Genomic DNA, 72,089 nt, shown 5'->3' with positions numbered 1-72,089 from the left:
CATATATATCTACACACATGCATATACACACACATGCTCCACTGCTTTTTACTCAAGTAAATAGCTGTTCTTTGAACTGGAAATAAAGGGGCTATGTGGAAGTGCTTTGGAGTGCTTTTGTACATTATTATAGAGAAGTCATTAAGAATAAAGTTACTCCCTCTCCTCATGTGCTTGTCACTTGGCTTTCGCAATATACTCCTAGAGTGCCCCATAATTTATAGCACTTAACTAGCTGTCACACTTAATGAGAAGAGATTGTTCAATATATCTGACAATAATTCAGCAAGTTGTCAAACTGGATTATCAGGTCCATTAAAAGCCAATCAGACACAATAAATTGGATACTTGATTAATTTTGCCATATGTTGGTTATAGTTTGACCTTCTCTGGAGAAAAAATGTGTATTTATATATACTCTGGAGAAAAAAAGAATACCATGTATACATGGGATGGGAGGGAGGGAGAAAGAGAGAGAGAGAGAGAGAGAGAGAGAGAGAGAGGAGTTAAACACACTGCTAAGGTTTGAATGCATTCCTTAAAGAACCCACGTTGAAAACTTAATTCCCAAAGCAGCAGTGTTAAGATGTAGTACCTCTGAGAAGAGATCCCACCATGAGACTCCTCCCGTGTGAATAGGTTAATAACAATAATAACAGTGGTTAAGGCCACAAGTTTGGTTAGATGCCTTGCTTTCTCTCTCAGGTAAACTAGTCACAGGTTAACATAGCACAAAAACCATATGTCAATCCTTTGACCTAGGACTTTTCTACCCCCAGGACTGAAATAAATAAACTTTCTTTTTCTTTTTAACAAGTTACCCAGTAGGAACATACAATAAACTAAGACACACACATGCACACGATTACTTCAGGGAAAAATTTTATTTTAAATGTGAAACCAACAATAAAAGTACCTACTAACTTTGAGTAACATTAAATACTTTGATGGATTTCTTATCTGAGCATGGAACATTCATTGACATGGACATCTCCACATCTCTGTGTATATTTTTTTTTGCAAATGACTGGCTGGGTTTCTCATCCATGACTCAAAAGTAATAAAGCATGCTTTGTACATGTGTAAAATTATTTTTGACATAGCCAAGTGTGCCACATGATCTGTGTGTCTTCATAGTAGAAGTAAAATTGTATTCATACATAAGCATAAATGTTATAAGCATAAATGTTTCTCACATTCAGAAAAAATAGAAGTCATAGGAACATGGCTTAGGTTTTCTGGAGACCTCATGTGAATGTCTTTGGGAACATCTTTTGTTGTTTTTGGTTTTGTCTGGATTACATAAAGTTGGCATTTGGGGATGTCCATTATGATTTTTTTGTGTGTGTGTTTGTGTGTAAGATAAACGAGGAGGTATTATGTCCCACCTACATGAAGTTCTTTTTTTAAGGTTACAAGGAAAAGTTTCAAAAGGTCTGGATTTCTATTCAAGCTGTGTTACCTGTTGTTTGTTTAACTTTCATCATATTATTAACCTTTCTAAGCTATAGATTCCTCATCAGTAAAATACCTTAACGTTATCTATCTCACAAATTTCCTTTTGATAGTAAATAGATTTTTATGTATGAATAAGCTATTAAAATTTAAGCATCTATGAAAATGTAGGAAACTAAGTAAAATAGTCATTACTCTTACATGGCTCGTGAAATCAAATTACAGAACATTCAAAATATTTCTCTTATATTGAAGAATGATGTAGAAATCTGCTTAAAGAACATTTAATAAAAATTTCTCTGTGGCACCTTGATTTGCATTCTTACCTCTCCCATCCCTTCAGGTCAAAGCCACAACATTGCCTATCATATTAAATTTTGACATCACACAAATCAAATTACTTCCTGTCTACAAAAATATGTCTATGAGAGCTAACTTTACATGAGTGACTCTCTTAATTCAAATGTGTTCCAAAGAAGTGTACATCGATTAATTTATTGAAAAATCCCAGCTTTAGAATTTTCTGTTACCATCACCCTAGTTTTACAGATAAAGAAATTGAGATTTAGAAATTGAGATTTTCTTTCCAGAATAATTTACTATGACTATTTAGACAGATTTAGACAGATGAAATATTTCCTCTCATATAGTCATCTTGTTAGTGGAAAACTCATGAATTGAAGAAAACTTGCAGACTATAGGATCTACTGTATTAACCAACATGCTAACCACCTCTAACCTAAGTGTACTTAACTCAAAGATTTTACCTTTTCACTTTTATTTCAAAATTTGTGTCATGCTTGTTTGCTATGCTATGCCATTAACAAGAAAAGTACCAGAGCTACAGGAATAATTGCTGATAGGTTGAGATACAGGTGGGAAACGTTTTATGATTGCCATCATGTAATTTTTATGATATTGTATAGTGCTTATTTTACCCACTTTTGATAAAAAAGGAGAAACTTTAAAAATAAGTGAGGTTCTGCTAATCAAACAGCTAGTATGTGAAGTTGCTGCATCTTGCAACATTGACTATGTCATCCATCATGGCACCACCTCAGCATTTGGAAGATAATTCTTTGAAAAAGAGGCAAACATTTCTCCATGATATATCAAATTCAGCAATATAAAGTAGATTAAGTGTATGTAAGCTTTATTAAATAAAACAATTTTCAAAGCAAATATTGTCAGACAATTTTAAGGCTGAGCATTCACCACTGGGTTTTGAAGGGCACTCCAGGAATTTTCCATCTTTTCTAAAGTGCCTGAGAATTATAGCTCAATATCTGGTCTTGAGATTTAGAGTAGGAAGATTTAGATCCACTATTTTTTTCTCTACCTCAAACAGAAAAGTATTGTGAGAGGAGAAAACACCATTAAACATATGAATATAGTTTTTTTGAGGCTTTAAAATTATATAAACAGAATAATTTACTATGACTAAAGAAGGATGCAAATGTGATATTAACAGAGTTTTTGTTAGAAATTGAAAAAAAATTTTTTTTCATTAAAGAGAGCAGTAACTAGAAGTGAACCGAATGTATCTTAGTTAAGGTGGCTTAACAGGTCCATGAGAATTACCATCAGGAAACTAGTTTCAAATCAGATTCTCAAGCATAGTAACCATATATTTTTATCAAGTAGATATCCAGAAGGACAAAAGAGTGTGCTTTTTAAAAAAGTAAATGACACATAATATTCTCTTACAGAGAATGCTAACAACCTACTTTACAAAATGTATGCTTGGTCTGCTTCTTTGTGAAATAGTGTCTGACATCAAAGTTTCTTTCCAGAATACTTTTTTCCTAATTGAAGCAACCAGTTGGAAATATCTCTCGTTTATCCTCAAATTGTTGAAGGAAACTACATTTAGCAAGAGAAGGTGATATACCCTTTGTATCATTCAAAGTTCTTATTTAAAAAAGAATAACAAATACAAATTAAAATAAACAAAAACCCAAGCCCAAACTAACTTATGCATTTACAGAAAAAGATTTTATTGGAAAACATGATATGGCCACAAAACATGTTCAATGGTATGAGTGGAAGGGACTGCAGAGGTTTTAAGAGGCAAAGCAGTTTTTTTTCCCCCCAGACTATTTGCCTTTTGCCAATCATGAAAAGTGCATGCCCAGATAACTACTATTCCTTGACCCTGGATTTTTAAATGATAAATATGTAGAGGAACCTTAAGATTGATGATCTAGCCTAAAGCAGACCCAATAACCCATGAGAAAGCAATAAGTGAGATTTGGGGAGTTGTTCTGATGAATTTATGTAGCAAATAAATGATTAATTCAGGGGCTCTGAAGGAAATATGTTTGAGTCAGACACCTGTACTCTTCTAGCCAATGACTCAGGTACTGTGGTTGCGTGTTTGAATTAAACACCAGGAACTAGAGGTTAGAACCAAGATTAATGTGTATTCTAAAGAGACAGATACCTACACTCATTTCCTAATGAAAAATAAGCAATTATTTGTAGCACTACATAGTATGCTGCTTTTTTTCTGAACTGATGAGACACCAAAGATGTCCTCATATTCACTCCTGATGTAATATCAATATATGTTAGATTTCATAATCAAGAGAACTATATGGATGGAGTTAGGATTTTCTACCATAAAATATAGCATTATTCTGGATAATCTGGAAGGGTCCCAATATAATCACAGCTTATAAAAGGCAGAAAACTTCAGAGAAATGAGACTGAAAAATAAGCAAGAGGGATGTGAATCATGAGGAAGACCCAAACCCTCATAGCTGGGTTTGAAAATCCAAAAGAAATCAGGAGGCAAGGGATGCAGCAGGTTTTAGAATGTGTGAATGACCAGCTGACATCAAGATCCTTGTGACCACAGTCATAGAACAGAGGGGAGCTCAGTTTTGCCACTAATCTATGTAAGCAAGAAAGTTAGTTCTTCCCCCAGAGACTCTAGAAAGGAATGTGACCCTGCCAACTTTCATTTCAGGCCCATGAAACTCATAATGAACTTCTGACCTGTAGGTCTGTAAATGAATAAGTTCATATTGCCGTAAGCTGCTAAGTTTGTAGTAATTTGCTAAAACAGGAAAACATTTGTACATATTATATGGTGTGCAAATCTACACCTTGTGATTTTTTATTGATTAAAAAAATGACAGCATTACAATTCTTATTACACATACACAGCACCATTTTTCATATCTCTGGTTGTATATAAAGTATGTTGACACCGATTAGTGTCTTCATACATGTACTTTGGATAATGATGTCTATCACATTCTACAATCCTTGCTAACCCCCTGTCCCCTCCTTTTCCCTCCCACCCCTCTGGGTTTGTCTATTTCTATCTAGAGTTTGTCTATTTCTCCCATGTTCTCCCTCCCTATCCCACTATGAATCAGCCTCCTTATATCAGAGGAAACATTCAGCATTTCTTTTTTGGCCATTGGCTAACTTCACTTAGCATTATCTTCTTCAACGCCATCCATTTACCTGAAAATGCCATGATTTTATTCTCTTTTATTGCTGAGTAAAATTCCATTGGGTATTATGGCACATTTTTTTTTATCCATTCATCTACCAGATCTTAAACTTGTGAATTTTTTATTACATATTGTTTTGCTTGACATTCCAACATATGAGAGAGGAAACTAGTGTGTTTTCAATTTTTCCTCATTATACTTTTTGCTTCATCTTTGAGCATCATTCTGATATATACAAAGCTTACATTTTTAGGATAAAGAGTAACTGTGGTCTCACTATTGCTAATTTTAATTTCAATGCCTTTACTTACCAAGAGATTTCAAAAGTATATAATTGGCTCTAAAAATAAAATGAAATAAATCATTGTGTAAAAACTAAAAGCTTTAAAATACACCTTATTTATAATATTTTGACAATGTAGGTATGATTCATTGAAAAAACCAGTGAATAGTAGTGTCATTCTCTATCTAGAGTAGTAAATGGCCTCTTCCATAAAATACACTCCATTCTATTCATGCTTCATATGTGGTCCATAATTACTTGCACTGCTATCAAATGAATTGTCTCTCTTTACATTCCATTAATTAGTTGAGGGCTTCTAACAATATTTATTGAGTGCCCACCAAGTAATAGACAGCCATGAAATAGTAAAACACATGCCACATTTACTTTGGGGGATTACTTAGCAATGCAAAAATAATTCCATGTCTTAATTTCCTTCATATTTAAATAATTTTTATTTTTTAGGATTCTTATCATTTCAGTTTATTTTTGAAGAGCACACATACACCATACCTACTATATCATTAAAACTTCAATATTAAAGTTATATGATTTATTAAATTTGTGTATTCTTGTTTCTAGGCCTGGTATTTATCTTCATTTTAGTAAAATATATACTCATTATGTTTTTGAATTCTATGACATTCTTTTGGAATTTCTCCTTCTTAGATTTTTTTTTCCCATTTTGCTGTGGTTTCCCTTAAAGTAATTTCTTCCATTCAAAAATCAAAGTTAATCTGGGCATGTTAGTACATGCAGTATAGACATTGTTTCTCAGGAGACTGAGGCAGACAGATCACTGGATGAAATATACAGGACAGTAAGTTGTATTTTGACATATTGTGTATACCCAGAGTATGACCCATTCCAATGGGGATCCCATTCTTATGATTGTACCTGGTGTGAAATTTCTCTTGTCCAGTATTTGTATATAAACATAGGAAAGTTATATCTGATTAATTCTATATTTCTTGTTCCCATTCCTCCTCCCTTCCCTTTATTCCCCTTTTGTCTAATCCAATGAATTTATGTGCATCCCCTCCCTACCCAGTTGCATCCACACATCAAAGAGAATATTTGGACTTTGGTTTTGGGGACTTATTTATTTCATTTAGCATGATATTTTCCATTTCCATCCATTGACTGGAAAATGCCATAATTTCATTCTTCCTTATGGCTGAGTAATATTCTATAATATCACATTAGTTTATCACATTAGTTTATCCATTTCATCTGTTGAAGGGAACCTAGTTTGGTTCCATAGCATGGCTATTGTGAATTTAGGTGCTATAACCATTGATGTGGCTGAATCACTATAGTTTGCTGATTTTAAGTCCTTTGGGTATATGCCAAGGAGTGGGAAAGCTGGGTCAAATGTTGGTTCCATTCCAAGTTTTCTGAGGATCTTCATATTGCTTTCCAGTGTGGTTATGCCAATTTGCAGTCTCACCAGCAATGTATGAGTGCACCTTTTCCTCACATTCTCTCCAACATTTATTGTTACTTGCATTCTTGACAATTGCCATTCTGACTGGAGTAAGATGGGACTCTTGGGGGTAGTTTTAATTTGCATTTCTCTAATTGCTAGAGATCTTGAACTTTTTTTCATGTTTTTTTGACCATTCACTTTTCTTCTGTGAAGTGTCTCTTCAGTTCCTTTGCCCCTTTACTGGCTGGAGTATTTGATTTTTGGTGTTCAGTTTTTTGAGTTCTTTATACATCCTGGAGATTAATGCTCTATCTTAGGTGCATAGGGTAAAGATTTTCTCTTTTTCTGTAGGCTCTCTCTTCTTGTGGTTGTTTCCCTTGCTGTGAAGTAAGTTTTTAGTTTGATGCTATATAATTTATTGATTCTTGATTTTACTTCTTATCATTTAAGAGTCTTATTGAAGAAGTCAGTTCCTAAACCAACATGATGGAGATTGGACCTATTTGTTCTTCTCTTCAGCTAAGGGTCTCTGGTCTAATGCCTGGGTCCTTGAACCACTTTGAGTGGAGTTTTTGGCACCATGAGATATAGGGATTCAATTTCAATCTACTACATGATGCTGAGGGCCATTGCCAAGTAGGATTGACGCATCGAAATTTCCTTGCCAGCGTACCTCATGTTGCTTAGAGGACATTAGCTGGGACATTGCATGTATGCTTTAGTAAGGTGACCTTGCTCAAGGACCAGGGTGGATCCAGGTTTAGAGCTGATCAGGTTTTAGGGAGTATCCCATCCTTGGGTTTAAGGCGTTCCCGGTTTAACACAAGTTTAGGGCGTTCCTGGTTTAAGACAATATGGGTTTTAGGGAAGTTCGAGGTTTAAGTTTATTGCTGCTAGGAATAGGGCGTTCCTGCTGCCTGAGTTCCCGCGGAGTTCTCATGGGAATTCAGAAAGTTTTGGGGACGTGTATTGTGCGGGCAGAGTGTGGATTTCCCCAGAACGTGTGTAGAGGCCGGTGTGAGTTCGGGAATAAAGAATTGCTGTTTGAATCTACAAGGTGTGTGGTGGCTCGTGATTCAGTGCCCAGCCAAGACATTGGCAACATATGGTATTCCAGTTTTCTGAACACCATTTGTTGAAGAGGCTATATTTTTTTCAATGTATGTTTATGGTGCCTTTGTCTAGTATGAGGTAAGTATTTATATGGGTTTTTCTGTGTCTTCTATTCTGTTCCACTGGGCTTCAAGTCTATTTTTGTGTCAGTACTGTTCCACTTTTGTTACTATAGCTCTGTAGTATATTTTAAAGTCTGGTTCTGCATTACTTTTCTCACTAAGGATTGTTTTGGCTATCCTGGGCCTCTTATTTTTCAAAATGAATTTCATGACTACCTTTTCTATTTCTATGAAGAATGTTATTGCAGTTTTAATGGGAATTGCACTCGGTCTGTACAGTGATTTTGGTTGTGTGGCCATTTTGACAATATTAATTTTGCCTATCCTAGAACATGGGAGATCTTTCCATTTTCTAAGGTCTTCTTCAATTTCCTTCTTTGAAGTTCTGTAATTTTCATTGTAGATGTCATTCATGTCATTTGTTAGGTTGATTTCCAAGTATTTATTTATTTAATTATTTTTTTGAGGCTATTGTGAAAGGGATAGTTTCCTTGATATTTTTTCAGCTGATTTGTCATGGTGTATAGGAATGCAATTGATTTATGGGTATTGATTTTATATCCTGCTATACTTTGCTAAACTTATTTAAGAGTTCAAGCTTTCTGGTGAAGTTTTCTAAATATAGTGTCATGTATCAACAAATAGGGATAGCTCTTCTTTTAATATTCATATCTCTTTAATTTCTTCCTTTAGTCTAACTGGTTTGGCTACAGTTTCAAGGACTATGTTGAATAGGAGTGGTGTAAGAGGACATCCCTTCTTGTTCCACTTTCTAGAGGAAATGCTTTCAATTTTTCTCCATTTAGAATGATGTTGGGCTTGGGTTTAGCACATATACCTTTTACAGTGTTGAAGTATATTCTTATTATCTTCAGTTTTTCTAGTGTTTTGAATAAGAATGGATGCTGTATTTTGTCAAATGCTTTTTTCTGCATCTATTGAGATGATCATAGGATTTTTTTCTTTAATTCTATTGATGTGATGAATTACATTTATTAATTTTCATATGTTGAACCAACCTTGCATCTCTAGAATGGATCCCAATGGATTATGATGCACTATCTTTTTAATATGTTTTTTACGTGATTTGCCAGTAATGATTTTTTTTAAGAATTTTTGAATCTATATTCGTTAGGGATGTTGATCTGAAGTTTTCTCTCCTTGATGTGTCTTTGTCTGGTTTTCTGCTTTTTTATTTTTGTTTACTTGCTCTAGAATGGGCTGGTCCTATTGTTGAAATGCAATATTCACTGAAATTCTCTTTCATATTTTTCATCTCATTGTCCTTTCCCTCTTATTTCTTATCAATACTCAACATTTCTTTTTTATAGGAACAATCACATTTTTAATTTTTGTAAAATTCTTTCTTGTTTTCTAATTGCTCATTCCTCACAATGTTTGCTCTGGTTGTGTAGTCATATTACCTTTTCATATATCTCCAAGTTTATTAATTAAAAATTTTATTTGCTTCTTTCTTATTTTAGTTTTTTCAAAAGTTCTATATCTTTCTCAGAATTATCTACTTGCCTTCCAGAATTGGCTTACTCATACTTTACCAAGATAAAGTCTTTTTGCCTTTTTCTGCTGATTTTTCTAAATATTTGACAATTCTTTGATGATCAGACATAGTTGATTGAAAACCTCAAGTTACTAATTTAGGTAGCTGTCATAATTTCTTCTGCATATCTGGCCATGCCTCTGAAACAGCAAACTATATACATATCCTCATGCAACACCAATTCCTGAAAAATGACATATTATTTTTCAGAGTTTGAGTAAGCCTAACTCCTATCCATTAAAGACAAAGACCAAACAACATACCGTGCGGCAGCAGTCCCATTCTGGAATCTCAAGCTCAATCTCATTAATATACGTTTAACTATTTTCTATACATAGAAAAAAAAAGACATTGAATTGTGCATTCTAGATATTGAGCAAGGTCATGAAAAAACAGTAGTAATTTGTTGGAGGGTGAATGGAAATCATTGGGGAAAATTTTTGATATGATTGACATTTTCCCCATCTTGTCCCCTTTCATCTTTTCTGAAGAGCAGTGACATCTGATAGCCTCTTCATCTTCTTTCCTTTGAAATATATAAAGGATACTCCTTCTTTTGTAAAATTAATTTACCTGCAACGGAACTTCTCAAGGCAATTTCTATGAATCTTATAGGTGAACATATGTATGTATTTGTATATTATATAAATATATATGTAGATAATATAATTCATGTATCTTTTCTTAATTGCAAGAACTGGCACACATAATTGTTAAATTTTAGTGCAGTCTATATTATTTCTCCCCAAAAATATATTTCTGTGTTAGCTTTGTGTTGTTGTGACCTGACAAGAACTGCCTAGAAGAAGAAAAGTTTATTTCAAGCTTATGGTTTCAAGTGTTCACTTCATGATCAGTCAATTCTGTTGCTTGAGGCCATAGGTGAGTTAGAACATCATGGCAAACAGGTGTGGTGGAGGAAAGCTGCTCACCTCAGGCATCTAGGAAGCAGAAAGAGAAAGCAACCTCCAAAGGGACAAAAATATAAACCCCAGTGACATGTCCCCAGTGATCTACTTCCTCCAACCACAACTTACTTGCCCACAGATGTAACGTAGTATAGTCCTTTCAAATTATTCATCTATCAAGGCATTAATATACTGATTAGGTCTGAGTGGTATATCATTATTTTGAAACTCTTCATTGTAAACTTTGTAAATTCTCATTACACACACACACACACACACACACACACACACACACACATATATATATATATATATATATATATATATATATATATATTCAAATTTACAGCAATGTGTGAAGCTGTAAGAAGAAAGCCGAAGTTGAGATGGAAAGTATTAAGAGATGCAAGTAACAGGGATTTTCTGCTGATAATGGATCCGAGACCTCAGGGTTCATCCCCACATTCTACTTAGCATAGATATTGTAATGTTCGAAATGAAAATGTTAGAGCACTGAGCAATGAATACAAGTATACAAGTTGTTCCATTTAGAAATGATTATTTTAAAACTTACCTTTCATATTTCCAATGGTTCCTCATAAATTTTTTAAAAGCAAAATTTTTCAAATGACCCTCAGAATATATTTGATACATTCAAAGTCACTTTTATATATCCCATTGAGAAACTGCAGTTTCATTTCTTTCTATATTACTTTGTAACACATGGTCAATAATGGACTTTGCCATATAAATACTTTAACATAGGACAGAATTATAGTAATTTCATGTGTTTGCAAAATAAGAACACTTTGACAAAGAAAAAGTCTTGAGAACTGAAACAAATATTTAGAATAGAATACAAGTGATACATCAAATATAGAAGAAACATTTTAGTTTATGAACATCTTCATAAACATTTGTTAAAATAAAAGCAACATCACTATCTTTCAACATATTCTATAATAAAATAAATGAATTAAAGATTTAGCGATAAAGAAGTAAAAATCCCTGCAAGAGAAATACATGGTGGATATTTACAGAATTTTAGAGTAGAATGTCCATTTTATGAATGACACTATAAACAAAAAGCATAAATGAAAGTTTGATATATTCATCGCAAATAGATCATAATTTTTTTCTCAGAAAAGTACTGGAAGTAATTTGAACAATATTCCTGAAATAATCACTAATTATTTGTTTTCACTAAATATAGTGAGTTTGAGTATAATTTAAAAATGTAACTTATATAAAAAGTTAAGTTTACATTTCTTTTGATAACAAATCTGTGTGTTAAATAAATAAGTGGGGAACTTAGAAATTATTCAACCAAAGTAGACCTTGTTTGCACTTTTATATATAGAGAGAAGTCCACAAGCTTCATAAAATAGGCCCTTGAGCCTTGTTTTTCTTTATCTGGTTTATAAATCAAAATGAGATGATTCAAATGGGATTTTAAACATTTATAAAACTTATCAGTGATGGATTATATTTTCAGTTCTGAAAGAGAAGTTATAAGACTTGCCATTTATTTCCATTTATTTCACATACTAGGAATTCTTACATTAGCCAAATAACTTAGCATATTGCTTAATCATCAATATATGCATTTTTATTTTAATTTTTCTAAATGGCACTGTTTATTTAATAATTTATACATGTGTTTTTATGTGATGATATTGAATTTTTGTTTTCATCAAAGCTATAATTTAATTACATCATTTTAAAACAATACAAATACAAAAATGTGTTATCCTATAATTATTTCCAAGAATATGTATTTAATGTCTATTCTGGTCAACAGATTGTCTAGATACCAAAGATGTAACAATTAACACAGGAATATCACTGCTCACTGTAATAAAGAAAAATCAAATGAATATATATATTTTCAAACTCTTTATTAAAAAATGTTTGTATAAGGTTGAGAGATGGGGTAAGAAAAAAAAGATGTTACTAATCTCATTTTCCACAATAATAAAGCCAAGCAAACAAGTTGCTCATGCAAACCAGCTTGTTCCTCCCACCATATTGCTGTAGCCAGGGCTGAGGTAGCCCTTTGGTGACCCAAGGAGAAGGATGAGCTGCTGTTGCTATCTCTCAAACTCCAGACTTAAAACCCAGGTAGTCTTTGACATGTAAGTATTTGGTTTCTATGTTTCTATCTGCCATGTTTAGAGAAGGAATTCTGAGATTCTGGTTGATTTGACTTACTTACTCTGTAAGAACCACTGATGCATTTACATTTTGTCCCAGTTGGTCCGATCTTCCAGGATACCTTATCTTAATGATACAGCTCTTCCAGTTTTTATGTATTGACATACTTGGCCATGTTCATCAAATGAAGATCAACAGCAGTCAATTTAGTTATTTTTTACAATACACCTTCCTCTTCTAAGTTAAGTTTCTCTTTAGAAGCTCCTTGACCTTGCACTTTGTATCGTGGCTCACTTCTACAGAACATCTCAATCCATTAGATGTTATAATAAAACTGAATCTCAAAAGCAGAGTGGTAGAAGTCTTGAAACCTTACTTCCTGGGGGATTCTTTGAACCTTATGGTGATGGATGACACCATCCCAGGGACCATATATGACTTGAAACAATGAATGAAAGGAAAGTACATGTTTTAATTGTGCCAAAACATCTCATCACAATCATTCTCCAGAGTAATGGATGCTCTTATAATATTCAAAACTTGTAACAACTCTCCTGGAATAGGAATTGTCCTATCAGAATAGTATGTACTACAAAATTTCCGAATTAATGGCATATTCTATATGCCTAATATATGCATAACTAAACACTAGTATTCATGAAATTCTTTCCAAAATAACTCTACTGTTAGTAATAACTTTGAAATGTTGAAATGGTAATTTCTCTCCTTAAAAATAATAAACCTTTGTAAATGACTGTTTTTGAATTCTTCTCCTTAACACAAGTGTGGTAGGTACACGTGGATAGTAGAACATATTTTGAATATAAATAGAAAGAACTTATTCTAACATATATGATACTGGGAAGAATTTGTGAAGAAATTGATATCACATTTGAATTTAGAAAAATCAATAGGGCAAAGCCAGAAAGAGTCAGGACAGGAAGATTGATATAAATGTCATACATAAGGACCTTAGGGTGAGAGGCCATGAGGTGCCTGACAACCAAGGTTACTGAATGTTGCAGGAGTACAGAGTTCAGAAAGGGCAATTATTGAAAAATGACCCCAGAATGATTAAAGTGACTCAGATTATGAAAACCCTTGGAAGTAATGATAGAGGATTTTGGTTTTATTAAGAAACCAATAAAAAGATGAAATATCTTAAGGGTCAAGAAAGACTCTTAAGATGGAAGCTTGAGTTATGAGAAATTTAACTTAATAGTATGAAGAACTGACCAGATATTGTACAAGAATAGAAACATGATATCAGGTTAGGAGGATGTTTTGTGTTTGATGACATACTTTCAGGCTGAAGATTCCTCTGAGATTTGACTAAAGAGAATGACTCATGAGTAGTGATTGTTGGGAAATGCCTCATTTTTTAAATGTATATGATAATCTTCATTTTGTAAGTAATTCTAACTAGGAGCAATCATGCAGATTCTTATTCAACAACTATGTTTATATAAGGCTGTGTGTGTGTGTGTGTGTCTCTCTGTGTGTGTGGTGCATGTTATAAGCTCACTTTTAGAGATAAAACATATTTTTTATTAAAAACAAATAGGGAAGATTAACATTCTTTGCATCTAATGCAAAAAAATATATAATCCTAGACTTGGAATGATTTAGAGATGGGGGATAGGCATCAAATCTTAGAAATGGAGTGAGGTAACATGATCAATACATCATTGCCCATTGCCAAGTGTAATATAAACTGTTTTGGGGTCAGTAACACACTTTTATTGGAAATTAAATTTATTTAACTTAATTTCAGTTCATCATTTATTAATTATAATTAGATGTCAATTCAGTATCCATTCTTATTAGCACATCTCTGCTCATTTTTGTTATAAAATTTTTCCCATTTTCTGCACCTGGATTAGGAATTATGCTGATGAGTAAAACATTAAGGAACCAGACTCAGCATACCAGGAGACCTTTGTGGAAAGAGGGGAGAGTTCATGTTAAGAGGAGAACTTATATGAAGCTAATCAGTGTGAAGAAGATGGACTGAGGTTTGTGGGGACCAGAAATTCCGTTCAAAGAAGCTTTGTTAGATAGACTGGAGGCAAATTTATTCACATTTAGCCACAGAATCCTTAGATTTGGAGGATAGTGTTGGCACTCATAATAGTTCTAAAATAGAAAAACCAGACTGAGATCATTATTTCACAAGAAAACATCTAAGCTGGACATACAAGATTTGTTTTCTTATTCTAATATTGTTTCTGGCAGCTCTACAAACTTCTCTGTGATGATTTCCTCATTATAAAATGAAAAATTAAGAGTAAATATCACCCACAGTCTTTTCAATCCTTGAATCATGTAATTCTGTATCGTAATTTAGAAAAGCATTTATTTTGAAGCCTTTTGATATGTCTTTTTTCATGTAAATATTTTGATAGATTGAAAGCATGAATATATAAAGTACTCATATATAAAGTAAGTTAAAAAAAAACTCAAGGCTAAATGAAAAGATAATATAATAAAATGCAAGCAAATAACTGCCAGAAAAACCCAATTAATGAAATATATAAAAGTGTAATCTTAGATGCAATTGGAATTTACAATAAATCAGAATTTGCAATGAGTTTAGAATGAGACAATGAAATATTTGATTATTAAGGTTAAGGAAAATCTGTGAATAAGAAAGTTTTATTGTTGTTTTAAAATAAGTGCAGCAAAACCAGATACTATCATTTTGGGGTCATATAGATTGCTGTATAATAATACTGTGCAGTCATCATCTTCATTTGGAATTATATGATGATATATGGATTTGTAAGTAAAAAAAAAATTCCTTTCTTTAAAAATACTTTTAATTAGTCACAGTAAAATCTGGGCCTATTTTTCCTTTGTGAATTGTCTAATTTCATTGTGCAGTCAGGAATTAAAATCACCTAATATATTAGGAAAATTATGAAACACCTGAATGCTATGATTATTCACACAAAGGAGCAAGTACAGATGTTCAGAACAGACTTTTTCAAAAATTGTGTTCTGAAAATTACATAAATTATGATATTGCAATTAATATGATTATTAACTTGATTTGGGCTGCTAGAAAACAGTCATTTGTCATTATTAATATATTTATGAAAATTACTACTAGAAAACTCTTGACTGGGAAGAAAATGGGAAATAAAATAACAAGTATATCAAATGAGAGCACTCACCTAACTTTCTTCTCCCTTTCTTCCTCTTTCTCCCTCCCCTTCGATGCTAGATCTGTTATTTCTTTGTGAACACGGCTCAAGACACTGACAGGTCATTGGATAAATGAGATATTATTCTGTACAAGTAGATATCTTTATCGATTAACTAATTAACAAATAAAGATCTTTCCATTTTATTTATCAAGAATGATCCTGAGCACATAGTGGTGATGTCCACATTGATATGCAGTAGCATTCTATTGTAATAAGTACTCCATTTTTGAAAAGTTATGCCATTTGGAACATTTTTTGAAATGTATGTCTTTTTTAAAAAACAAACCACATGCCTTTTTAAAAATAAATAAATAAATGTATTTTTTCATGTAATGATAAGTCCTACTGCAAAGTAGTTGCCAAATTTGTTAAATAACAGATGACATTGGGAGCTTAGATTCAGTCTATACTAGTGTGTCAGCTAGGCTATCCTTATTGTGATGCAGAACAGGGTTTGTCACAGCTGCAGGCCTCACATCCAAGCAAAGCATTCCAATCAGTGAAGATGGAACCTCAACTTCCCCCATTCCTCACAATCTCCTTTTGCCACAAAATGTATTTCCCAGTATCCTCTCAGCAGGTGTTTTCTAAAAAAAAAAAAAAAAAAATTGGGGGCTGACTTTGCAACGCTGGCCCATTTGTAAACGCATCACTGTTAAAGAAAGTGGGTTTGTGTGATTGATTGCATATGTTTGTTCAGAATGTAAGGCTGTCCAAATATTAGCATGCCATTTCCGTAACCAACAAAGAAGGAGGGAAGTAACTGGTACCCATAAGTCAGTTTAATGAAGAGCCATGAACCAGACTCACTTCAATATTTCAAGTCAGTAGATGAATGGTTAAACATCAAGAAAAAGGCATATTCTCCATTTCTCCAGCATTTAAGGTCTTTGAAACTAACCAACATATACACAAGAATATAAAATTTACTCAGCCACCTGTGGTGTCAAACAGCAGTAAACCCAGCAGCTCAGGAGGCTGAGGCAGAAGGATGGTGAATTCAAAGCCAACCTCAGCAACTGAGTGAGGCCCTAAACTACTTTCCCTGTCTCAAAAAATAAAAAAAGGCTGGGAATGTGGCTTAGTGACTGATTGTCCCTGGGTTCAATCTCCAGTACTAACAAAAAAGTTTTCTCACAGCACATACAGTTATGAACCAACTTAGTAATGAAAAATAGCCACCAAAATATTTTGGATAGCATACTAAATAAATTTTACTAATGAATTTTATTTAATATAATAAGCCTAAGATATTTTGACTTCAAGATATAATCAAATTTTTAAAATATTGTTGATATATTTTACATTTTTTTACATATAAAGTCTTTGAAATACAGTGTGATTTTACACTGAAAGCACATTTTGTATTTGCACTAGCCACATTTCAAATATTCAATAGATATATGTGGTTACTAGCTACCATAATGGAGAACTCAGTAAGTCTTTCTGGGAACCACAACTTTTGTAATGATATGCCAATTTGATACCTTTCTCAGCAACTCTCAGGAAATTATAAGTGTTAAGAGTGACTTGGATATATTCAGGAGAATTTAACAAAGTGTTTTCTAGAACAGTCACCTAACTTACTTATGACCTGAGAAAACTTGAATAATTTATTTTATCCTTACAGGTCTCAGTCACTTCATCTGTAAAATGGAGATACTGATCCAACTTAATAAAAACATTATCAGATTATTATGAAAAAGCAAATTATAAAACAAAACATAGTAACCAGTGTATAGGAAAACAATAAAAATCAGCTATAAAAAATAAATCAGTAAAATTAGTTATTGAAAGTAGATAAAAAATTGTAGGCTGAAATTTTTCCTATGAATTCCAAAACAAATGTTAATTTTATATGTTTATAATCAATATTCCACTTCTATGTCTCCCAGTGGCTAAATTTAAGTGGTTTGCATTAAATATTTTAAATCTTGCTGAGTGACTAATAGAGAATTTGGGAAAACATAAGTTTTGATTCTGAGGTTTTTTTTCTCAATTTATGAGTCATAGGATGTCCAGAAAGTATTTTTCAGAAGTTGCTTCCTATTTTTCTTTGATTGAGAAGTATACTGTCTGAAAGCATGTATTTCTTACTATTCATTTAATTAACTCAATATAGTAGTGATGTGATAACTATGGTATTCAAATGACAACACCAAAAAGGAGCCAATATGTATTTTCCAACCAGACATACACTTTAGAAAAGCAGCAAATCTTACTCTTCCTAATTATTATTTGTTTGGGGTCTTTTTGGCTAAAATAAAGTAATGTCACTCTTAACTTATTATGTCTGTAGTCATGACATGGCTCTTAAAACCCAGGAGCATGATACATTTCTTAAAAATAAACAGATAAAGGATATGTGCTTTTGTATTTCCAGAAGAAAACTGTGAGAAAAGAAATAAATTTGGATGCAAATGTTGGGAAGATTCTCAGTAAATCAAATTCAGGAATCTTGATATCCACATTAAAATAACTGATTGTATAATTAGTATTGTACAAAAAGAAATCTTAAATATTTTGATCAAGGCATTTCATGTCAATCAAAGTACTGTCTTAAATGATTTGTTTATAGAAGAAATATTGACTTGCTTCAGGTAGATTCAGTCAAAACTTTTTTTAATAATTGTCACAGCACAAGAATGAGTTGTCTAAATGCATATGTTGATAGAATGAGAAACACATGTTAGAACTGAGAGAGATACAAACAGGAGTCTAGTATAGTTCACGTTGCATTCAGCTTTAGATATAATATATATTTACTAGATTAGTAGCTAAGAATTGACATAAAAATAGAAAACATTGAAAAGAATTTTATAGTTATTTTGAAATATATTAAAAAACACACAGAAAAAAAATAATATGGTACTTCCTCAAAAACAAATATGGGGACTGGTGTTTATTTTGTAATGTTTATTTTGTAATGTTATACAATACAAGGATCTATATTTTTTATGCTTAGAGTGTCTAGATAGCTTAATCTGACCCTGTTCATTATGCAGAAAATGAGCCATGTATAAATTTGTGGCTGATTGACCATGAACAAATTAAAACAAAACAAAACTATGTTAGCCCCCTCAAAATTATTAGGACTATTAAGTCTGAAATAGGATACAGAAAATAAATGATCCCCTACCAAAGTCATTTCAGGGCTTCTGAAGAAGGAGTTGGAAAGTTTAACCAAGTACTTGGTCAAGTGCAAAGGAAGGCAGTTCCTGGTCCAAAAGCATCAGGGCTCATTCCTCCATACTTCTGATCAGTCACTGTGTTTTTTCAAAGAGAGTGTCCATCATTCTTGACCATTGTTCTTCAGTAGTAAGAGAAAAGCTATAATTTACACACGTTTTATAACATCTAGCAGAACATTCTCTGATTATGGGAGACTGGAGAGACCAATTTAAAATGTTTTCTATTTTTTTATGTGATTTTTATTGACAAAAGAAAATGCATGGTACTAACTTTTTCAATCTTGCTCTGACTACCAAGAGACTCAGAGATAAATGTTACTTAACTGCTCTTTAATTACTATGAATCTTTTCATTTTAGCATTTCTTTCATTAGTTATATTCATTATAATTATCCCAAGTGTGCACATTATATTTGCATATACTTAGTAAGTTATTAATTTAGTGAAATCTATTAATTATGAATAAATATGAATGATTCAGATCATATCTAAACTGAGTTGGTCTGGTTTATTTCTGGGCTATTTATGTTAAGTTGATAACATACTGTGATACAATAAAAATAATTTAAAATTGACTAATGAGGTCTTTGATCAAATGGCCTATGTTTTTCAAGCCATTAGGGAGGAGGTTAACTAATTTGTTAGTGATTATTAGGAGCACATGAGTATGAGATATTAATTAAGTCCAAAGAAAAGAAAATTAGTTTATTTAGTATTTGGATTTCATCAAATGCTACTTAATTATTTGTTTCAACTTTTCAATACAATCCACTTATTATTTCCTTTGCTTCCCTGTGATAATTAATTTTATTGTCAAAAGGTTTCCATAACACATAATTTCAAATAACTAACAAGCAATATTTTGCCTCTTTCTCACATCAATATGCAGAAAGTAGAGTAGGACTTATTTTCCAGTTTCTGTATTGATAATGAAAATGAGGTTTAATCAATTTGGTCAAACTCCTGTGGCTATATAGTAGAACTCTAAGAATCAACCACATGCCATTTGATTTAAAATCATTGGAAATTTGTTTTTCACCATATTCTCTATATAATTTCTGTTATATATTCTCTATATAATTTCTGTTCAATATTTAGGAGTTGAAAATAGATTTTTAGTTTAGTGAAATATTTATAATTTGAAGAATTTACTAATGAAAAGAGAGTAGCAAAGGTAAAACTCAAAATTTTAGAAATTCATGTTCTAAAATATTGTTATTGCTCTATTTCTCAACTTATTAGACATATCAAAACAGTAAAATCAAGAACATCTACAATATAATACCCACTAAAACAAGAAATTATTAGTTCTATTTAGATACTGGATAAAGTATTTCATCTTTCAATCTATAGCTTCTAATTTTATGTACCAAATTAATGTTAGCTTTCTCCTTGGAAATTGTAATGGTTGATTTGAATCATTAACTTGATTGGATAAAGAGATGTGAGGCTTAAGAGGATTAAGGGTATGTCAATGAGAATGTGTCTAGGAATAACTGGCATGTGGGATAGCCAACTGACATGGAGACCCTCCCTAAGTGGAGACAGCACTGTCCAATAGGATGATGGCTTGGATGGAATAAAAAATTGGAAGAACAAGGAAGCAGCTGCAGATGCAAGGTTGATTCTTCTTGAACAGGTTCTTAATTGCTGCTGGGATCATCTGAAGATATTGGACTCTTGCTTCTTCACTTTTCCAAAACAAATTCTTCCCTTCATCTTCAGAAGCCTTTGATCTCAAAGTAGGGTAGCACCATTGATCCCTCTTCTGAAGCTTCAGCCTTTTGAACTACACAGTTACTGGTACTTCCAGCTCTCCAGTTTGCAGAGGGTCATTGTGGACTACCAGCTGCTTGTCACCTAAGTCAACCTTTTTATAATTATACTTCCTGTTGATTCTGTTCCTCTAGAGAATCCTAATACAGAAATATAATGCAAAAAACATCATACCTTAGAAATGTAAGCAAATTGCACATTATAAAATATTTGGAAATGAAAGAAAAGGAAATTGAAAAATTAAAATAATTAGTCTCTCCAGAATTAGCAATGTTTAATATTTAAATATTATTTTAATGTTTAAAATTAATATAAAATTTGCAATATTTCATGTTTGTATTTTATTTCATTCTTTTTTTGTCTATAATATTCATACATATATGTACCTACATCACTCATGTAAATATAATTTCCTAATTAGAAATATTATTTTAAATATTGCCCTGCTCTCTCTCTTTTTTTTTTTTTTCTGGTACTGGGGATTGATCACTGGGGCACTCAACCACTGAGCCACATCTCCAGTCCTTTTTTGTATTTTAGTTAGAGACAGGGTTTTACTGAGTTGCTTAGGGTTCACTAAGTTGCTGATGCCGATTTTTGAACTGATGATCCTTCTTGCCTCAGCCTCCTGAGCTGCTGGGATTACAGGTATACGCTACCACACCTGGAATATTCAGTATTTTTTAAGCTTATTAAAATTAGTTTTAAAGCCCTCAATAGTGGCCCATATCTGTAATTCCAGCTACTTGGGAAGCTGAAGCAAGAGAATTGCAAGTTTGAAGTCAGCTGGGACAATTAGGGAGATCTCATCTCAAAAATAAAAAATAAAAAATAAAATGAAAAGGGTTGGGAATGTAGCTCAATGGTAGAGCACTTGCCCAGCATATGCAAGCCCCTAAATTCAAACCCCAGAACACATACAGACACACATGCAAATTTATTTTATATATTAAAATGTGACATAGCAAGATTAATATAGCTATTTCAATGTTTGAAATTTAAATTATTTTTTTCTTTTTCAGTATAGTAAAACCTTGTAACATAGATTCTCATTGTTCCTTTTCCATAGCTAGTCTTCTGGCATCAATATTTTTCTCCCCTTCCTAACAAGAGTTGAGTGCTTTTTAAAATTTATTCTTGATGATATTACTTTTCTAATTTGTACTAATTTTTTTAAAAAAAATATGTAAACACTTTTAAGACCCTTTCAGATCCTACAATGAACTGCATGAACTGACTTCTGATCATTTTGCTAACCTAACAACAAACATCAATTTTTACCATGTTGCTCCTATACTAGCCAAGCACCTGCCCACACCATAGATTTCACATTCATTATTCTCTTCCTATAATCCTCTTTAGGTTATTATCTCAGCTCATAACAGCTAGAATAACAGCTAATACTTTCAAAAGTATTGCGAAAAAGGTTTAAAATATCCAACGCTATAAATTAAGTTGTGTCACCCTCAAATTCACATGTAAAAACCATAAAATTCCATGAATCTGTATTAGAGATCAACCCTTTAAGGATGTGATTAAGGTTCTATGAAGCCATCAAGGTGGAGCTTTAATCTGATAGGGTATGTGTCCTTGTAAGAAGAAGAAAGATACTAACACTTGATCATAGTTAGCAAAGTACATAGCAAGAAGGTAATTGTCTACGAGATAGGAATATAATCATTACTGGAAATAAAACCCTCCCAGAACCTTGGTCTCAGACTTCCCAACCCCCAATGTCATAAAAAAAAATAAATTTCCATTCTTTAACCATGCAGTCTCCAGTATTTTGTTATTAGAGTCCAAGAAGATCAAGATTTGGGTACAGAGAAGTGAAATTATTGTCTAAGAAATACATAAAAATGTAGCAGCAGCTTTGGTACTGGGTAATAGGCAGAGACTAGAAGAGTTTTGAGGCAAATGGTAGAAATATGGAAGTTATAAGAAATTCTGATGAGCTCCCAGATACAAGAAAAAGGCTATGGAGAACTACCTTTAGCATTAATGTAGTAGACTTAGGTTTTAATGTTTTATGGAAGGTGAACTTAAGAGCAATGAAATATTTAGTGGAGGAGATTTCTTTTTAATTTTTTATTTGTTTAAATTAGTTATACATGGCAGTAGAATGCACATATATACTTTGATATATCATGCATAGATGGGATACAATTTCTCATTTTTCTGTGTATACATATTACAGCATCACATTGGTCATACAGTCACATACATATATAAAGCAATAATGTCTGTTTCATTCCACTATCTTTCTTATCTCCACAGTCCCTACCTTCCCCTCCTTTCACTTCCCTCTACCTAATCTAAGGTACCCCTGTAGGAAGTAGGATACTGGTCCTGTACCCTGTGTTTTCCCTGTGGCCCCTTCTCCTCACTTTTTCTGCTTCTTAAACTTGCCATGAGCCTAGAAGCCTTCCTTCACTAGTCTTTCTGCTGATATACTGCCTCATCTTGGGCCCAAAGTGATGGAGTTAGCTATCTATTGACAGTGACCTCTGAAAATGTGAACCCCCAATGAATTTTTCATTCTCTAATTTATTCGTGGTGGGTGTTCTGGTCACAACAACAGAAAATCTGACTAAATCAGTGACTGTCTGCAAGCATGTCACTTAACATTGGGATACATTTTCAGAAATGTATTCTGAGACATGTTTTCATTATGCAAACATCATAGAACACACTAATACAAACCTACAGAGGGTAGCCTACTCTATGCCTATGTTTTATGTGACCACCACCACTGTAAATACATTTGATTGTGTATACACACACACACACCATATTGTTTTTGTTTCTCTGGAGAACTCTGACCATACAATATATATTTAAAATATTTATTTCTTATCTACTGTGTGCTTTGTTGGAATTATTAAGAATGAAGAAAGTTATAAATAAATCACTAGACATTCAAAAACAGACCACAAGAAATTACCACTCTTTGATTACATATTTTCTAAAATATTCATCAAATCAGGGTCTTAGTCTATTTTAAAATGGCATTTCTTCTTATTACATTCTGTATAAATAAGACATATGTTGATATAGAAAATCAAGAGGTCAATCTGTGAAATTAGAATCCAATTACTGCCATCCACTAATGGTGGTCTGTGCTATGGAAAGGTGAGAGATAAGGGCAGAATTTACACTATCTTTCTCCATGGGCTGTTCTCATCAAGCCAAGAAATTAAATTTAAAGATAGACCAGAATAAGTACAAAGCCTGTAGGCCTTTACAGCAAGTATATTTAAACTTCTATTTTCAGGGGAAACTCCCACAGGAAATACATACCACATGCATGAGCATGCAATCAACCATGCTAAAGGTAGGATCATAATCAAAATCTGTGAACTGAGAAAGAAAATGAACTAATGTGACAGTTAGCAAATTCAATATGCAGGAAAACTAGCTCCTTAAATTGTAAAGCACTTTATATATAACTCCAAGGAGTACCCCTAATTTCAGTCATCCTCTCCAGATCTATTTTTGGGGGGTCCTTATATGTACTTAAAAACGTTCTCTTTATCATGAATTCAAGTTATCAACCTGTAAGTTTTATGTTTTACTATTTTCAAAGAGGTGGTAATTCTGTAATTGCATTTTTAATTTCTCCTTCTAATTTTCACCATAATTCTCTTATTATTTTCTGCTTGTATTTTATAGGGGACAAATATTTTTATTTTGAAAATATGAAGAATTTTCTGTTAATTCATAAGGATCAAGGCATACATTATTTTCTGAATCTTTAGTAATACATTTAACTGCTCTTTTATTCTTTATTTGTCCTTGACTAATAAAATAACCAGAGCATTATTGGTCTATGCAAATGGGCATGAGAATTGGTTCAAGTGAGTTAAGGATAACATTGTTCTTCAAATCTAAATGTAGAGGGTATCGAATGTAGAATTCCTGTATGATTTTCCTCTGGATCTAAGAGACTGTGGTCTTCCAATGTTTTTATTCCAATATAGTATATATAAATACTAAAATCTCTAGTGTCTGTAGTAAACAGGGAAGTTCCCATTTCCAATGCTGCCTAGAACGCTCTACACTTTTCCTTTAAAATTTTAGTAGGTGCTATTAATATGCTGGTTAATAGGGACTTATCAATATATAAAGTGTATAAAACTTCTGCTGCCCTGGAACCTACAATCTAAATGGAAGACTTCCCAGGATGGTATATATAAACGGCAGTCACTCTATCTATTCCATTTCTTATCTGTGTCCTCTGAGTATTATAAACTTAAATGGAAATGGAGAGATATATGAAGGAGGAGAGACTATATGGATCAAAACATTGCAGCCATATGGTAGGGGACAGGTATCTAATTTTCCAGTTGTTTAAAACCACTAGTTTTTAAATTAGGAATATGTGGAATGCTTTATTTCTCTCCTTAATTATTTTTAGATTTTGAAGGATATTCACATCAAATAGCAATATATGGAGAATATGTTGGTATTAAAAAGAGTTCAGTTTGTTTTATAGATACCCAGTGTTTTCTCAGGCTTTCTTTCTTTATTTTTTTTATATTTATTTTTAGTGGTAGGTAGACACAATACCTGCATTTTATTATTTATCAAAACCAGTTCCCCATGCATACTAGGTGACCACTCTACCACTGAGCTTCAACCCCAGGCCCCCCAGGCTCTTTTTTTAAAATCACTTTTATTATTATTTTCTCTTTTCTTTCATTTCCCCCCTTTTTTCTCTCTTCACTCTATATAAATAATTATTTAAGTAAAAGTTAATATAGGTTGCATGAGTCTTTTTGCTAGACTCAAATCAAAGTCCTAAAGCTCTTCTATTTTCAAATAGTCTATTGGTTAGTCTCTTATTTGTGGCTGGGACTAAAATGCCTGACAAGAACAATTTAGATGAAAATAAGTTTACTTTGGTCTTACAGTTTCAGAGGTTCAACTGTGATGGTCTAACTCCATCAATCTGGACTGAAGGTGAGGTAGAACATCATGGTGGAAAGGCACGGCAGAGGAAAGCTACTTAAATCCTGTCGGCCATTAGAGGAGAAAGAGAAAGGGCAGGAGGAGTCAGCAATAAAATATAATCCCCAAAGGGCATGCCCCCAGTGTGTTTTCAGGTGTCAATGCTTCAGTTCTCATGGATGTTCACTGTAGTATAGAAGTTGTGATGCTCTCTTAAATTGCTTTACCTTTCTGTGACATGGATTCTTCCTCTGTATAACTGGGTAAAGATACCACTCATAAATCCACTTCATAAATCATATAATAGAATAACAGTGGAACACTGGAAACAGTGTCAAGAAAATACCTAAATTATTATTATTAGATTATTATTATTGTTCCATTTTAGTATACATACTTAAGTGCAACAAAATAACATACATTTTAAGAAAAATATTTTTCAAAATTGAAGCTCAGAAAAACACAAAGAATTGAAGCATTTTGTCTCAAAGAAATAGAGGGCAAATAAAAAATATATCACACCAATTAATCCAAAATTATCTGGGTCATATAAAAGAGCTATGGTTCACAAGAAGAAGGCAAATATTCCTGTGCAAAAATGGAATGTTAGGACTGGAGATATTGCTCAGTGGTAGAGCTCTTGCTTGACATGCCTTGAAATCCCTTCCCAGCACTGTGAAAGAAAGGAAGGAAGGGAGGAAGTGGGGGGAGGGAGGGGAGGAGGAAGAGAGGGAGGAAGGCAGAAAGACATGTTAGTAAAACAGAAAGGTGTAACAATAGTCCAGAATAAGGATTACTTAGGTTTTGAAATGTAATGACATAAAAAGTATTTTAAATGTACAATGGCTAATAATATATATATATATATATATATATATATATATATATATATAATTTTCTGGATCCAATAAAATGGATAGAAGCAAATTAACTGTAAAATCCTGAAAGTCTTCCCTTTATCATTTTTCACAAAATATGACCAGGTGAAATGATTCAGTCCTTCCTTCCTTTCCTCCTTCCCTCCCTCTCCCCTTCCTTCTTTCCTTCCTTCCTTCCTTCCTTCCTTCCTTCCTTCCTTCCTTCCTTCCTTCCTTCCTTCCTTCTTTCCATTGTGATTCTCTAATAGTATGATGCTTATTCATTCTTTCTTTCTTTTCTCTCCCCTCAAATGAATGAAGGCTTCAGGAAGGCAGGCATGTTGGCCATGCTATATTGGCCTCCACATCCACATCATTTGGAACAGCGTCTGATTCTTAATGCCTATAAACTAAATATTGCCTAGATAAATAGGTACACATTCATGAATCATGATAATATCAGTGTGCCATTAAATATAATCGAAGATAAAACAAAACATGACAATAACAAGATCACATTAAAACAAAATAAAATTAGTAATCAGAATAACTAAATTTTAAAATATAAGTGACTTGAATTATATGTGCACCATTAGTGATTATATTTTTAAAAACAATAGCAGAAATTTGAAATTTTTTTCTAGATTAATTTTAAACTTTTAGCAATTTCAATCAGAATTTCAGCAAAAATCATATCTTTAACTGGAAAATAGAAACCAAACTTCTAAAATGATATTTTCAACTAACACACAATGATTCTTTTATAAATTATTAAATATTTATTTAACAAAATAATTATATTTATTTGATATAAAGGAAGGTACTTAAGAAAATAAAAATACCTGCTATGTAAACTAATAATTAAAGGAAAACACTCATATAAAATACAAGTAACTTTACATATATTCTCCCACATATAACACCTAATTATAACAATAGAAGTGAAATTTAACAAAGGTTGGTTGCAAAACTAATTATAAGCTGGAAAACACATTAGATTTATACCTTTTAAAACATATACAGCAAATTTCACAAAGGATAAATTCATTCTAAAAATAAATATAAATTGCAATGTGCCACAGTCTGGCTGCAGCAAAATAACCGGGGGGTGACAAGCAACTTGTGTACATTGATACAGCAGGAGTGGGAGCCGTTTATTGTAGGACAGGAGGGGTATATATACATTACACACAGCTTATCTTAATTAACATAAACTAGATACAGCAGTCAACGAATAAGGAATCTCCACACTTAATGGCTCCCTGGCACCACCTCACAAACCACTCTCTCTGGCAAAATGCCAGGCGCCACCTTGACTTGTTTACAGACCCTAACAGCAATGGGCTGCAGAAATGGGTTCTCTTCTCCATCTATCTGGAGAAGGAATTGTTGTGTTTTCAGCACTGAAGTTTACATAAGGGATAAAATTACTAGAAGTAACAGTCTTCACTATTTAAAGTGAACTAAAACCAGATTTAAAACCGGGCAAAAGTTTACTATTACACAATAAGTCACACAACAGCAAAAAAAAAAAAAAAAAAAAATGTACGTCTAACAAACGAAAAGGTCAAAACTTTGATGCGATTTTAGCATAAAACACTGAGGAATGTAATTCATTAAAAATTATGTTCTTCATAAGTAACCAGAGAAATAAAACTAAATATTTTTAATAATTAGGAAATTAGCAAAAATTAAATAATCTCAATAGTTAATTTATTTCTTAAGACAATTTGTGTGGAATGAGCAAGTGGAAAAATAGTAGCACACAAGTTTAGAATGTAACATGGAGCAGGGGTAGATCAGATTTTGATATTTATTTTTACACTGAATACTTTAGAAAGGAAAGGGAGACAAGTTTAGATAAGAGATGGAGTCATGGTCCCAACTGACTTAGTACAGTGTTTGGATATGGTTAGATTGCAAACCTATTTGATTGTAGGGGCAAAAGGATAGATGTGATAGTGAAAATATACAGGAATCGAGAATTCTTGAAAGATTGTTGTGTGAGAAACTATATATTAACATTTATAAGACAAAGAACAGGGACTCTGGATGCAGCACATTTAGGAAAAAAGCAAAGAACTCTGGATCTAGATATGTTATGTGTGAAACACATTATCACATAGTTAAGTAGAATCAAGAATGAGAAATTATAATATAGTAGTCAGAAGTAATAGAATTTTAGGTTTTTTTGGAAGCAAAGTCAGCATTTTAAAAACAAATTTCTATCTATAAAATGTTCAGATTCATAGAGTTTATCTTGTGTTATGAGAAGTAAATGATAGAATGCACATGTAAGACATTCTTAATCAATGTTTTGAGAAACTTAGTTTCTAACACACAGAGATAGAATTTCAGTGTATCATGAAAAAATAAAGTATCAGGGAAGCTATTGCAATGACATGAAAAGTAGGTACAAGTGGGTATCTCCAAGAGACTTGTCACCTCGTGCAAAATCAACTGTGAAATAACAGGCATTGAAAATAATTTATGTGACACTGGACCCAAAGGAATGTTTTTAGCCAGCTAGTATTCAGGCTTCAAAAGCCTTGTATAGAAATAAATTCAATAAATGATTTGGTGTATTAATGTCTGTGGGTTTTCAATGTCTTGCAAAATTCTTATGGAATGCTGTGAGAATAACAACTCTGGCAGATTTACTCAGTCTGTTTGTTATAAAAGAATGGAAACCAGGAGGGATGCAAATTTTATTGATTCTTAACCTAACAACCAATCTAAAGAGTCAATGTTATCTATAAAATAATATTTTAGGAAAAAAGTTTTGTATCCGAAAATATATATGGTAGAATAAAGCTGCTTTAATGCTATAGAAAGGACCACTGTCTAACACTAAACTGCCTTGCAAATATAGGAAAAACCAAATGGAAAGTTTGTGTAAGAAAACCTTTACCACTATAGTGTGGTGTTGTTTCTGCATACAAAAATAAAAATAAGTTTAAAATGAACAAAATACCCCATGCTATGTTCAAAACCTATCTTTTTTCCTTTATGAATTAAACAGCATCCAAAATATCTATTTCATAAAAGATTCAAAGAAAAGTTTCTTTGAATTACAAATAAGTTACCCCAGGTTCATTTTCCACTATGCAAAGAGGTTTGATCATTTTTAATCCGAAAACTGGTGTGTTTTAATCCATGGACATTACTCCCCATGCACAATACCTTGATGTGCATTCCAGGAAAAACAATCTCTTTTCCTTGGTGTTGAATTTGTTCTTCACATACTACTTCAGACACAAATCAGTATGCTTCCTTTGAGTATATTTGAATTTGATGATGTAAAATAATGCTTAATGCTAATTCTGACAAGTCTTTGGAGATAGCTTTAATAACAATGTACATATATTATTTTGTAAGTAAATTAGAAAATAAGAAAAATTTTATAACAGAGAAGTTAGCAGAAGTGACTACTCCTTATACATTGTGTAATTATTCTTACATCTACAGCTATCCTTACAGTATCATCTACTCATTCTTTAAATAAATATTTATCAAACTGGATGTTTCAGGCTACCGAGGATAAGCTGTGAAAATTTCCTGCTCTTGCAGAGCTGCATTTTATTTAAGGGAGGGGGCAGGCTAAAAATAAATGAATAGATGAAATGTATTGTTTGTCACAAGTTGTCACAAGTTGATAATAAAGAAAATAAAGCAAGGAGGGAAAATCAAGAGTGATGTAGAGGTGGGAGGGCTGAAATCTCAAAGGGACAGAGTTCTCATTGAGAAAGGACGAAACAAAGAGAAGGACTGTGGCTCTCCAGGGAGAACAGCATCAAGTGATAAGTCTATTACATACTTACTATGGTGGTCAAGGTAACTGAAGCTGATCAAGCCAGAGAGAAAATGATGGGGATGAGAGTGTAGATATAACAGGTGGCTGAATTCCTATAAGCCATTTTACACTTCTTGACTCTGACTGAGACTATCTTGGAAGTCTGTAGAAAGTTATGATCCAACACATGTGTATAAAATCACTCTGATTTCTTGTTGAAAATAAACTCAAAGAGAACAAGAAGAAAAGCAGGTAAACATTTAAGAGGTTTTGCAATTAACTAAACACAAAAGTGGTGGCAAAGTTTATTAAATATTTATATATTAAGCTCTTTAGTTTTCAATATTTTTATCAAAGTAAAAATTGTTGCTTATAAATACTGGCTGGATTTTCAAGTCTTAGAATTAATATGCAGCTTCCTTACTTTCCTCTTGTGCTCATTTCTTATAGGCAACCACTCTCAAGTCTTCAAGTTAACCCCATTTCTACTATATTTTGTTTTAAAATTCTAAATAACATGTTAAGTGCAAACAGATTTTTGGTTTGTTTTTTTTTTTGTTGTTGTTGTTGTTTGGTTTTGTGTACTCTTTGGGCATTCCACCATGGAAAATGAAATTTTAGCCTTCTTTCCCTCCTTACAGACACACACATACTACTTATGAGCATACTTAGTATGTTTATGAACATACTTCATATGCTTATGAACATACTTCCCATGAGCCTTTTCTATCAATGTAGTCAGATTTGGGTAGACCAATATTCTTCATTTACATTAGTGTGATTTGATAATAATTATTTTCTGCTCAGCCATGTAATTCACCAGGATTTGACTTCATTCAATTTCTTATACCCTGTTTTTGTCTTTCCAAAGTTAATAATTATATACTTCTATGCAGATGTTTTTATGGATTTGTCAATCATTATTCTCTGAATCTTTTTAAAGTGTAAAACATCAATTTACTTGTGTCTTGGGTTATTATATCATTCCTCTAATTCTGAATCTTTCTGAGCTTAATATAAAAATAAATATATAAAGATATTTAAAGCTTGTTTTTCTGCATTTTACTGTCTGCTCTGTTAGTAACTACTTGGTTTGTGTTCCAGTTACTGATCTCTAGGATGTTCTGTGATCATTTTTAATTATTTTTCTAAAAATATCTCCATTTTTATTAGTGAAGTCTGGGAAAGGAGTACAGAGGGGGCAGATAATCAGTCAAATATACTTAACTCACCATACTTTCATTTACTCACATGAATATTTTTTATCAATAAATATTTGCTCTATTATGTGCATTTGGATGGCATTTAACAGTTTACTGTTATAAACAGTGCAAGAGTAAACTTCCTGAAAAAACATATTATACATCCAGGTACAAGTCTTAAGCAATATCTGTAGAATAGATTTGGCTTAAAATAGAGATAATAAAATATACACCCTTTTAAAAATTGATAATAGTTATTTCTTACTTTCATGACAAAAATCAAATACATAAATTTAGAAAGATATTATTTCTTTTTTAATTAAAAATAAATTCTATTGTGCAATATTGTTACTATTAAGTACTTTAAAATAGTAATGGCTTTTTAAAATCTCTTTTTTCTCTGCCCACCGCTACTACCTCTATCATATGCTATGCATGCTTATATTCACAACTACATATTCACAAGTATGCTAGTAAATGTCATCGACAGGCTGGGAATGTTAAGTCTACCTGTAGTGTTCACAAATTTCTGAAGTATAATCAATACCATTGTTATCAGTTTTAAACTATGAACCCCATATCACTTTGGAAAGTAGAATTGAGAAGGGGTGAACAAAATTGACACTTCTTAGTAAATGGAATCCTGATCTAGCATACTGTTACCATACCGTATGTCTTTTAAATATTTTCTGGCTTGTCATTTATATTTTATCTTTTGAAGCTTTTACTATCATTTGACAATTAATTTGTTTTGGTATGTAAAGAAATGATAGTTTTCATAATTTTTAAATTATCTACTTAGTATATAAGTTTATCCTATATTGGCTCCAATAGGATGTATATTATTGTGGCTTAGATATAAGGTGTTCTCCAAAACCTCATGTGTGAGACGATGCAATAAAGTTTAAAGGTGAAATGATTGGGTTATGAGAGTCTTAACCTAATCAGCATATTAATCCCCTGATATTAATTGGATGTTAACTCATCAGGTAAAATGTGATCACACAAGGTGTGTGCTTGGGGGTATATATTTTGAGTGGTATATATTTTGTCCTTGTTGAGCAGAGCTCTTTCTTTAACTCTCACTCTCTGCTTCTGGGTGTCACATCCTGAGCCATATTCTTCTGCCACACTCTTCTGCCCTGATGTTATGCCTCATCTTAGACCCAGGACTGGTCATCTATGGATTGAGACCTCTGAAACCATGAGTTCCAAAACAATGTTTTTCTCCTCTGATTGTTCTTGTCAGGTCACAGCAGCAAAAATCTGACTAAAACAAATATTATTCATTCTCAGTTTCTTCCAGTACTGCTTTAGTTACATTTTTAAATACTATCGTGAACTCATTACATATATATCATGATATACTTCCAAAACTGTTGATGGGACAACAGTTTCAAACTGTGTTTGATGGGACAACAGTTTCAAACTGTGTTTGGTGGGACAACAGTTTTGGAAGAACACTACAGATAGACTTACATTCCCAGCCTGTTGATGACTAAATGATTCATCATCTTTCTTATAATTTAAACCTCTAATTTTACTATAAACTAGCTTTTATATTAATTGTACTCTTTATATTCTCTTTATCTAATGGTCTGCCTTTGCATTAACATTGTAATATTGTAAAAAATTTAGGTTTATAATAAAATTTACTCTCTAGTTTTTTAAGATATTTCTTTCTTTCTGAGTTGTCTTTCTATTCTGTCTAGATTCCTTTGCAACAATGTTATCTTTTACAAATTGAAAAAAAAATAGGATTGAGGAGAATTTATACATATATATCAAATATACATATGTACATATCTATGTATCTATCTATATCAATTATATTTCCATCAGTCATTATGGTTTGCATAATTTGTTGATTTGCTTTTATGAATCTTATAAAATTATTATGCCTTAGATACAAATAGAGAGATAGGCTTTCAGGCATTCTGTCCTTTATTTTGTGGCCATTTCAATTTCTTCTATTCCCTTATTATTGTTGTATAAAACATTTATATATAATTTTTATTATATACAAGCTACACATTGCCATAAACTTAATTCTCCCACACTATTTAAAATTTAAATGATTTTAAGATTTTGGTTAATTGTTCTTATGTTTTCTCTATACAAAATATTATCATTTGTAAATAATTACAGGCTTCTGTTTCTCCTAATTTTTTTCTTTTCCTCCTAATTTTGCTTATTTGCAAGAACATCAAGGAAAAGTGTTTAACATTACACATTTTTGTTTGACTATTATTTTTATTTATTGCATTGATTTATTGATTGATTCAGTACTAAATAGTTTTAAATACATATTATGAACTTGGAAATGCCTTTTGGGTTTCGCTGCTGGATGGTTTATTTTAAGTGTCAACTTTATATTTTTTTTCCTGATTTTTTAAAAATATTTTATCAGGGTTGATATGACGGTCTGGCATATGCCAAATATGAGGTAAAATGCAATCAAACCAATAATAAAAATAATTTTCTAGTACTACCCTTATATAAACTCTTAAATTACATTTCGTTTTTAAATAACCATTTCAAAATGGACTACATTGGAAACCTTTTTTTTTTCATATTAATTTCAATACTTCTGACTTTGGTTATATCAATCTATAACTTGAATAGAATATGCTAGAAAAAGAGAACTGATTTATATTTTTACATATCCAAACATCTATCTAGCAATTTGATTCTGATAATCAATTAAGTTCTTCTGCATCTGTATTAATGTTTCTAAGCTGAACTACGATATAAATTTTTAATTTGAAAAGTTTGCTTATATAACAATTAAAGTGAGATGAGAAACCCCAGGTATAGAAATATAAAGGATGAGGAATTAAAAAGAAAAAAATTAAGACTCACTTTTTAGTAGGAAGAAGCTATACAATTCTTGTATCCCCAAAGGAATAGTAATTCTTAATAAAATAAACAAAATGAAAGGTTTCCTATAGATTTTTAACCTAAAGATGAGGAACACATAGTTATTCAGTAATAGCAAACAGTTCATGCAACTATGTCAATAAAAAGGGAAACCAGTATTACACTAAAAGGGGAAACTTATAGGATTAATCCACTTTCATTGACTCAAAATGACCAGCCATTTCCTTATGTGTTAGTGTACCTGGCTTGCTCTAATGTTCCAGCAAGTGGACAATACTAGATCAATAAACTTGTGCTTCACTTGTCCTAGGAATCTGGAGCTGGGGTTCACTTCAGGCGTTTGGTTTTAGCCTTACTTGCCTGAGGCTATTTCTTCTACTTCCATTGTCTCAAACAGCCTAGGATCTGCTGGGATGAGTGCAAGTCATTCAAAGTCTCACCAGGGCTGTCTGCAGGTGACAGCTGAGTCATGCTGTGGGGAAACCTACTGTGTAAGTAATGTTGAAGGTAGAAAACATGCAGTCTATGACACCAAAGGGTTTCATGTCCTGGGTAGCAATCAATAAGATCTGTGCTGAATTCCACTTTCTCTTCTAGGAGATGGGGAAGATTTATCCTTGGCTCCTCTGTTGAAGCAGTTGCTTCTTCATCTTTTGGAAGAACTAGAGCTGGTTCATTTCTCAAAGTGCTTTTCTCCATTACAGAACTGTATATCACAGTTTGACTAATCAATGATTTTAACAAAAACTGGTGGTAGTGAAATCCACTGTTGTCTGAAACATTCGTGGATGCCCAATGGTTTGTAGAAGATAGTTCATCAAGAAGAATATTGACATCTAGCTTGGCCACTGCTGCTTCACTATAGACTTTCATCTCTTTTTGTATTAGTAGCTGTGTCCTCTCTGCAGGAATTGTTCCCAAGTTTCTTTTGGTTATAAAGGAAGGCAAGAAAGTTTTCTGAATTAGCTGCTGTAGCACCTATCGCCTATGAATCCATGTTTCTGGACTCTGGAAATTCAGTTAAGACCAGTTTTCCTAGCTGTAAGTCCTTAATTGGATTTAAAGTGCCAGAGAGGATCAGCTCTTTTTCACATCCATGCTGTAGTAATGTCTGGGTTTAAAGCAGCAGGGTACATGTGAAATGTATCAGTTCATCTGTGTTCAGCTATTGCTTGTTCATTCTGTAAAAAAAGGAGCTTATTGTGGATATATGGCAAAAGGAACTTCACATACCACCTCTACACACCAAGTTTGTTTTCAACCAGGACTATGGGACTTCAGTTATATGTTGCTTCAGGGCATGGGATCAGGCCAATTTTATCTACATGTGGGTTCCTCCTGAAGGTGTTGATGATGTCCTTCACTATCCACTACACCAGCACCACTACTTCCTCGCTCATCTCGGTATATTGGATCAACTTGACTTTTGTGAAGGATACCAGATAGCTGGTAAAACATTATTTCTGAGTGTGTCCCTAAGGACGCTTCTGGAAGAGATCAACATTTGAATCAGTAGGCTGAGAAGGAAAGATTAACACTCACCAATGTGAACAGACCTCACTTCTAGTCCATTGAGGGCCAAGATAAAGCAAAAAGATGGAGGAAGGGTCCATGGTCTGTCTCTCCTTGAACTGGGACATTTGTCCTCTACTGCCCTTGGACATAGGAGTTCCTGGTTCTTGGACTTTTGGAATCAGACAGAATTACACCACTAGCTTTTCTCATTCTAAGCTTGCAGACAAAAGATGGTGAAGGATTTCTTGGCCTTCATAATCGTGTAAGCCAATTCCCAGTTTTGTGTCTCTGGAAAACACTGTGTAAAACAGTTATCAAACGGGAGGTCCTCATTAGTGAGTATTTGATTTGTGTTCTTTCAGAAAATTTTCTGGATGCTGGATGCATTTAAAACATATTCAAAAAAAGTTAGTTAACAAAGTATATGATACCATATAATTAGTGTATAAGTATTATATTACTTACATATTAAGAAAATATGTATTTCCATATATATATTTAATATATATGATACCATATAATTAGTGTATAACTATTATTTTACTTACATATAAGAAAATATGTGTTTCCATATATATAATATATATATGATATACAGATATATACCACTAACCATATATATATCACTGATATTTTTTCCCATTTTATTGTAGTATAGTTGACAAAATTGTGTGTATTTAAGATGTGCAACATGATATTTTCATATATTGCATGTATTGTGAAGCATGATGATCACTGTCAAGCTAATTAACATATCCATCATTTCACATAGTGTTTTTTTTTTATTTTTGGTGTAAGAATACTGGAGTTATCATGTTGTACATTTGGTTTTCAAAACTTTATCATTTTATAACTAAACTTGTTACTATTTTCCCACCTCCTCCCAAACCCAGTAATGACCATTCTACTATGAACTCTGCTTTTTTAGATTCTACACACAAGTGAAACCATGAAATATTAGACTTTCTATATTTCTCTTATTGTTTCAACATAATGTACCCCCAAGTTCCTCTATGTTATTTCAAATGAAAGAACTAGGTATTTCTTCTTTTTTTAAGTTGAACAATATCGTGTGTGTGTGTGTGTGTGTATAGTATTCACACCCACAGACCCACACACATACATTTTCTTTACTTATTTATCCATTCATGGATACTTGGGTTGTAATCCACCTCTCGACCATTGTGAATACGCTGTAATAACATGGGGAATATAAATCTCTCTTCAAGATATGTATTTCATTTCCATTGAAATTATAACCAGTAGTGGAATTCTGAATGATATGGTAGTTTAAGTTTTACTTTTTTGAGGAATCTCCATATTGTCTTCCAGTATATTTGTATCAATTTATATTCACAAAACAATGTATAAATATTTCCTTTTCTTCATATCCATGCCAATTATTATTTTTGCTTTTTTTATAGTAGATACTTTAACAGGTGTCAGGTGATATCTTCTCATAGTTTTGAATTTAATTTCCCTAATGATTAGTAAATCTGTGTACTGCTTTATGTACCCTCTTGTTGATCATTTGTATGCCTTCTTTTGAGAAATGACTATGTAGATCCTAAGCCCAATTCATTCTTAATCAGATTTTTTTTACTCCTGAATTATTTAACTCAATAATTGCTTAATATTTTGGATATCAACCCTTTTTATGATAATACAGTTTTTAATTATTGTGAAGTAATGGCAAATTTTGGAAGCTTCAACATTATATTATATAAGATTTCAGTTTTTTTAATACATTAATATTTTTAAAATGTTGCACACACATTTACCAAGTACAGCTATGTATTACTTTATGATAAATTCAAAGAATAAGGTTTCTGGGACTCTCAAGTAAATACATTTTAAATGTCAATATATGGCTCCAATTGCCCTCCAGAGGGCCATAACTCAGCTATAACTTGCCTATTATCACAAAAATAAAATAAAATTTAAAAAAATAAAGCTATTAAATTGGGTGTATCAATTTATACACCCAATGGCACTGTTAATATTTGGTGGTATTTCCTACTGAAAAAGAGTAGTTCAGGGGCTGGAGATGCAGCTTAATGGCAGAGGGCATACTTAGCATGTGGAAGGACATGTGATGGAGCCCTGAAATATTCCCACAAAAAAGAGTTGGCCAAATATACTTTTGGAACAGATAGTTGTATGTAGCATTTGATTTTAAATTAATTTAGAATACATTTAATCCTAATGCCCTAAAATATTATGGATATTTTAGATTGCATGCGCTTGAAAGTAATATGAACTTTACAATGCAAAAGAGAAATGATAGATACACACTTAAAATGTTTCAGAATCAACTGACACAGACCTCAAACTAATTATGGGAGAATATGCTTGAACACTAGCGATTTCAGAAGGTTCATAATGACCTAAGCCAACTTTATTTTACATTATCTAGAAACTAATTCCATATGTGATTAAAAAATGCAATTCTTTTACATATGAGCATATTTTGTGAAAGAATTATTTTAATTTTCACATGACACTAAAATTAGATCATTATAAGCTATGTAGTTATGAGAAATCTATGCATAATGAATTTAAATATGATCAAAACACTGTTGTTCCTTTTTCAAAATATGAATGACAATTCCCTGATAATATGAATGAGTTTTAATTCTTAGCCTCTCATTTTTGCTTTGTGAGATTTGTTTGGAGAAGAAAGGCAAATTGAATTTTAATTATTTCCAAGTTTATTGTTGTGAATTTTAATATATATACAGACTAGTATGACTGTACACTACTTTTAAATTGAAAAGTGAATTTTTTTTCTGAATAAATCATGGTCAAAATATGACAAGAAAATATGAGGCTCTCATAAATGAACTGTGATAAATCATGTTTCAACTATAAAGGAGAAAAACAGTGTCATCCTCTCCTTTTACTGGTAAAGTACAGCACTTATTTCATGAGAAAAGTAATTACCTCAGTGACATTAAAGGCCCATTTTAATATTATTTCAAATCTTTCTTTATTTTTTTTTCCAGCTGTGTTCCATTTGCAACATTTTATCCATTCAAGCGCTGAAATGGAACTTACTTTAGATGGCATGTAATGCACATTTTGTTTTATTTTGTCCTTGAGAATTTTTCTGTATACATATGCACAGACATAGTTATAGCGGTATAAATGGATCTTTGTTCAAACTAACTCCTAGTTCAGATTTCAATTAACGTTTTTTTTTCTTTGCTCTTTTTCTTGTCAAGGCAAGATTACTAGCTGTCTGAATATATTTATACATGTAGTTCCTTTCTTAATATTTCAATATCAAAATTAGTTCTTTGTTTTAATTTCTGGAGGTATTATTTCAATTTCAGAATGGATTCATATTGTTAAAGCAAACAAAATAAAATTAAAATTTAAAAAATCATTGTTCCTACATAAACACCAGTTGATTTTCATCTCCACAGTTTAGTAACTACAAAAATGGAGAACGTTTTGAAGCTTTATTTTATAAGCATACCAGATGCATTTCTATCTATCATTAACTAATGCAAGTCTGGTTTTTTTTCTATCCATTTTTCATCTCTCTTTGTTGAGGCTGTACAAAGCACTCAGGCTAATCAGCATACAAAGCTGGAGTGAACTTTGTCATGTCTCTCTGGTCTATGTCTTGTCTGGTCTTAGCTGGCTTTGCTAAAACACATCATGGACTCACTAATTCTGTGTATTTGACTTGAAAATACTGATATTGACAAAGATAGAATTGGACAAACTGTACATATACAGCAAGGACACAATTGGTAAGTTGGTTAATGAATAGAATCAATTGTAAGAGTTTCTAAAATCAGTCACTGTACAAGAAAAACTGAAAATTTCCAAAATTTTACAGCTGACATATGAAAGAAAAAGTCTGATGGCAGTTTCCTTATGTTTAACAATTCTGAAATTTCCTAGTTATTACCAATAATGAGCAACAAAGTTTTCTAAAATATTGTTTCAAATTTTGCCCTAATTAACCTTGCTGGAGGAAAAGCTGAATATTTAATGAAAAATTATGTCATAAAATTGTTGACAGATGAAGATATAATCAAAGAGAAAAAAAGCTAATAATTGTAGAAGAGAATAATATCCAAGTGGTTAAGCTATTTAATTAAAATAAATGCTAACTTATATTTCTGTATTTATTGATTTTGTTGAGACTAAAATGAAGAGGTGTGGGCAGGTGGCTCTCAGGGGTTGAGTGACCCTGGGGTTAATCCTGGAACAACAACAACAACAACAAAAAAAAAAAAAAAAAAAAAAAAGGAAAGAAAGAAAGATAGTGTCAGGAGTTGCCACATAGGAACTGAGTGCCCCTTAGCCTTGAGCAATGAGAATGTGGAGATGTGGCAAGCCAGCCATGGTCTGTGTGTGTGTGAAGTACCAGCACTGAACACACAGGGTTGACTGAACCAATGTTGCCCCTCTGTTTGGGCAGGCAATATCTGCATCTTTTTGCTTGCTCTGCCTATCATCCCTACACAGCACATGAGAGGGGCGTGGCCTTCCTAGATGTCAATCAACCTGCTGACAGCTAGACATTGAAGCTAGACTCAACCCCCTGAAACCTGACCCCTTGCCTCATTTGAATAGCTTCTTTCCAATAAAAGGGTTCTGCAAGTACCCCTTGCTCTCTTTCTAGCCTGCCTTTTCCCCCTGTGGGAGCTGCTGGTGAAGAGTGGTCACTGAACCCAAAGAAAAAGTACTTTTTGTGTCTGTGTCTTTATTTAGTCTCCAAATTCACTTGGAGTGACCCTGATCGGTTTAGTCCTATGATGCCACAAGAAAGAAAGAAAGAAAATCTGCCTGCTTCTTGTTTCAGCAGAGCTGAGTGCAGTTTTTCACCCCTTTTATGATTACAAGTATCTTTTTGATTTTTTTCTTTAGTAACAGCAATTTTCAGTTCCCCAAAACTGTATAGTTTGTTGCAATTTTCTTCTCCTTCTAAATACATCATATTTTCCCTTAAGTCATATTTATGATGTTTTTTTCTTAAGGATCTCTCTCCCAATTTTATAAACCCCAAACTGCACAAAACTGGATTCCTCTCTCATATTGCTCTTTACCCTAATATCGTGTATTTAAAAACGTTTAGTTTATACTCATCTCTATGCCTTTATTGAAGATGATGGACAGTCCAGACAAGTTTTTTTTTTTTTTTGCTTGTTTCATTTTGTTGTTGTTTATTTTCTACAAAATGTACTCATCAAATAAAACCAATATATGAATAACTCAGTCCATGATTCTTGGGGGAAATTTATGTGATTCTTCAATCAGAATTAGCTGTTTTGTCCATTTTTACAACTGTTTTTAATTTTGTAATTGGATTTATTATTGCAGAGCACATATGATTACTAGTCCTTATAGCACCGTTTTTACCTAAATGAATGGACACAAAAATATACATAAAATTTAATTGCTATACCTTGAATGTTTTATATTAAATAATCTCATGAAACATGAATCTCATGAAAGAAACATTGAAAAATCTCCCAATATAATAGGTTACTTGGAGAAAAATATAATAATTGAGTAAAGAATATTTATGAAATACTGTCATGTACCTCAGGAAGACACCTTCTTTGATGAGGTGGAATTGAACTCTTTCATATCTTTTGAAGCTTTCTCTAACATTGCAATCATTAAATTCATGTATATCTCAATATGCCCAATATTCCTCTAAGAGATTTCCATGTAAACTAGAAACTCTTGAGGTTATTAATGATGTTCTTATTTATCTCTGTATCTTTGGTGAGTGGTAGAGGCCTTCTCATGAACTGAGGATTTTTTTTCTAATACTTATTAGAAAAAAAATTAATATGTATTAGAAAAAAAGACATAAAAGGGAATGAAGGAGACAAAGAGGTAGGGAGAGAAGGAGAGATACATTACCTTCTAGTAGTCAGATTTGCCCCCGTTTACCTAATTTCAAAGCCATGTTCTCCTTTCTCATTGCAATGTCTCCCATCACAGACCAAGAATCAGCTGCAGAGAACAGCCAGTTCTGCCAACAATTAAAGATTCAGGGGGGGAAAAAAACCGAATGCAGGCATTCATAAAGATTATGAAATGAATCATATCCTTTTCCCATGTAAATTACACAGCAATCAGCATAAATGGGTTTAATAAAGAAGTTGCTTTAAAAATCCAAAGATGCTGCTCAAAGTGTTTTATTTAAAAACCGAGAATAGCTCTCTTTAGCCAGTGACACACGCTAGGCAGATAAAATTGCCTATTCACCAATGCATTTGCAAACTTCTCTCTTTACATAAGACCTCACACTGCTTTCTTTCCAGTGGCATGAATTATTTTATTTTGATATAAAATTTCTACTAACAATAATACATACTTACTTTATAAAATTTAGAACATTTGAATGAAAAAAGAAAGAAAATTGAGTGAGCCAAAATAGTTCAACCAAGAAAACCCCAATTAGGATTCCATTGCAGTTATTAGACCAAAATGTTGACGGTAGTGACATCAGAAATAGAATCATGATAAATATTTGTATTTTTCCTGTATAGATAGGATAGTATAATGGTTTAGACAAATAGCAGAATAGGAATTTAGGATGCTGTCTTAATGTGCGTGCACTTCTACAGTAAAATATCATAGAGTGGATTATAATAGCCATTTGTTTCTCATAATTCTAGAGTGTGGGAAAGACAAAATCAAGGTACAGGTAGATTCAGTTTCTGAAGAGAGAGCCCTCTTTTTTGATGACTAATGGTTGCCTTCTCACTGTATCAAGTGGCAGAGTATATTCCGTTCTCTCTTCCTCTTCTTAAAATGACACCCTAATGTCATGGGCACTCTAACTTCATGACTTCCTCTAAACCTAGTTAACTCCCAAAGGCCTTATTTCTGCATAGCATTGTGTTAGGGTTAGGGGTTGAACATACAAATTTTGGGAGAGCCAAATACATTCATAACAATAGTCTGTGCATTTTTGCCCCAAACAGTGGAGTTTATGTTAGTAGCTGCTTTTTAGGAAGAGGGACAAGTTTGGAGCCATATCAAGAGTTTTACTTTGGAGGAATGTAGCTTATATTTGAGGTAACAATTATAAAATCACTTCAATGTGCCAAGCATTTGGTTGTGGGAGTTGACAGTCCAAGGTAAAAGAATCAAGATGGGTCATTTAAGATGGATGGAAGCTAATTTAAAACAATATTTTATATTTAAAATTTCTCAAATTTTAGAACTTGGTTTCTTGAATAAGTGAGGGGAGACCATCATTTATTTAGCTACTTTTTTATAACATATACTTTTCACTTGATAATCATTACTGTTTTATAGAACTAAAAAGAAAAATAATGGCTATTGATTTTTTAATGGTAATACTATAACTCTGGCTTTTCTGAAAAATTCCAGTTTGGATATTAAAAAAAAATGTGTGTATATATTCAAGATATTTTCATGTAGTTGATTTGCAGAAGTGTTATTTTTCTTCTTGATTCCTACTGAAAGCACATTTTATGTTTGTAAAATAATTAGATTTTTTATTGTTATACATTGTTTAGTGTGAGAAAACAGATATCACATTAAATTGTACCGAGTCACTGAGTAGTCTGCTATTACATAGTTATGTTAATCCACAAGCAGTAATTTACTATGTGTTATGAAATGTTCTGAGGCCTTGGGGAATTAAAAAATAACTACTCTTAAATTATATTATTTTATTAGTTATATTACCTTCCTAGCTTACTAGAATATGATATATATATATATATATATATATATATATATATATATATTTGTTTGTATATCTATATAATCACATATATAGTTATATAGTGTGAGGTGTATACATATAATATATATATATATATATATATATATATATATATAGATAGATAGATAGAAGATAGATAGAAAGATATAGATAGATAGAGAGAAAGATATAGATATTAGATATAGATATAGCTACAGATATCTATAAGATTTTCCCCAAAGAAACACCATAGGAGAGTGCAGTTAAATTCTGTAAGAAATCTGAAGGCCAAGGTTAAATTTGAATGAAAAGACTTTCATTAAGAATAATGGTCTAGATCTGCCCACACTGACTTGCATGCCCAGCCTCATAGTAGGCCTGGGTCTATCCCATCACAGGCAGACAGCTGCCTGAGCTCAGGCTCCAGCACAGGACCACCTCTTTCGACCAGGAGAGAGGCCAGGTCCAGATCCATCCAAACCAAGGTACATGGGACCCACATCTGGGGTAGGTCGGAGTTTGCCACCCCACCCCCACCTGGGAGCCCAAGCCTAACCCACTTGCATCTTGGGACACTGCAGACATTGCCACAGCTTTCCCCACACAGTATCCCCTACCTTTTTGACAACAGACAGGGCCTAGAAACAACTGCATCTCAAAGGCCAACCTCCTCAACCCCATCTCTGTAAGACATTGCATTCATCCTGGGGCACCTCAATTATTATCTCAAGTTACCTAAGCTATTGCCACCACCACCTTTAGTTGCAGCATTGAGGGACACCAGAAGGGTCTGAAAGCCCAACATCAAGGTGAGGTACAAACAATCTGCATGGGTACTACAAGAATATAGGGTAGAAACTGTAATATCTGCAAGAAAGGAAAACAAATAGAAATAGACAATATGAAAAAACAAGGGAGGAAAGTGCCCCAAACAAACCAGGATACTATAATAACGAATCCATGGACAGCAAAGTTCATGAAATGTCAGAGAAGAAGTTAAGAAGATTCATAATTAAAATGATCTGTGAATTAAAAAAATGACTTAAGTGAACAAATACAGGCAAAAGTTAATCATTCCAACAAAGAGAGCAAATACAGGTATCAAGAGATTATTTCAAAAAAAGAGACAGAGACTCTGAAAAAAAAATCCTTGAAATGAAGGAAACAATAAACTGAATAAAAAAAAACTCAATAGAAAGCATAACCAACAGACTAGATTACTTGAAAGAAGGAATGTCAGATAATGAAGACAAAGTATACAATCTGGAAAATAAATTTGACCACATATTGAAGATAGGAAGAAACCATGACCAGAACATTCAAGAATTATGGGTCAAAGAAAGGCACAGAGTTTCAAACCAAAGGAATGCACAACCTCTTCAGTGAGATAATATCAGAAAATTTCCCAATCACGAAGAATGAATTGGGAAACCAAATACAAGATGCTTACAGGACACTAAATGTATAAAATGACAACAGATCTAATAGCAAGTTACATTATAATACATACAGAATAAGGATAAAATCTTAAAAGCTGCAAGAGAGAAGAATCAGAGGGAGACCAATTCGTATCTCAGCAGATTTTTCAACCCACACTCTCAAAGCCAAGAGAACTATAATGGAGGGCTGGGGATGTGGTTCAAGTGGTAGTGTGCTCCTCTGGCATGCGTGCGGCCCGGGTTCGATCCTCAGCACCACATACAAACAACGATGTTGTGTCCGCCAATAACTAAAAAATAAATATTAAAAAAATTTAAAAAGAGAGAACTGTAATGGAAATACTTTGCTTCTACTTTTGGTTAGTCTAGTTATATTGCATAAACATTAACTACTCCATACATTAATGGGTAATGGAGAAGTGACTGGAAAAATGTCTAACCTAAATGCAAAGATATCCATACTTAAATTACTTTAAATATTGTAAAGTGCAATATTAGGTACATGGTTGCAATGTATGATAAGGACAGTCTTTTCTATATGTAACAATGCGCTCCCTTAGGTGCTTTTGACAGATATAGATAGATAAATATAGAGATAGATTTATTTAAAAAGATATTTCTTAAGGACACAGTGGAAGATGGCAGAGCACAAAAAACTAAGAATTTGACTTTCTACTGAAATCCCAACTGAGTTGACAGATACAATTAGAATCAATTAGTTAAATACTTGTGATATCCAGGGGAGGGCTTCATGAAGAAAAAAGCTTGAAACACTGTCCTTGGACATAAAGTGTAGCTAGCTGGTACCAGGGTGAAGAAAAGTTACTCTAGGCTTCCAAAGCAAAGTTGTGAGTTCTGATCTGCCTGGTGAGTTACTAGTAAGCTCAAATGCTGATTAATGCTGAAAAACATTAAAAACCTATTATATGGAAACATATCTTCTGTTCCTGGATTGGAAGACTTAGTGTTGTTAAGATGATAATACATCCCAAATCATTCTGCAAAGTCAGACCAATCACAATCAAAATTCAATAGCCTTTTTATGCACAAATAGCAAACCAATAATTGAATTCATATGAAATTTCAAGTTGCATTGACTAATCAAAACAATGTTGGAAAAGAAGACAAACATTGGAGGACTCACACTAAGTTTCAAAACTCATTATAAAACCATAATAATCAAAACAGTGTGATACTTGCATAAGGATGGACATTTAAAACAAAGAAATAAAACTGATAGTCTAAAAGTAATTCAAACATCGATGGTTAATTGATATTCAATGAATATGCCATGGCCACTCAGTGGTAAATAATTAAATCTCTAACAAATGGGTCTGAGACAACTGGATAATCATATTAAGAAGGATGGTTTATTGCAGTATATATGAGGAATTTTTGCAGTTTAATCACATTAAGACAACAATCCAATTTAAAAATAGGCAAAAGACTTAGATGATATGCAAATAACCAACACAAACAATAAAGGTGTTCAACCTCAATGGTCATTAAGAAAATGCAAATTCAAATTACCATGAACTATTGCTCCATACTTTCTAGAATGGCTATAATTTTAATAACAACAACAATAAAAAGAAAATAGAATATAGGAAGTGTTGGTAAAAATTTGGATGAATATGCCCAGACCCGCCTGGCTGACCTGCACAGAAACTTCAACCCAGGGTAGGCCCTAGTCCATCTTGCCACTATCACACACCTACAGTAGCTCAGGACTGTCCCAGATCCACCTTGACAATCTGCAAGGGAGCCAGGGCCCAGGATAAGCCTGAATCCACTCCCTCCACCATGTGGGAGTCCAGGTCTAACCCACTTCCATCTTGAGACACTGCAGCCATTCCCATAGCCTTCCCCACAAAGTAGCCTCTATCGTGGGACAACAGACAGGGCCTAGAAGCAGCTGCATCTTGGAGCAGGCATCCCAAACCAGTGTAAGGCCCACCCTTTCAGCCCCAACTCTGAAAAACCTTGCATCCATCCTGGGACACCTCCATTGCTACCTCATGTTACCTCCTGATATTGACACCACCATCTTCCATGATAATAGTTACAGTAGCATCCATCCTAGGACACTGGCAGGGTCTGGAAGCTCAATACCACAGTGAGATTCAGATAATGTGCACAGATATTACAAGATTATAGGGTAGAAATTATAATACTTCAGATCCAAACTGTAAGAAAGGAAATCACATAGACAACATGAAAAAAACAAGGGAGGAAATTACCCCAAACAAACCAGGATACTACAATAACAGAACCCTTGGACAGCATGGTTGATAAGATGCTAGAAAAGGAGTTCATAATGTTCATAATTAAAATTAACTGTGAATTAAAGAATAATCTAAATGTGCAAATACAGGCAAAAATTGATCACCCCAAAAAAAGAGTTAAAAGCAAATACAGGCAACCATTAATGACACTAATAAACAGACATACATTGATCACACCAACAAAGAGGTAAGGGAGTAAATACAGGTAGAAAAAGATTACTTCAAGAAATAGATAGAGATTCTGAAAAAAAAAGTCAGAAATCTTTGAAATGAAGGAAACAATAAGCCAAATAAAAAATTCAATAGAAAGCATCATCAACAGACAAGATCAGGTAATGAAAACAAAGTATATAATCTGGAAAATAAAGTTGACCACACGGTGAAGATGGCTAAGAAACCATGAGAAGAACATCCAAGAATTATGGGATAACATCAAAAGAACAAATCTAAGATTTATTAGGGTAGAGGAAGGCACAGAATTTCAAACTAAAGAAATGCACCATCACCTCAATGAGATAATATCAGAAAATTTCTCAACATGAAGAATGAATTGGAAAATGAAGTGCAAGAGGCATACAGGACAGAAAATGCACAAAATAATGAAAATGACAAGCATACAGGAATAATCATACAATTTTAAAGGCCAAGAGAAAGAAATCAGATCACATATAGGGGGAGATTAATTCCTATCTCAGCAGGTATTTCAACACAAACCCTCAAAGCAGGAGATCCTGGGACAACAATATACCAAGCTCTGAAAGAGAAAGGATGCTAACCAAGAATCTTCTCTCTAGCAAAATTAAGCTTTAGATTTGATGATGAAACAAAAACCTTCCATGTTAAACAAAAGTTAAAAAAATTTACAACTACAAAGCCTGCACTACAGAATAATGCTCGGCAAAATATTCCATGAAGAGGAATTGAAAAATAACAATGAAAATCAACAAAGGGAGGTATAAAAACTAATCAAAGGAAAAAGCAAGTCAAGTTAAATACCAAAAAATAAACAAAAATGCCTGGGAATACAAATCATATCTCAATAATAAACCTGAATGTTAATGGTGTAAACTCACCAATCAAAAGACATAAACTGGTATACTGGATTAAAAAAAAAAAAGACCCAACATATGTTGCCTCCAAGGGACTCATCTCATAGGAAAAGACATCTACAGACTGAAAGTGAAAGGCTGGGAGAAATCATGCCACTCACATGGATTGCAGAAGCAAGCAGGGGTTTCTATTCTTACATCAAATAAAGTAAACTTAAAGCCAAAGTTAATCAAAATGGATAAGGAAGGATATTTCATACTGCTTAAGGGATTCATTTATCAACAAGAAATAACAATAATAAATATATATTCCCCAAACAATGGAGCACCTATGCTCATCAGACAAACTCTTCTCAAGTTCAAGAGTCAAATAGACCACAAAAGAATAATTCTAGATGTTTAACACACCTCTTTCACCACTGGATAGATCTTCTGAACAAAAGCTGAACAAAGAAACTATAGAACTCAATACTACAATCAATAACAGACTTAACTGACATCTATAGAATATTTAATCCTTCAATGAGCAAATACCTTTTCTTCTCAGCAGCACATGGATCTTTCTCTAAAATAGACCATATAGTATGCAACAAGGCAACTCTTAGCAAATATAAAAAGTAGAGATACTATCATGCATTCTTTCAGATCATAATGAAGTGAACTTAGAAATCAATGATAAAATAAAAAATAAAAGCTACTCCAACACCTGGAGGCTAAATAATATGCTACTGAATGAACAATGGCTTGAAAAAGACATCAAGGAGAAGATTAAAATATTCTTAGATGTGAATGAGAACACAGATACAATGTATCAAATCTCTGGGACACTATTGTGTCCCAGAAGCAGTACTAAGAGAAAAGTTTATTGCATGGAGTTCATTCCTTAAAAGAAGAAAAATTCAACAAATGAATGACCTAACATTTCATCTCAAAGCCCTAGAAAAGAAGATCAAATCAACACCAAAAGCAGTTGAAGACAGGAAATAATTAAAATCAGAGCTGAAATCAGTGAAATTGAAACAAAAGAAACAATTGAAAGAATTTATAAAACAAAAAGTTGTTTCTTTCAAAAAATAAATAAAATTGACCAAATCTTAGCCATGATAACAAAGAGAAGGAGAGAGAAAACTCAAATTACTAACATGCATGATGAAAAAGTAAATATCGACAGATACTATGGAAATACAGAAGATACTTAGAAATTATTTTGAAAACTCATACTCCAATAAAATAGAAAATATTGAAGACATCAACAAATTGTTAGAGTCATATGATTTGCCAAAATTGAATCAGGATGATATAAACAAATTAAACAGATCAATTTCAAGCCATGAAATAGACGATGCCATCAGAAGTCTACCAATCAAGAAGAGCCCAGGACTGGATGGATACACAGCAGAGTTCTATAAGACCTTTATGGAAGAAATAATACAAATACTTTAAATTATTTCAGGAATTAGAAAAAGAGGGAGCACTTCCAAACACATTCTATGAGGCCAATATCACCCTGATTCCAAAACCAGGCAGACACATCAGAGAAAGAAAACTTTAGGCCAATATCTCTAATGAACATAGATGCAAAAATTCTCAATAGAATTCTGGCAAATCAAATGCAAAAACATCAAAAAGTTAGTACACCAGAATAAAGTGGGGTTGGGATGCAAGGTTGGTTCAATATATAGAAATCAATAAATGTAATCCATCATATCAATAGACTTAAAGATAAAAATCATATGATCATCTCAATAGATGCAGAAAAAGCACTTGACAAAATATAGCACCCCTTCATGTTCAAAACACTAGAAAAACTAGGGATAATAGAAACATATCTCAACATGGTGAAAGCTATCTATGCTAAGCCCCAGGCCAACATCATTCTAAATGGAGAAAAATTGAAGACATTCCCTCTAAAAACTGGAGCAAGACACGATGCTCTCTTTCACCACTTCTGTTTAACACGGTTCTTCAAACACTGGCCAGAGAAATTAGACAACAGAAATTAAAGGGATACAGATAGGTAAAGAAGAACCTGAATTAGCACTATTTGTTGACAATATAATTCTATACCTAGAAGACCCAAAAATTTCCACCAGAAAATTTCTAGAACTAGTAAATGAATTCATCAAAATAGCAAGATACAAAATCAAGAATCAATAAATAGGATGGATTCAAACTAAAAAGCTTCTGCTCAGCAAAATAAACAATCAGTGAGGTGAGTAGAGAGCCTACTAATTGGGAACAAATTCTTACTACATGCATGTCAGATAGAGCACTAATCTCTAGAATATATAAAGAACTAAAAAATTTTAACACCAAAAATACAAATAACCCAATCAATAAATGGGCCAAGCAACTGAACAGACACTTCTCAGAAGAGGATATACAATCAATCAACAAATATATCAAAAGTTGTTCAACATCTCTAGCAATTAAAGAAATGCAAATCAAAACAACTCTAAGATTTCATCTCACTCCAGTCAGAATGGCAGCTATTAAGAGTACAAACAACATAAGTTTTGTCAAGAATGTGGGGGAAAAGGCATACTTAAACATTGCTGGTGGGACTGCAAATTGGTGCAGCCAATATGGAAAGCACTATGGAGAATCCTTGGAAAACTGGGAATAGAACCTCCATTTGACTCAGCTATCCCATTCCTCAGTCTGTCTGCAAAGGACTTAAAAACACATACTTCAGGGACAAAATAACATCAATGTTTATAGTAGCACAATTCACAATAGCTAAACTGTAGAACTAACCTAGATGCCCTTCAGTAGATGAATGGATAAAGAAAATGTGGTATTATACATAATGGAATATTATTCTGCATTAAAAGAGAATAAAATCGTGTCATTATCAGGTAAATGGATGAAGCTATAGAATATAATGCTAAGTGAAATTAGTCAATCCCCAAAAGCCAAATGCCAAATTATTTCTCTGATTTAAGGATTCTGATCCATAATGTGCTATGTGGGAGTGGGGAGTGGAATTGGAGGATTAAGTGTACTTACTCTAGATAGGGAAAAGGGGAAAGGGGGAGGGAGAGGAAGAGAGGGGGTGATAATGGTAGAAAAGATGGTGGAATGTGATGGTCATCTACACCCTAAGTACATATAAAAAGACATGAAGGATGTGACTCTACTTTGTGTACAACCAGAGATATGAAAAAATGTGTTCTATATGTGTAATATAAATTGTAATGCATCTGTTTTCAATTTTTTTTAAAAAAAAGAATAATGGCATAGTTATTGACTTTCATATCCACCCATTCATATTACTATTAATATCAATGAACTGATTGAGCATATTATTGGGCATTATGTGGCAGACTGTCTCATAAAATCATCAGAATTTCCCATACTTCAGAGTTAACCATTTTTGCAGATGGTTGAGATATTTGTACGGAAAGTGTTTTCCCCTTTTTGATCCCCAATCTCTAATTTTGGATCATCTGATGATGTCATAGCCTTGTGTGCCTGTGATATTTGAATTGATTACAGAGGAAAAAAGAAACCATGGTAAAAGCATGCATATCAAACTTAAGGAAGAGCCTGCTGATTACACAGAAGAAAATTCCTATTTACATGCAAATATCTTTGTAATCAGCAGTGATAGGAAAGAAAACTTAAGAATCTAAAGCCTTTAGATTTATAAATGTTCCAACATTCTCTAAAACCCTATCTCAGGAAATTCTTCTGATATCAACGATAAAGCAAAGCTCATTTAACAAAAAATTAGCTATATTTTATGTGGAACAATGCATACTAATATGTCTTATTATTTTTTAAACTAATTAATACTATCTTTATTGACAACATAACTTTTACTAGACCAGAATACATTAAATGGTTTGAATAAAATGCCTGAATTCCTGATTCCCACTTTATTTTTTTAGTTTATTTTAATTAGTTATATATACCCACAGAATGCATTTTTGATTTATTATACACGATTGCAGCACAACTTTACATTTCTATGTTTGTACATGATGTCACATTGCACCAAATGTGCAGTCATACTTGCATCTAGGGTAATGATGTCCATCTCATTCTCAGTGTAGTTCAGGCATTTTTCAGTAGTCTTAAAATGGATATTCTATGGTCAATCTTTGGGTCTCAAGACAATGATAATTTTTTAGTAATCTGTGCTTAAATCTTATTTTTGTTCCCTTTAAAAGGGGGATGATACTGACTATAGAGGTTATTCTTAGGTTTAATTAAAATAAAGTACATTTCAGTACCTGAGTGTTGGTATATAATTTAAATGTGCTCTAAGACATGCCATTTAACAAGAATCAATAATTCAGCCATACAGAAAAATGAAATTATGGCATTTGCTGGTAAATAGATAGAGTTGGAGACTATCAATCTAAGTGAAATAAGCAGATCCTCAAAATACCAATTCTGAATGTTCTCTCTGATATGCAGATGCTAACACTCAATAAGGGGTGAATGGTAAGAGAGAATAGAAATAATAGACAAAGGGGAATGAGATGGTGGATGGGAATCGGGAAGACAGAAGAATAAATTGCACATTACTTCCTATGTTCATATATAAATAGACTACCAGTGTAACTTCACATTATGTAAAACCACAGAATGGGAAGTTATACTCCATGTATGTATAGTATGGCAAAAAATATTTTACTGTCATGTGTAACTAAAAAGAACAAATGAAAAAAATTTGAAAACACATGCCAATTGAATATGGTTATTATTACTATTTTTTGATTAGCTTAATACAAGACCCCAGTTCATACAGCCGTAAGTAAGTTTTAAAGGAAAATATTTTTATGCATATAGATACAATTTTATAGGAAGTAGAGTACAGTAGGTAGTAAGCAACAGTGTTGGCATATTTCAAGAACTACAAAAATTGGAAATTCATACAAATTTAGAAGTAAGGGACTTCTTACAATTAACATTGTATCAGAAAATTCCTTATTTGATCATTTTTCTAGTTTAAAGTTTGAAATCCAGAGAAATAATTCAGTTTCAATTTGTACTTGGGAGATCAATATGAATTCATTTGTTTGCCAAGTGATGTTATAAACAGTCATTATTCTAAATTCCCTTGTTCCTAATCATATTACATGTGCATGGATTGAATAGCACCCTGACAAAATAGATCAGAAAAAAGTTTTGTTTTTTGTTTTTTGTTTTGTCTTGTTTGGTTTGGTACTGGGAGTTGAATCCAGGGGAACTTTACCACTGAGTCTCATATTCAGTCCTTTTTATTTTTATTTTAAAATGGGGTTCCACTGAGCTAACCAGCCTGGATTTGAATTTAGGATCCTTCTGCTTCAGCCTCCCTAGTCACTGGGATTGCAGATACGCAGCACCACTCATCCCCTGTTTTAGATCTTCAATCAAAGTGATACTACAGTGTGAAAATACTTAGAGGCAGGACAGCAGTTCTCAAAGAGTAGTTCATGGACCTTTTAGAAAAACTGTAGGGTAAACTTTTTTTTCAAAATAATGCTAGCTTCAACAAATATTTCTGGAAATTCTATATCTGCATAAATTTAGATACTTATCATGAATCATATACTCAGATTAATTCCAAGTAGATCATAGAACTAAATAAAAGAGCTAAAATTGTCAAATTTTTAGAAGAAAAAGTGAAGAGTAAATCTGAGTGAACTTGGACAAAGCAGTGGTTTTTTAGATACAACACTAAAAGCATAAATCATAAAAAAGAAGATTGTTAAATTGAACCTAGTATAAATTCTAGAAATTTGTACTTTAAAATACACCACTATGGATGTAGAATAGCAAAGCTCAAACAGAGAAAAATCTCTGCAAATCAGATCTCACAAAGTGATCATATCAGATTCTTCAGAGAAAGAGCATAAAGTTCATATACACAGAGGAAAAAAAATTAAGGAACCATTTTATGTGATTATGGAGGTTTGCTAAGGCCAAAATCTGCAGAATGTGCTAGAGAATGGAAAGAAATTGCAATCTGAGTCCACAGGCAGTTAGCCAGTTAGCAGGACTCCTTGTTGTTAGTTCTGTTAAGGCCTTCTACTGATAAGATGAAGTCCATTTACATCCTGGAGGGCAGTCTGCTTACAATCCATCAATTTAAATGTTAATCTCATTCAAAAACACCTTCACCAAAACATCCAGAATAATGTTTGATCAAATAACTAAATGGCAGTGGTTCAGCCAAGTTGACAAATAAATATACCCATCATGACTTTTGCTCAGGATATATAAAGAACACTTACAACCCAATTTTAAAAAGGGACTTGCTTGTGGTTTGAATACTTTTTTTTTTGGGGGGGGGGGGTACCAGGGATTGAACTCAGGGACACTCAACCACTGAGCCACCTCCTCAGCCCTGTTTTGTATTTTATTTAGAGACAGGATTCTCACTGAGTTGCTTAGCACCTTGCTTTTTCTTAGACTGACTTTGATCTTGTGATCCTCCTTTCTCAGCCTCCCAAGCCTCTTGGATTATAGATGTGCAACACCACACCCAGTTTAAATAGATATTTTTCTTAAAAATATATCTGACTGAATAATAAGTACATGAAAAGATGCTCAACTTCATTAGTATTTATGGAAACATAACAACATGGGACTGTCTAAAAAAAAACAAGACAATGATAAGTTTTGGTGACAACCTTCAAACATTGCTGGTGGAAATGAAAAGGTGCAGTTACTGTGGAAAATGGCTTGGCAGTTCCTTGAAATATTAAAAATAGATTTACTAACGACCTGACAATTGTACTCCCAGAAAAATCATAGCACATATCCAAAAATATCTCATGAGTGTATGTTCATAGTGTAATTATTCATAAATGTCAAAAAGCTGAAAAAAGTCCTTAGGTCCAACAACTGATAAAAAAATGTTATATATCCATATGATGAAATATTATTTGGCAAAATAAGGAATGGGGCTGGAGATGTGGCTCAAGCGGTATCATGCTCGCCTGGCATGCGAAGGGCGCTGGGTTCGATTCTCAACACCACATAAAAATAAAATGAAGATGTTGTGTCCACCGAAAACTAAAAAAAATAAATATTAAAAAAGTTCTCTCCCTCTCTCTCTCTCTCTCTCATTCTCTCTCTCTCTCTCTCTCTCTCTCTCTCTCTCTCTCAAAAAAGAAATAAGGAATGAAGCACTGACATATGCTACAACACAGTAAGTGAAAGAAGGCAGTTACAAAAGGCTACTTCCCTTATGGTGCTAGTTATATATAAAATGTTCAGAATATGCAAATACCTACAAAAGCTAGATTAGTAGTTGCAAGGTGCTGTGGGAGGAGTGACAGATAACGGCACAGAGTTTTCTTTTCATTGATGAAAATGATCTGAAATTAGATTATAGTAATTACTATATAACAGTGAATGTAAGAAATATTGAATTTTATAATTTAAACAAGTGAGTGTTGCAGTAGGTAAATTATATATCTACATGCTTTTAAAATAATACTAATATGTCATTACCCATTTATTCCTTTACAAATATTCAGTGCGATTTTTAAGAAGCTACATAACCCATGATATCACCACAGATTAACACTGGAGCAGAAATTATAATCCAGATGCCTTGTATTAAACCAAATATTTTTTAAAATTGCAAAAAGTAAAACAATGACTTAAATTACTTTTTTATAAAGTGTTGCTTTTTGTTAACATGTATTTTGTTGTTATACTTTAGTAAATAACTATGTTTAAAATGTTCTGAGTTTCAGTTTCCAATATAGTAAATATCTTAAAGATGCAATTTGCATAAACAAAAGCTCTATGAAGTTGTCAATGACTAAGACTATGAAGGAATCCTGGAAGCCAAATGAGACAAATTCTCTGTCTGGGAATTACTAAAGAGTAATGAGCAAACACATAAATGGCAGAGATGGCCAGTGCAAGAGTCAGCTCTCAATTCCACATGCTGTGACCGGAAGGTGAGTCTACATTATATATAGGAAAGTCCTCTGTTTTATATACTGTGATGCATAAATGGTGCTGTGACATTTTCTGATGATTACAGGCACATGAAATAAGAAAAAGGAAATTATTTTTAGTTTTTGTTTTGACTTAGTAAATGATCACAAAGGCAACTGAGCAAAGAGATTGCCATTTTTCAGACATCTTTGTCTCTGCAAAATCTCTCCACGAAATAATTAATGATAATGAAGCACTTTGAAAATGAATCCATGCTATAGTTGTCTTTAGTGATCAAAGTTAGCTCTGCTTATAAACATACCAAAGAAACTTATTTCAAAGACAGCAAGGAACTCCAGTTAAGGGGAGGCTTTTGATGAGAAACTCTGAGTATTAAATTCAGTTCTACAAACACTCAGCTAAGAAAAAAATAGTCAGGAATGTGCCATACACAGAAAGACAGAGCAGAGGACAGACAAACTGTGGTGCTTCCTAGCATTTGTTACTCTTTACTAGTATAGAATTCTAGGCAAATTCTCATAAAATTCTGATGAAAAATTTAAATCTAGGTTTGATTCTGCCTCTTAAAAACTTATTTAATCTCTTTCTGCCACCATTTCCTAGGCTGTGAATTGACAAAAATAATGGAAATTTCTTAAGTAGGGTAGGAGAATTAAATGAAAAACTGCCATTCAATAATAATATTTAGCTTTCTCTATGTTCCCCTTTCTAATACGTAGCTAGATGAATCAAGGCAGAGAAGATCAGCAGCTTTAAGAAGGTGATACTACAGCTATTAACACAAGCCGGCACAGTTATTATTTAAATCTGATTTCAAATACTCTAACCTACTTTACTACTCAACACGTTATTTGTGAAGTGGAAAGAGCTGTACAAATATAAGCTGTTCTGGTTATAAAAGTAAAATAAAATTAAAAGGCACTTTGTGAAATTTAAGAATCATAAAATTATATGACTAGAAAGGTCTCCTAATAGCTGTTTCAGAGCTGCACTCAGGCCATCTGCAACAGTTATCATTTGACTATTTCCAAGAAAAAAAAAAAAGTCAATTTCCAGCATTTAACAACAACAATAATCTTTGTATTTCCTTTTTTTCTTATTTTTTAAATAAAAATTAAGATTGCTACCACTAGGGTATAATATTCTCAAGTCACATTTCCTTATACTTGATCCAAGGTCATTTCATTTAGTAATATTGTGTAAGTTGAAATCTGTCTTTTCCTTGTGCTGTCTCAAGACTCATTGCCCATGCAGGAGCAACACTATTTGCTATTCAATGAGACAAAATCTCTAACAAAAGCAAAACGACCATTCTCCATCAGGAATTAAAATATTCTATATACCTGGTTTTGCCTCGTGGAATTGAATGGCTTTGAGACAGAGTTATTAAGTGTCAGGAGGGAAGGGTATATGATCCTGGGAATATGCTACCAAACAAACCATTGATTCTGTTGAAATTGGGTGTGCACATGGAGAGCTCCAACAGTGACTTTTTCATGGCATATCAATGTTTTATTCATTAGTTAATTAGTCAATCGATTTGGGTCTTACTAAATGGCTAAAGTAGGCCTTGAACTTGCAAACTTCCTATCTCATCCTCCTAAGTTCCAGGACTTATAAGCAGGCGTGTCAGTGTTTTATAAAAGTAAAAGTTCAATTAGTTCATAATAATATAGTTGAAGCATTTTTTATAAAAAATTTCCATTTCTCCCATAAACTGAAAATCTGATCATTTTATGGCTGCATAATAGGAAGGCAACCAGTATCTGGAGCTGAGTTAGGACTGTTATCTTTGCTTGCAGTGACTTCTGTAAGTTATGTCATCCATTCACTTGAAGGTCTTCAAAATCTGCTACCTTCAAATTTCATTGTGCAAAAGCACCAGAAGAAGCACTTATTAAATGCAGATTTTTAAGTTTGGTGCAAAACACATTGCCGGTCCTCTTCATGGGCATATCTACTAGACCATTTCCATCTCACTACTTTTTTCTTGAGATGTTTTTTTGGGGGGGGTGAATGGGTGGGTGGGTTTAACAGGGATTGAACTCAGGGGCACTCGACCACTGAGCCACATCCCCAGCCCTATTTTATTTAGAGACAAGGTCTCACTGAGTTGTTTTGGTGATTTTTTTTAAAGATTTATTTATGGACAATTTTATTTGATTTTAGCATATTTGACATTTTAGTCATGCAATTGATCTCTATCTTTATAAAAAGGTCACATTGCCAGAAATAGGGTTTCTTAGTAATAAGTATTAAATTATGGCATGCTGCATTATTTTCAGTTCTGAAAGCACTTAAATACCTCTATTTTTTGCCATATTTTGTATTTGTATTTTTTCTTTTTAACAATGTTATCATACTTCAAATTATATATTTATATATAAATCCATTCTCATGATAAAAACAATAGATATATATTGCATCAAGGGAAATTTTCATCTAAGCCACACTTCTATTTTTTTCCCAAATTAACTCCAGTTATTAAGACCGCTGCTTTCACAATTCTTGTTTCTTAAAGTCATTGATTGAGCTTTGTTTTCTTTTGATTTTTTAGTATTAAAATGTAAACCTTCAGACTTCAGACTTTTTAGAAGTGAATTTACATACATCTAGTTGAAGAATTATATGGAATTTTTGAAAGTTTAAAATATGAAAAAGAAACAAAATTGCCTATACTTACCAATTTTCATTATTTATAGCTAATATCACTTAATAGTACCATTTCCAGTCTTCATTTTTCATGCATAGTCTATCCTAAAAATGAGCCAATGATTATATGTATACTATCTGCATTATGTATTAAAACAATATACTTTTTGAAAACCTACTTATGTATCCAAAAGGTGAAGTTCCACTACACATGCACTTAGGTGTTCTCCATAAAACAATCTCACTTACTACTTTGTGGGTAATTCTTCCGTCCAACTAATATACTGCATTGGGTCTATTAGTTTATGCTTAGTGTTTAATATTTTCTCATTTACATATGGACATACTCTCCAGTTTGTTCTCTACATTTTCATTTTACTGTTTGTTTTGGAGATCTAGCCATGTTAATACATCTGATTCATTTCTTTTAATGTTCAACACACTGTATTTACATTCCTCTACTGGAATAAAAGGAAAAGAGGTATAGATACAAAAAGTAAATCGTAATTTAATTAAAAATCAGCCTACCTCATAATCCAGCATCTATACTTAAATAACATATTGCCCACTATCCATAAGTGAAAAATGACATTGTACAGTTTCCCCAATCTCTATTTGTAGGATAGAGTGTCTCATCATTTCCCTACATTTATGCAAACGTTTGAGATAGTCAGATGTGTTAAGTCTGAAAGGAGGTAATGGGTAAAAATAGCATGCATTATTATTTTAATTTGCATTTCTCTATTTTCTCCAACATTATATTGCCTGGCTTACAAGAAATCTGTTTTAATTGCATATTTGTTGTGTTTATTTCTTGTTGTGAATTTGCTGTTTGTATCTTAACCTATTCTTCTTTTCTAATTATTGATTTGAAAACTTAATTTTCATGCATATTATTATAATTACATATGTTGGTCACATCTCATACAAGACTATTGCTCATCTTTTAATATTGTTGATAGTGTTTTTCTGGTACAATTTAGTTTTTAATTTTCTTGTAATCAAATTAATCTAAAGCCTGATTTTTTTATCTTTTAAGAAACACTGTTCTACTGAGTTATGAATCTGTGTGTGTGTGTGTAGATTGCTTTTTTTAATAAAAGGAGATTGAAAAATAATGTAGAGCAGTTTTAAGTTCACAGCAAAATAGAGCAGATCCCAGAGAGGTTTTTCACAGGGGACATGTCTTTTTCTCAAACAGGCATAGCCTCCTCTCTTATTAATATCTTCCACCACAGTGGCACATTTGTTACAGTTCGGGAGACTATTTTGAAACATCATTATCACAAAAGTCTGTAGTTTATTTTAGAGTTAGTTATTAGTGTTGGATATTTATTTTTGTACATACATTTTGTATGTTCATAAGTTTTATCCTCCTTTGAGAAAATACAAAAGAGTGCAATTGCTGGATTGTATCATAAGAGTTTTGGAAGACACTGCAAAACTGTCTTTCCAAATGACGGTACCATTTTGCATTGCCACTGGCAATGCTGAGCCTTGTTGTTGCTCCACATCCTTGCTAGCATTGGTTTTGCCAGTGTTCTCCTTTTATGTGCTGTGCATCATCTTTTCATATGCAAGTTGTCATCTGTATATCATTTTTAGTAAAGGGTCTGCTAAGGTTTTGATAAAATTTTATTCATATTAAATTTAAGATTTGTGGCTTAATATACTCTGTAACTTGGGAAATGTTCTGTATGTATTTGAGAAGAATGTGTACTCTGCTGAGGTTGGCTGGAATGTTCTCTATGTGCCTATAGCTCCACTTATCTAAACTGCATAAAGTCCAGTGTTTCCACATACATCTTCTACCCTCATAATATATGTTTTTTAAAGTAAAAATAGGGTACAAAGTCATCTACTGTTTTAATCAGCTTGTTCCCCACTGTAACCAAAAGACTTGACAAGAACAATTAGAGGAGGAAAAGTTTATTTGGGGGCTCAAAGTTTCAGAGGTCTCAGTCCATATAGAAGGGGGGCTCCATTCCTTGGAGCTCAAGATGAGGCAGAATACCATGGCAGAATGGTATGGTAGAGGAAAGCAGCTCAGGACATGATCAGGAAGCAATAAAAGACAAAGATATATACACCAAAGGCTCACCCCCAGGGACCTGCCTTCTCTTGGAACACCCAACCTGTCTAAAAATTACTATTCAGCTAATCCTTATAAGAGGATTAACTCATTGATTGGGTTATGGCTTTCATATCTCAATCATTTCATCCCTAAACCCTTCTGGAATTATCACACACATGAGCTTTCAGGGGACACATATCTAAACCATAGCATCTGTTAGAATTGCATTGTTGTTTATTTCTCTCTTTATATCTGCAAATATTTGCTCTCTATATTTAGGTTGGAGGCATATATATTCACAGTTAAATTCTGTTGATGAGTTGACCACTTAATTATTATTTAAGAATCTTCTTTGTCTACTCTTTATGCTTTTATTTAAAGTTTAGTTCATTTGTGCTCTTTTTGTTTTTAGTTTTAATTAGTATGAAATATCTTTTTCCATCATTTTACTTTCAGCCTATGTGTGTCCTTAAAGCTGAAGCAAATCTCTTCTAGATAGCATACAAATGGTTTTAATTCTTTGTTTTTTTTTGTTGTTGTTATTTTGTTGTTGTTGTTGTTCTGGGAATTGAACCCAGTGATGCTCAACCACTGAGCCATATCTCCAGCCCTATTTTTTTTTTTTATTTGAAACAGGGTCTCACAAAGTTGCTTATGGCCTCACTCAGTTGTTGAGGCTGACTTTGAACTTATGACCCTCTCCTTCAGCCTCCAGAGCTCCTGGGATTACAGGTGTGCACAAGGCACCCCACTTTGTTTTGTAATACTTTGAACTGCTCTATGTGTTTTGATTGGATAACCCAATTCATTTACATTAAAAGTCATTTTGGCTAGGCAAGGACTTATTATCATTTGCTAATTGTTTTCTGGCATTTTCACAGATACAGCAATCATTTTGTCTTCTTTCTGTTTTTCATTCTCATTTGATAATTTTCTATAGTAACATGCTTTTCTTCTTTTCTGTGGTCTTTTGTGTATCTTTCCTAGGTTCTTTTGCTCTGCGGTTACTATGAGGCTTACAGAAAATAGAGTAGTACTGACCTCTTTTAAGTTGATAGGTTAATTTTGATCATATACAAATCTCTACACTTCTTCTCTCCACATTTTATGTTTCTGATGTGACAAGTCACAACTTTTTATATTGTATGTTGATTAACAAATTATTATATCTATAGCTGTTTTTAATATTTTGTCTTTCAACCAAAAGAATATTGCATATTAGTTTTAAGTGATTAACATAACACTATTAGAGTATTTGATTATTATGAATTTGACTATATATTTACCTTTACACAATTGAGTTTTATACTTTTATGTTTTCTATTCTATTAACATCTATACCCGTTAGTAGTTTTTTAGAGCTTAGTATAGCCTGCTATGACTATAGGATGTTTTTTTTGTAAGCCTCAGATTAACAGCAGAGAAAAAGCCTATACAATAGATGAATAAAAGATGAAGAGAATACAATCAAGCATATTACTTCAGAAACTTTACTAGCTTTTGTTTTGTCCAGAAAAGTTCTTATATCTTGTTTCTTTCTGGAGGACAAGATTTTCCCTGTAAAGTAGTCCTGGTTGGCCGTTCATTTTTTTTTTTCCCCCAGCACTTTTGATATATCATCCCATTCTTTCCTGACCTGTGACTTTTCTCCTGAAAAATATGTTGATAGTCATATGGAGGTTCCTTGTATTCAAAGAGCCCTTTTCTCTTGCTATTTTCAAACTTCGGTCTTTCAGTTTTGAAAGTTTTATAATAATGTACCTTTACAAAATCATCTCTGGTTTGAGCCAGATTAGAAATTTGAGCTTCATGTACCTGAATATCTTTATATATCTGTAGAATCTGGACATTTTCAGCCATTATTTCTTGTGACATTTAAAGTTTTTTTTGTGTGTGTGTTTGTGTGTGTGTGTGTGTTGTTGTTGTTGTTGTTCATTTATTTGTTTGTTCTGTCTTTGATTCTTCTTTTTTTTTCTGTAGCTTGAATATTCATAAGGATTTTTTTTTTTTTTTTTTTACATTTATCCTATTTGGTGTTTTCTGAACTTCCTGAGCCTGGGAATTAGTGTCTGATATTAAATTCGGGAAAATTCTCAGTCATGATTTTTTCAAATATTTTGTTTGTTCCTTTCTCTTTTTATTTTCCTTCCGATTACATATATTTTGTTCTCCTTCCAATTACATCTTTTGTGGTCCCACAGTTGTTTCATACTCTCTCCTTTTATTTTTTCAGTTTTCTTTTTTTCCTTTTGCTTTTCAGTTTTGAAAATTTTCTACTGAGACATTATCAGGCTCAGATAGTGTTTACTCAATCATGTTCAACCCACTAATAAGCTTATCAAAGTCATTCTACATTTCTGTTACAATGATTTTAGTCTATTTTTTCCCCAGTACTGATGATTGAACACAGGGCCTCACATAAATGGGGCAATCACTCTACCACTGAGCTACACCTCCAGTCTTTTTAAACTTTATTTTGAAACAAAGTCTTGCTAAGTCACCCAGGCAAGCCTTAAATTTGTGATCCTCCAGCCTTAGACTCTGTGCAACTAGGATTACAGGTATGTAATACTATGCCTGGTTTACTTCTTTTTTGATCCTTTCTTAGATTTTCTGTCTCTGTTCTTGTATCACTCCTCTGTTCTTGCATGTTGGGTACTTTATCCAATAGAACCCTTAACATTCATCTTAGTTATTTTAAATTCTGATATTTTAAAAATCTCTTCCATATTGAATCTGGTTCTGATGTGTACTCTGTCCCTTAATCTGTTTTCTTACGCATTTTAATAAAATCTCTTATACTTTTTTTTCTTGATATTTGGCCATAATGTCCTAGGTAAATAGACCTTTAGTAATGTAATGATAAAATATGGGAAGAGAAGTAATACCCTGGTTAGGGATCAGTCTTTGGGTGAATTGATATCTTCAATGATGAATTTCAGAAGTGCTTCTTAGTCCCCCATCCTTGTGGCTAGGGGGTCTGGAGTTGTGCATTTTCCTTCCTCCAGGTCACGATGACTCTGTTAACAGTTTACCCCATGTCAGCAGTTTACCCCATGACCTCCTATGGCTCTAAGAAGAGTGCTTAATTTTTTGGTTTATTTAGCTTTTTATTTGTTGCTAGGATGGAGTAGTGAACTTCAAGCTACTTACATGCCAGAGATTTCTATTTCTTGAACATAATCTCTGTATCTGAAAGTGTAATTTAAAATATATATATATAATATTAAATGATGAAATTTTATTTTTGAAATAAACTAAGCAATATTGACTGACTTTCTCTTAAAAGTGTTATATTGGCATTCACTCATATTCATATAATTGATTTTAAAGTTAATTTTTTTCAACAGTTCTGAACTACCAACTATGCCATACATAAAGAACTGATACATATCTGTTTGCTTCAGTAGTTTGTTTTCCCACTACATTTGTCAAATCCTTCACAAAGAACATGTACAGTGAATATACGTGTTAATACCTCTTGCTAATTAGTAAGCATCCTCTCCTCCACTGAAGAGTTTAATTTTGAAAAGTCAGTATTATTATGCCTTTATAATTTTATGGGAAATCTAGAACATATTGTTTAAGTTTAATGAACTCTCTTTCAGTTAATTTTATAGATTTCTTGAAATTATAGTTAAATTCAAGATAATCTATTCAGAATATTGATGTTTAAACTATTTAAACATGATATTATTCACCCATTTATCCATAAAGTCCTATCTTCATTAATGTCCTTCAATAGCAATTTATGCTTTTATCAGCAAAGGATCTGCATATATTTATGTTATAACTTTTTAAATTTACTTGTAAACACTATAAGGTCTATAAACTGTTTTCTCAATCTATTTGATTCCCAAATTAGTTATTATACCCTTTAAATATTAGCCTTGAACTCAAATTAGATAACTTCTTTAAAAGTCATATCATTTTACAAATGTCATAACATTTTACCTGTATATGCAATTTTTCTGTTATTTATTCAATAAATAGTCTAATTTTTAAAATTATATGCATGACACTTAATACCTGCTCAAATGAACGTAACAATGAAGCCTAAATATTTTTAGTGATCCCTTTCTTAAGTAAATAAACAAGTAGATGGGCAGAATTTCTCTTAGTGCTGCTAATTAACTTCCTTTCCACCAGAGAATGACTGAAACAGTGAATTTGGCTAAGGTCTTGTTACTTATTCTCCCAGGGAGATAAAGAAATAACTGATAGTTCTTCTTAGTAAGAACCATCTTCTGAGAATAGAGGAGATTTCCTCAGCACAATAATGATAAGTTATTGATTTAAGAGGATGAAAGTTACCTCTGTAATCCAGATTTTTCTTAATATAGATTGAATTCTAGCATTCTATCAAAAAAAAGGAAAAAGCAGCTTTACATGTATGAAGACATGAATTGGTGTGAGTATATTTTATATACAAACAGAGATATGAAAAATTGTGTTCTATATGTGTAATAAGAATTGTGATGCATTCTGCTGTCGTGTATTTAAAAAAAAAAAGCAATTTTTTTTAAAAAAAGAAGGAAAAAGTAGCTTTATTAAGTGAACAGGAAAGTTGATAAAGCTAACTTCTGTCATAAATGAGCTCAGAGTTAAACACTGCATACAGACTAGAGCCTTTATAGTACAATAAGTGCTCTATTTAAATGCACTGGGTGCTCTGAGCACACAAAGAAGATCTCTGTGCAAATTTGAGCAAATCTAAGCAACTATCATAAAATATAACCACTGGGCTATGTGTTGAGTGGTTCATAGCAGTTAGTTGCAGAAGGAGTGGGGTGGTAATACAGAATAACTTACACAGAAGAGCCAATACAACCTGCAAGTGTAAGAAATGGAAGGTGTACTCTAGGAGAGCGATTGTTTAAACTAGATACATACAAGGCAGTGACTGGATAATAAATATGAAAGATAACTGGTAGGGACGTCGTATCATGGATACTTTTTAAAGATGTCATGTCAAGGGATCTTTTCTAAAGATACAAATCTCACAACAAAGTTTGTATGAATTCGTTGTCCTAAGTTTAATATAAAAAGGTATACTCTTACTTAGTCCTTATTGAGACTTTACCCTTAGTTACTAAATTGGGTATTTAACAAATATGGTATACAAAGATTTTATTTTGATAATGTCACTGGTCATATATTCTATTACTTAAAGTAGTCATGTTAAAGGACTCTTTGGAATTTCATGCAACTGTAGACAGGCTCATACATTTAAAGGTATGCCTATCTTTTGAATAAATGACACCATAATTCTTGATGAATGGTTATGAGAGATTTCTATTTCTGCCTGTTTTTAAGTTTCACTAAATTCATTGAAAAAGATATTTTACAGCACACTTCTTTGTTCAAAACACAATGCAGAGGTACCTAACAAAACCATGTCAATATCCCCACTGCCATACAAATTTACACTCCTCAAATGCTCACTTGTTCTGTTGCTTTGGTCCTTTAATAAAATAAATTATAACATGACAATTTTTTTAAAAAATTGAATTGTGTTTCAATGTCTATTTCTAGTCTATCTACTTAATCAAGTAGAAATGAAAACAAAATAATAAAAATTAAAACAACCAAAGCCAAAGTAAAACTTCACTTTTTGCTTTCTTTACTCCTTTTTAAAAGTGAAAGTTCATTTTAATAAATTTTAGATAGTCCAAGTGTGAATTTTTAAAATTGCCAATTGATCACAATATGCAATCTTCTAAATACATGATCATCATGTATTTTTGAAAAGATACATCTCTGGTTGAATTAGTAGCCTCCTGAAGATTTAAAGAAAACATTATTCAAATTATGAGATATATTTTAATCCAAAGGGAGCGAAAAAGAAACTCATGAAAGTAAATCTATTTTTTTTTCATTTTTCCATTGTTAAGGTTGTATTAAATTCATATTGGCAAAGTTCTTTGTCTAATGTTTTAATCAAGTTGTTTCACCCAACATTTCACAATTTCTGTGATTGACTGAGAATTGCCAGTGATCTCAGAGATTCCTCAATATATTATTTGATTTTATAATATAGTTTTAAAATCTTGAGTCTTGACTTTTACTTTTTAGTTATCATGTACAAAAAGATCCAAGGAGATTTTCTTCACCTGGCATAAATCTACAATCCCAATAACTCAGGAGGCTGAGGTAGGAGGATCATAAATTTGAGGCCAACCTCAGCAGTTTAGTGAGACCCTGTCTCAAAAAGTAAAAAAGACTGTAAGTCGTTGGTAAAATATCCCTGGACTCAATCCCCAGGAACTTCCCCTACTCCACTTTCCCCAAAAAAGATTTATCCCCTTTTCTATTACTTCTGGGGAACCATTGTTTATAGCAAATTTTGTGCAATTCCATCCTTCGAAGATAAGAGGACAATTTTGCAAAAGTAGAATAGTAAAGATTTGTGATGCTTCTTTTTGTTTTCAAAGCTTTGTAGGAGACCATGGAAAGATAAAATCCATATCATAAATGCTCACAAACTGAGTTTTCAAAGTGTAGAACAAAAATGTTTGAGATAGCACACCTTGAGTCTACATAGATACCAACCCCTAAAACACAGGGTGACCCTCTGATTCTTTGTTTATGTATCTTTGCACTAAAGACCATTTCGACAAACAAAGCTATGTTGCAGTTGGTTACAAATTGTCCAGTCCCTGATGTATAGTGAGCTGTTCTCTACCAGATAGAATGCATGTTTACAATACTCAATTAATACATCTGGCTGACTTTAATTGCATTAGCTTTGTCGCACCAGAGGTGGCATAACTTTCATGTGAGATAATTAGGTTTGCTCAATTTAAACAGACACATTAATGCAGCTCAGCAAGGCTCAATTAAATCTGTTTTCAAAGCAAAATCACAGTGCGAGGCATTGTGGGTAATGTTATGCAAATTGTCATATTGGCAGAGAAACTGAGTAAGGTTTCAGCAGTGTCTATTGGCACATAATGAATTTCTCCATTTGGAATATTGAGGCAAAATCAGCAAGATGCCTGTGTTGTAATTTCTGTTTTTTTAGGGTTTATCAAAGTGATACAGCTGTTGACCTAGTCAAATGAATTGTTCTGTCACTTTGGTTTTGTTAATTTTCAAAGTTTTATTATAATTAACATATGTATGGTTTCAAAATCTAAACACAATTTGCCCCTCTCCTAGTTGCCAGCCATAATCAAAGATCCGTCTACTTCATTATGCCTCCATTTCCAATAGGGATGTTTTGTGGTAAGAAGGGTAGTCCATATCTAACTACTGAAATATTTGAAGGGGCCCATTTTCAATGGGTGGCAGCTTCTAATTGCTTGTAAGATTCTGTTTAGGTGGGACACAATTTGTCCCTTGAGGCAAATATCAACATTCTCACTTGAAGTCTGTGGATTTTACTAAAATTAACTACTATATGCCAAAATCATAATTTTCACTGATTTTATGATTGGAATGTGTACTATAAGAAGACACTAATTTTAATCAAACTTTCTACACTTTTAATAAATTAGAAATTAACAATAAATTATGTGAAGTCTAATGTTTGATTGTAAGGAATTCTCTCCATGAATCACATAATACATATATACAAACTTTTAAATAAATAAATATATATAAAATATTTGTAATAATATATGTATTAAAATGCAAAATATACATTACATAGTATATATTTATAATATATACATGTATATGTACACTTATACAAAATTAGTTCTGTGAGTAATGTTACCAAATCCTCTCTATGCATACACCATTACATAAAATGTCACATAGGGAGTTTTGATCATATTTGGTATCCTTTTCTTCTCACTTTGAAAATATATTAAAAAATACAGTTGATAAAACACCTTTAATGTTTATTTTAAATAATACACAAATATTTATTAGGAATATTTCACAATGCCTTTCCATGTTTCTGAAGAATTATTACATTATTTTAGATTAGGCAGTATCAGTGCAGAGATGTTATCAAATGCATATTATGTTAGGATGTAAGTTTGATAGATATAAAGAGATCAATATGATACAGTAATGTTTGAAGTTGAGATATGATAAATAAACAAGGACCTAGTAAATAGTTTTATATTTATTTTATAAATTTACTGTAGAGTTTATATATTTTTTATGTGTAGAATCATAGAAAAAGTGAAACTTTAAAAAATGTAATGTATATTTGACTTTAATTTTATTTACATGAGATTGAAAATCTGGGGCTGGGGATGTGGCTCAAGCGGTAGCGCAATTGTCTGGTGTTCAATCCTCAGCACCACATACAAACAACGATGTTGTGTCCGCCAATAACTAAAAAATAAACATTAAAAAAAATTCTCTCTCTCTCTCCCTCTATCACTCTCTCTTAAAAAAAAAAAACTGAACAAAATTAGATAATCCTTATTCTTAAATGATATATAAAAAGAGATTTATACTAAAGAATTAATTTAGATATTAGTTTTCAAAGAATTGATGCCTGATATTAGCAGTTATTAATATTTTGAATTTGTATAAATTGGCAATATTGGTATGTTGATATAGAATTATTGCAACATACTTGAAAGATTCTATATTATAAAATATTGATAAATTTATAATAATAATAGCAGAAAGATAGTTAAGGGATTTTCATTTTGGTCTGAATAGAGTCCTTATAAGTATATGCTAACACCACTAAAACTCAAGCTAATGAAACATCACACTATTCTCCCTCCCTCTCTCTCTCTCTCTCTCTCTCTCTCTCTCTCTCTCTCTCTCTATATATATATATATATATATATATATGTTATATGTCAATCAAAAACAATGAAACAGACAAAAAAAAGCCTTATAGTTCTAATGTTGTAGTTTGTGTTGTTATTGGTGGTGGTGGTACTAGTATTGTTTTGTTTTGGGTTTTGTTTAAATTTTAAAACTCAGTTCATGAATTTCTTTATTGGCTACAAGGTAAAGGGCACTTTGTTTGATTTTGGGATATTACAGTGAGTCTGAATCCATGCCCTCAAGGAATTTATAGTGTGCATGTGAGATTTTTTAACTGATTAATTTTGAGATAAACACTTGCATGGAGCTGTAAAAAATAATACAGAGATATTTCATATACCTTCATTAGTGGTAGTGTCTTATATGACTCTAGTACAATATTAAAATTGGTAAATTAACTGTACCTCATATTTTATGAATTTTGTATGTAATGTGTTTATGTGTAGACATATATTTAGTCCTATGTAATTTTAGCACATACATAGATTCATATGACATCAGTTAAAATACTGCACCGTGCTCACTTCAGCACATATATACTAAAATTAGAATAATACATAGATTATCATTGCCCCTGTGCAAGAATTCGTGAAGTATTCCATATTTAATAAAATCAAATACAAAACAATTCCAGCAGACTTAAGTTTATTGATAGAAAGGTTTTAAAAGTACTGTTACTTAAACAATTAAGAAAAACAATTTCTATATACATCTCAGGACTCACAAAATATCAAAAGAAAATAGGATAAAACATTTAAATGCAGTTCAAATTTGATGGACTGAGACAGAACAAAATATGGTTTTCTTTCTCATTTCTGAATGGTGATTTCAGTTACTTTAAATATCCCTGCTCCATTGTGTTTTCTAGTGATCTTTTTTATTGATTTATCTATTAGCTCCTTACTATATGCTCACGGTGTATCAAGTATAATACTAGTTTTTTGTATAGAATTAATAATTATCTAGCACAATGAACTGATATTAATAATCACAAAGCTATAATCAGTAATCAGTATTATAGGTACATGAGAGTCTACAATCAGTGAGTTATGTTAATCCTGGGGTCAAAGGGAATTTTTCTTGCATCAAATTATTTCATATAGAATGCAAATAATGAGACACAGTATAAGTGAAGAATAGGAAAATACATCCACACTGTAAGATAGGAAGTATTAGACACATTCAAGAGATGGAAAGAGCTCCTTTATATCTATATGGTAGAAGAATAAAATGGCAATCTACTGTGTAAAAATGAATGTAAATTCTGGAAGCATGTAAAAAGAAAATTGCCTCATAGTTGGATTTTATAGCTTTCAAAGCAATTACCCAGTCATATCTCATATGAACCCACATATTCAATAGCTGGGCATACATTTATTGAGAACATACCATTTTACATTGTGTTAATCTGAGTAATATAGCTGGTGGAGAGTGTTCTCTGTGTTAGATGAATGCAAATTAGATTTTAACCCTAAGCTATTTTAAACTCAATTACCAAGAATGGTTCAATTTCTGAGATTTCAGAGAAAAATACATCATAGTAGAAGCAAATACTCCCTAAGGATTTGTTTAGAGAGAATTCTCATTTAATATTTTGAGATTTAGCAATTGTGGAAGTGGCATGTACCATGCATCTCCATTCAAGAGTTCCAAAGACCCACACTAATTTTAAACATCAGCCAATTGGGTTAGTATACAATGATATTATAATAAAGGCCTCATCTTCAGCACTGAGGTACTATTTAGACCCTTTATTATATACTTAACTTGATTTGAAATTTAGTATTAGTATTAGAGAAATTTATCTTTAAATGTAGGCAGTCAAACAGGAAGTGAAATATATATATATATATATATATATATATATATATATATATATATATATATATTCACTAAGCTTACATTTTCACAAAATTTTTTTAATAAGCTATAAGAACGTGGTGTAATTTTCTTTAATCCTAAAAATATAACAAAGTACCAAAATTATTCTTCTGTTAAATATCAGAAGTAGCTTAGAATAATTTGAGACTTTTGCAAATGACTGAGATAATAAGTAGAATCCTAGATAGGTTCTAACTATGGTGGTCTGATGGTCTCGTTTTGTACCTGTAATCCATGTTTTATTTAAAAACACAAACATTGAATATTGACTCTATTGCATTAATTGCAAAGTTTACTAGACCGAATACCCAGAAACATATTAGAAATTAATCCATCCATGAGGAAAACAGAAATTGAGAAGAAACATCTATGATAAAAATAATGAGCAGATTATTTTACATAAAAGTGAAAAAACTTTACATCAAAACTTTAAAAAAATTTTCAGTTTTATTTTTAATGTGAACAAATTATTTAATTTAGATATTCAAACATCTGCATACATCATACTTTCCTAATGAAATAAATGTTTAGAGTT

The 72,089-nt window shown here is 32.5% G+C and overlaps 1 pseudogene; it reads right to left on the bottom strand.

Moving 5' to 3' along the window:
- Nucleotides 1-34,482: 34,482 nt before the first annotated feature.
- LOC113181228 (protein prenyltransferase alpha subunit repeat-containing protein 1 pseudogene) lies at nt 34,483-35,686 on the bottom strand (annotated as a pseudogene).
- Nucleotides 35,687-72,089: the final 36,403 nt, after the last annotated feature.

This window comes from Urocitellus parryii, chromosome 5 (assembly GCF_045843805.1).
Source record: "Urocitellus parryii isolate mUroPar1 chromosome 5, mUroPar1.hap1, whole genome shotgun sequence".
NCBI classification, from domain to species: domain Eukaryota; kingdom Metazoa; phylum Chordata; class Mammalia; order Rodentia; family Sciuridae; genus Urocitellus; species Urocitellus parryii.
Note: the sequence above shows the minus strand (reverse complement) of the source record. Positions and strands in the feature narration are given on the sequence as shown.